This window comes from Podarcis muralis, chromosome 2, assembly GCF_964188315.1.
Source record: "Podarcis muralis chromosome 2, rPodMur119.hap1.1, whole genome shotgun sequence".
NCBI lineage: Eukaryota > Metazoa > Chordata > Lepidosauria > Squamata > Lacertidae > Podarcis > Podarcis muralis.
The window spans coordinates 82,860,851-82,932,939 of record NC_135656.1 but is presented as its reverse complement, the minus strand read 5'-3'; the positions used below and the strand labels follow the sequence as shown (position 1 = coordinate 82,932,939).

The window sequence follows — 72,089 nt, the reverse complement described above, 5'->3', positions numbered from 1 at the left end:
AGGTTTTTAATGGCAAGCACTGTATAAAACCAAGTGATGTGACGCAGCCCTCTGATGCGTCACAAGGAAGAGGAAATGGTGAGGCATAGCCTGCATTCTTAGGGCAGGGTAAGCTATAAAAGAAATGAGGGATATTCAGCTACTGTGCAAAAGGCTCTGGCTAGAATCTGTTTCTCCATCAGAAAGATAGCATTTCCCCCTGGTTTGTTAACACTGTAAATACAGCGACCAGCATTAGATGCTGCAGCAACAGGGAGATCCAGTTCAGTGGCGTCATCAGAAGAAAAACACTGAAAGGTCACTCCAATTCAAGTTATGCACAAGTAGGGTGGGTGGGGATTATTCAATTCAGTTCTCATTTCGAGAGGAAACTACCAGGTTGTCATTTTCCAAAACAACAAGCAAGCCAAAACACAGCCGCCTCTTAAAATCCAGACCTCTCCAAATTTGGCAATGCGGTTCTCAAGCCAAATAAATGTGTACAGAAGTGCACCTGGGTGATTTGCAGTACTTTACCAAGGACTGACAACTCCCAGCAGCCTCTCCACAAATTAAGCTGTAGAAATGGAAAAAAGATTCAGGAGAAATCACCTACAAAGCAGGTGGCCTTTGCATGCCTTGTTTACTGAGTAGAGACTACACATGTGAAGAATCTCATTTTGCATCCTGAGCCGGAGAAGAACTCTTATGGGAATCAATGCTTGGTTCCTAATATAGCTGAGCATTAGGACAAATCTGAATTCCAAACTGTGATATTATGAACTTTTGCAACATCACTAAGGATAATATATGCAGATTGCCTTTCATTTGACACCCCTCTTTCCTCTGTATTGCCTGAACCGTATGCATATCTCCAGTATTTTTCTATAAAAAACGCTTTGTGGGTGGCAAACACTTTGAACAATCCAGGGGCACATAAACAAGATCTAATTCGGGAAAGTTTTGCCATTTCTGACATTTCAGAAGAAACCTGATGCTGTGTTTATACTCTGTGGGCTGATTGATGGGAATCAGGGTTCCTACTTTAAAGGTTGGTGAGTCAATGAGTTATGTAGAGAGAGAGAAATTGTTAGGCAGAGACAATCAAGCAGGGGATATCTAATTGGTGAGTCAAGTTCACCTTATTCAGATATTAATGTATTATTATCAAGGGGATAATTCCTTTGAAGGTAACATGAAATCACAGTATATTGTGGAATGTAATTATTTCCAAAGTCTTTCCAAACGCACATCAGGCTGTTCCAGGAACCTCGTTTTAAGGATTTTGCTAACATAATTACAGAATTACTGTCTTGGTGTGATGACTTACTCAGCAGTTTGTGACAGGGCAGCTCAAGCTGAGTTCAAAAGGAGGGCACAGAAAAGCTGGGAATCTTTTGGATATGCATTCGGGAACAAACTATAAGGCACAGCTGTTAAATATACAGATATTTTGCAGTCAATATAGTTAACAAATATTACCACAGTCTCATTAACATGGGATGAGCACCCTTTCTGTTTGCACAGTTCAGTTTTATTCATTTATTTTATTTTGGAAGATTTACATGCCACTTAAGGGGGGAAATGGCTTATCTCCAATGTTAGTTCTGCTTAAAGTAGACCCATTGAAAAGAATAGACATGGCTAACTTAGATCCTTTCATTTCAGTGGGTCTGCTCTGGGTATAATTTTGTTGGATGCGACTCCATGAGTAGGATTCAGCTAATAAATCCCATCAGTCGAAGCCTTACACAAGGACTTCTGCTTGAGCAATGCGGTTTCCCCCTGTATCCCCCTAAAATTGTCTCTGCAGGGAGTGAGTGCGGGGGGAGGGGAGGGGAAAGAGAGGGGGGATCATTCCACCTGGGAAGCATGGGAATAATAGGCATGCATATTTATTGATGCTTTTGATGCTTTTGAATTATGGTGCTGGAGGAGACTCTTGAGAGTCCCATGGACTGCAAGAAGATCAAACCTCTCCATTCTTAAGGAAATCAGCCCTGAGTGCTCACTGGAAGGACAGATCCTGAAGCTGAAACTCCAATATTTTGGCCACCTCATGAGAAGAGAAGACTCCCTGGAAAAGACCCTGATGTTGGGAAAGATGGAGGGCACAAGAAGAAGGGGACGACAGAGGACGAGATGGTTGGATAGTGTTCTCGAAGCTACCAGCATGAGTTTGACCAAACTGTAGGAGGCAGTGGAAGACAGGAGTGCCTGGCGTGCTCTGGTCCATGGGGTCAAGAAGAGTCGGACACAACTAAACGACTAAACAACAACAACATATTTATAATATCCCACCGTTCAAGAACCCACAAGTCAGCTAAGTTCAAGACAAAATACTAAAACGGCAATCAACAGCACAAACTAAATCAAAAACCCATAAAGTGTAACTGTCACAATTAGATAAAATCTAGATCAGAGCAATTATGCAGCCTCCCCAAACCCATTAGAACAATATAATACTGCCTTAGCCCATGGCTTAAAATGCAAGAAGATCTTAATATACTGGTAAGTTTGCATGGGAGAGAGTAGGTCTTCACCAGTCCTTTAGGTCACCCTTCTCCAAACTCACATCCTCATGTGTTTTGGACAACAGCCTCCCTCACCTCCAACCAGCATGGCCAGCAGTCAAGGGTGATGGGAATTGTAGTCCAAATATGGGGAAGGCTAGTTTAGGGCTTTAAAGGCCCAGTGCCAGCACTCTGAATTGGGTCAGGAGACCAAGTGGGAAAGAGCCAACGTAGTAAAAACCAGCACACACTCCAAGAGGCCAACTCCAGCCAACAGCCCGGTAGCTACATTCAATACAGCCCTAAACACATTCTGCTGGATTATAGGCAACCCAGCCTGGCTCCCATTTCTGTCTGCTTCCTCTCTTCTAGCCATGTGTTGTGAAGGAGTTGTGGACTGGAAGGCATTCCCCATGGCAGTCAGCAAATCCTTCAGGCCTCTGGCATGCCAGGGCTGCAGGCTGATTTCTGAAAGGAAGCCGATAGATTTAGATTGTCTGCTGTTGCTGTTTGCAGCTCTCACAGCAGGAGATACTTCCCAGCTCCAAATCAGACACTGAAAAGAAGTCGAGACGTTTCCAAAATTACCTTTATTGTTACTTTTGTCTGTGTGCCTTAGCTCAATTTTAGTTTCTGATTTTGCCAATTTGAAATTCATTTTTTCCCACATTAGTTTGAATCTTTTTTTTTAAGTACTCATGAAAACCCACCAGCATTTTAGTGCAAATTTCTCCTAATAAACATATATATATATATTTGTAAGCAATTTCCCCTGATATAATGCATCTTGTTATCTTATTTTCACTATTTTTATGCATGCTTTATGCATGAATTTTGTCTGCATTAGCCGTCTGGAGCACTGCCGTGCAAAATTCAGAGAAGTGCAAATTTTAAGAAATCTTTCTGTTTCTGAAAGTGCAGATTAGGAAGGCTCTCCTTTCAATGGGAACTGATTTGAATTTCTTCCCCACTTCTAGCTGGAAACCCCCTCCCTTCACAGAAGGGACCAGTTATTAAATGGCATAAATTCTTCCTGCCTGGAGAAGGCTCCTTGAGGCAATGCTCAAAACAGGGAAGAGGGACCCTAGGACCCGCTAGAATGTTGCTGGACTCCATCTCCCATCATTCCCGCCTATTGACCACGCTGACTAGGCCTGATAGGAGTTGGAGTGCAACAACATCTGAAGTACCATAGGTTCTCCATTGCTGGCTATCTGTCACAAGGGCTTTCAAGGGGGAGTTTTCCTCATGCTGTCTCCTTTTGGTTGTAGAAACCTGGTTGCTTCCATTTATGTCCCCCCAATCCATTCTGTAAATAAACAGTTGTGGGCAAGATGTTATCCCCGTGTTGATGGCCGTTCCCTGGCAGTACTCTGCAGAAGACCAAGGAACACTGCCCTATGTATTTTGTACGTTGTTAAATCTGACACAACATTTGGTTTGTTAAGAATCTCAGCTTTCGGTTATGAAAGTGAAGTTCTCGTGAGTGATGTGGCTACTGAGGTTTGAGAATCCAGCCTGGGTGGGATCTGGGTCAGTGGCCCTTATTCCTGATGATCCTCTGCCCTCCAGGCTGTGATACCACTTCTTTTCTGTTCTTGCCACTCCAGACTTTACTAAAACAATCCAGATTTTGCTGTTTGGAAAGGGGGGAAACCAACAAAAGTATCTTTCCAATTGGATATGAACCTCTTTAGAGGCTGAGAATTGTTCAAAGGGTGAACAACTGGCATTCCAGGAGTCTTCGGTTTAGGGGGAGTCCTCCTCTGCTTCAGAAAATCTTATAGTGTTGCTTTTCCTGTCTTGTTCCACTTATAACCACCAGACTAATCCCCCTTTAAGCCCATCTGTCTTTTCCTTCCCATCTGCAGTCTTATTGGCTACATTTTTATTACTGTGCCTCGTCAGAGTTCCTAACAGTTCGCTGCAACCGGCAGTTAATTTTATCAATCACACTGTACGGTGGCATGACTGTCTTATACCTTCTTGATCCGACATGTGGCTTGTTTTTTTGCAGATTAAGCCAAAGTACTTTTGTGTTTATGGCACTGTTTGTATTTGCTTCTAGGCTCAAATTTGATAGCACGATAGTGAGAGACTTCCTCATAAGAGAACATTCTGTGACGAGAGTCTCAACCACATTTCCCACAGGCTATGCTGCTGTCTTTAAAAACAAAACAGAACACAAACTCTTCAAAATCTAGAGATCACAGTTCTGCTTTCAGGTGCCAGTCAGATCTCTGTCTTACTCTCTTTTGTTCTGTCTCTCATACACCATAGGCACTAACACTATAGAGCTAAAGCATCTTCACACACACCCATCTGTTGGGACGAGGCTGAGCCTCCACAAGCTCGAGGGGGCGAAGGAGGCCGAGCCCTTCCTTGCCCACTAGTCCTCTCCCTCCCTCCTCTCTCCTACCTTTCTCCACTGCCCTCCACTGCCTTGGGAGATGCAGCACAGCCTGGTACAGCCTCGCTGGAGGGCACCCTGGGCTGTGCAACTGGTGTGGCCTGGTGGGAAGTTGCCCCAGCCCATCCAGCATCGGGAGACACTGCACAGATACTTAGAAAATCTGTGACAGTCGCACAATGTCATGATATGTGTGACATCATGCACATGCTTCACGTGTTGCACATGCACTGTCACACATGTGCAATGCCCCACCTTCCAATGTTGGGTGCAGTTCGGCACCTCTGTCATACACACACACACACACACACACATATATACTGCATGTTCTCCAAATCTTGCCATTTTGTTCACATTAGCAAAGCTGCAGGCTCTAAATGCTACTGGCCAAATCAAACAGCCCACGTTATATTGAGCAACACAAACAAGACCTTCTTCCAGTTGTATGTCCTTTATCAAACTGACTTCTCTGAGTATAGGAGAGCATCCCCAAAAATTAAAGGTGGAAGGTATAGGGGCCCTGTTGGCAACAACAGGAAACCAGCAACATAAAGCTCCACGATGAGGAGCCAAACATCAAGCTTGCAACCTTAGGTAGCATTGCCACCACCTTGTTTAAGAGCCTCTAAGCTAGTAGGTTGCGGGGGCATCCATGACCTTCAGGCTCTCATTCTAGGAACTGGGTAATTGCAGCCTGGTTAATATGGTGTGTTGCACTTGCAGGTTCATTCCAAAGGAGACATATTCTAGGATGCAAAAGATTCCCCATATCACTGCCAGACAAGTCTTTGACAGTATGTTTCATTCAGAAAAGTGCTTAATTGAACTGGGGACTTCTGCAAAGCAAAACAGATCCTCTGCCGCTGAGCTAGGGCCCTTTTGCAAGGACAGGCAGGGCATGGGTCAGCCATTGTGACATCACTTTGAAAGCACTGGGGGAACAGGTGCTATCACAGAGTAAACGACTATAGCAGGCAGTGAAGAGATGTCAACAATGCGTAACAACAAAGGGAGTGCCGTTCAGGAAGTGATCCTTACTATGAGAACAGGGATATTGGAAACACGCCTATATCGTCATCTGCAGAATATTTGAGGGCATAAGACTGAGTTGTTTTGGAGATGTGGCCCTATCTGGTTTACAAGGTGTGCCTTAAAAAATAAATAAATCTGCTTTTCTGTTGGAGGCAGAATGCTTCTGACTATCCATTGCTAGAATCCATTGATGGGGAGAGTCCTGTTTCCTTCAGTCTTGCTTGCAGGCTTCCCATAGGCATCAGGCTGGCTGCTGTGAGAATGGCACTCAATGGGCCCTTGGCCTGATCCACCAGGATTCTTCTTATGAAACCAGAGCTTGTCATGGTCATTCATGCCTTAGAATGGCAGGATATGAATGACCAAAAAGTTTTTAAAATGTGTATGGTGGGAATAGCAGATACAGCCTTCTACCTCAGCTTCAGTTAGTTGAAAGACTTCAAGAGTCTGGAATTACCTCTTCCTGAGGCCTTGGAGAGACTTCATTAGGCATAGTAGCACTGGGCTGAATGCTGTATAAAGCAACAGCCTTATTTTTTATTTTTATTTGGTCAAAATGCATAGAAAGCTCATAAAGTTTGGAGGCTTTGGACGCAACAAACTAAAGCATTCTGGGAAATGATATATAATGAACTGGAAAAAATGAGGAGCAAAAAAGACTTTTTATGTATGCGACAACAGCCACACAGATGTTACTAGCCCAGAGATGGAAAGAGGATAAAGTCCCTACCAGAGAGGAATGGCAAACCAAGCTGGTGAAATATGCCAAAATGGCAAAATTGACTGGAAGGCTCAGGAACCAAGAAGACAAAAACTTCAATAAAGAATGGGAAAAAAATATAATTTATTTAGGAGGCCACTGTAAGCAGATGAAAACACTGGCAGAATTTTAACAACACTTGTAATGTAGAAAATATTATGGTTAATATGGAAAGATATAAAATATGGATTATGAAATAATATGCAGTTGAAAAGGTCAACAATAGGACCCATGGAGGGGATGGTGGGAAGCTGGGGATTCAGAGAAATGTCTAAATATGGATATGCATTTTGTATTGTTGTAACTCTACACTTGTAAAATCAAATAAAAATTATTTCACAATGGATGCAACAAACCTTTGCAAGAGCCACCAGGCTGTGCACGTGTGACTCATTGTGATGGCTGTTGAATTCCGGGCAAAAGCAGGTTTTTCTTTATTTTATTTTTTCCACTTTTCAGCTGTCCAAACTGAAATGAAGCGGCTACTTCCTTGGGACTTGCACAGCCACAGAGGATCGCACTGGGGAATTGCTGGGCTGCGATGTGTGGCTGTGCTTGCAGCCAGCCCTGACCTCTGTTAGCACTTCGGTCTCTCTCTCTCTCTCTCTCTCTCTCTCTCTCTCTCTCTCTCTCTCCCCTTCCTGTTCGTGTTAGCTCTGCCTGAACTCTTCTCCCAGGGGGAATGTATGTTCCTTACCAAATGTCCTTCCTACAGCTGAGCCTGGACTGTTCAAATTAAATTATGACTCACCCGCAAAACCTCATCGGCAATACCAAGGGGAGAGGGGGAAGACTCCTTTGTGTGCAGATTCCCCAGCGGTATCTCTGGCAGAATCCATGACGTTAATGCATGTAGCAGCCACTCACCCATTGTAGCATCTAAGCCCTATTCAGGTGTGTGATACTCATGGGTACCAAATGCGTGAAGCAGGTAGTGGGAACACCTGAAGTAGCCCTGCCCCTGGGTGCTATAATGGGCATGCTAGCCAAGGGTCCTGCTGCCACATGTTCAGCCTAAGAACAGAAGATGAGCCTCCTGGAACAGGCCAGTGGTCCATCTAGCCCAGCATCCAGATGCCTGTGGGAAAGCCGCAAGCAGGACCTGAGCACAAGAGCACATCCCCCTCCATCCTTCTGAAGGAAACCTATTTGAGTAGGTATGTACTCAACCAATATTGCCTTCGCTGTGGAGGAAGTGCTGTGCGCCCGTATCTGCATTCAGCACAGCTGCCCTTCAGACTGATGCAAAATATCTGGCAGCAGCAGGGTATGAGCAATGGGTACATCGGCCTCCAAGGGCAGGGCTGGTCCACCTGTTCTAGCTGCTCACATTCCACGCTCACCACTCACCAACTGAAGGCCTGAATAGGGCTCTGGTTAGACCCGAATGTAGGAGATCGCCCTGCCAGGAGCATCACGTGCAGGTATATTTTGATGCATTGAATAGAATGAAAGTTTATGAGTCATGGCGGTGGGGAGACCGTGTGTACAAATTCAACAGGGCTTTGTTTGTTTTGCTGCTATTTTGTTAATGTTGTTAAGATTGTTTTATAGATATGAATGCTATCGTACTTTGTGAATCCTTATAATATGATTTTTGGTGTACCTGCGATGTTTACCTTATTTTTAAAGTTGTTTTGTTAATAGTATTACATACATGGTAATTGTTTTGTTTGTGATTTATGATTGTTTTAGTGATGATTTGTTAAGTATTCTATACGATTTATGCTGTATTCTCGATGTTCCATTATGTTATTTTCATCTTTTGTTTGTAAGCCACTTTGGGATTTATTTGAATAAAAAGCAGCATAGAAATAGAATCAATCAATCAATCAGATGTGGTTGGACTCCAACTTCCATCAGCCCCAGCCAGCAATGCCGATGGTCAGTAGTGACAGGAGCTGCAATCCAGCAACATCTGAAGGGAACCATGTTGGTCAGTCTGGGCCAGATTCGACAGCATGTTGGATTAGTTCAGGGGGCTACTGCTAGAGCTACAGATAGGAGTTTCCCTCCTTATCACTGCATGAGGCACATTTGCCCAGCTGCGGTTTCAGGTCTTCTGTGGGCTTGCTAGAGACAGTAAGCTAAGTTGAGAGCAGAGTATAACTACTTTTATTATCCTGGGCAAAAAAAGAAAAGAAAGCAAGTTGGATAGAGTGCTCTTCCCAAAAGCTGCCTCTGTTGCCACATCCCACCGAGAAAGAGGCACAGCTGATCAGAAGGTGCAGGACTACGGATAGCTCCAAGTGAGCAACTTGCTTCTACAAAAGAAGAAGACAGGCTGTACCTTTTTAAGGTCCCACTCTCAGACTCCACCCACTTGCAACTATAGACTTCTGTCCTTTGGCCTGAAGACAGGCACTCCTCCTCCATTGCCTGGTCTCCAATCTGGTGCATTCTTTGCTCCACTGGTGACATCCTTGGGGATGCATTTAGTTCCTCGAGTGTCCTTGAGAGTCCAGGCTCTGGCCCTGCAGGTACAGGAGGTTCTTCTGGGGGCTCATGCTCCTCTGCCTCAGTTGTTCCCTGATCTCTAGCAGAAGGCTCAAAGAGCCCTATACCTGATTGGACTCCAAGTCTAGATCAGTAGTGTAGTGGTAAGTTCAGAAGTCCGGGGTCTCTTCATAATAGTCACAACCACACCCCCTTCTGAACTTATACACCCTTACACAATAATCTTGCAATTAAAGGTAAAGGTACCCCTGCCCGTATGGGCCAGTCTTGACAGACTCTAGGGTTGTGCGCCCATCTCACTCAAGAGGCCGGGGGCCAGCGCTGTCCGCAGACACTTCCGGGTCACGTGGCCAGCGTGACATCGCTGCTCTGGCGAGCCAGAGCAGCACACGGAAACGCCATTTACCTTCCCGCTAGAAAGCGGTCCCTATTTATCTACTTGCACCCGGGGGTGCTTTCGAACTGCTAGGTTGGCAGGCGCTGGGACCGAACAACGGGGGCGCAATTAGACAACAATAATAATTTGGGATGCGCTGCAACAATCAATGGAGATTGTTATGTGCTGCCTTTCAACTAGACGCACCATTTTCTCTGCATGTACATGGGCGAATGATTTGGAGTGCTCCAATATCTCCTTTTGGAGTGGCTTAAGTTGTGTTTTCCTTGAAGTTCCAATGCATGTATGAGAGCTTGCACGCCATTCTCTTGAAACTGAAGCACCTTGTGTTTTCACTTTTGCCAAGCACTCACCTTTGAAACACACAAAACAAGTCCCGCATCCCTTCTCCAGAGTGACCCTAGGAGCCAATCCTCAGTAGCTGACTCACCTCCTTTCACTCTGATTTGCCCCAATCAGCGCAAAGGCTGAGAAGTATTTTCAGTGTCTAAAAATCTCCTCTTTCATGCTGATCGGGCAGCTCAAGGATGCTAGAGACAGGGGCCCTGCTGCAGAAATAGAGACAGGTCTTCGACCCTGGAGCACTGCACCTCTAACCTCGATTGCTGCTGGACTCTGGGGTCATGACTGCCTCCTTCAGATTCACAGAAATGTGAGATGGCCATTCTGGTTCCTACTTTTTTGCAACATGGGAACTAAATAAAACCTACCCTCCTTGAAGAGGCCATGCAAACAATTACAAAAGGCAAGTACTTGCTTGTTGGCATTGGGGCGGAGTGGGGCACATGATGTACAGTTAAAGCTAAGCACATTTAGCACTGGAGGCTTCCTGGGTGGGAAAGCACACATAAGCTGATCAAAACCCCTGGAAGAAGACCAGGGTGGGGGATGCGGGAGAAGGAAAATGCATACATTCTTTTTTAAAGGTAACATGGGAATACATTGTTATTGTCATCTGAAAAGCTAAATGCATAAGCATCCCTGCTAAATTTCTACAGCTACAGTAGCCAGCTATTTTTATTTTTATTTGTTTTGTTGTTGTTGTTGTTTTGTGTGTGTGTGTGTGTGTGTGTGTGTGTGTGTGTATATCACTATATCCAAAGCAATATCTATCTATCATCTATCTATCATCTATCTAATCTATCATCTATCTATGTTTTAAAAAACATAAATGTTTAAAACCAGAGGTCATCAACTAACTATTAGAATCATAGAATCATAGAGTTGGAAGAGACCACAAGGGCCATCGAGTCCAACCCCCTGCCAAGCAGGAAACACCATCAGAGCACTCCTGACATATGGTTGTCAAGCCTCTGCTTAAAGACCTCCAAAGAAGGAGACTCCACCACACTCCTTTTACTCACTTTTACTCACTATTACAGCAAGGAATTTTCTTAATTGCCTGCTTAAGCGTGGTGGCACAGGAAAGTTTTCAGCAGGTGTCTAAAGGTTGAAACAGAAGGCGCCTGCTGGATTTCTGTTGGCAGAATGTTCCACAGGACTGGGCTGATGCGAAAGACTTGGTTTCTTGTTGCTGTCAGATGGCCGTGTGGCCACTACAAGGCAGAGTTGGATAGATGTCAGGCTTCTCAGATGTAGTTTTTGACCTGAACCCCAGGAGCTGCCTGTCAGAGCCAGGTGCAAAAGACACAATTAGAACCAAAAAACAATGTGTTTCTGAGCTGATGGATTTGTTTACAGTACCAGCAGCTACTGTGTGAAACTCACTGCCTATTGCTATTAGGTAGATAGATGCCTTCGTTGTACTATTTGGGAACCCTGCTGAAAACTTTTCTTGCTTAGGCAAGCCTACCTGGACATGAAATGTTATAATGTACGTTTGTTGTGTCGCTTTTGCCTATATTTAAATCATATTATTATGTCTGAAGGCTATTTTATTACATCTGCTTTTATTGCTATTTTTAATTAATACTTCATGGTATTCTATGTAAACTGCTTAGAGCTATAGGGAGGAATTCCGATGTTGCGCATCTCAGCCTATCAGATGGAACGGTCCCTCCTCTCTTCTCCTGGGCCAATTTTGGGATGTGTGGGAGCAACTACATTGCACAAGGCAGAAGTCCTTGTGTAAGAGTTCCGCTGGCAGGATTTGTTTTGTAGAATGGTCTCCCCAAGGAAGTTCGCCTGGTGCCATCATTATGTATCTTTAGATTCCAGGCAAAAGCTTTCCTCTATAACCATGCATTTGGCCTTTAACTATCTGTGGCCTTTAAGAGGTGGATGGGATGTTTTTAATGTATTGTTTTCCCTCCTTGATTCTAATGTATCTATGTGGGGGTTGTTTGTTTGTTTGTAGGTTACTTTGAGTTGACCTGGGCAAGATAAAATAGCTAACAACTGTAATAAATAATACGAATAATATTATTTGTCTAATCTCATCCATGGGGTTGTAGCTGACTAAATTATACTTAGAGCAGACCCATTGAAATTAAAGGACTGAAGTGAGTCACATCCATGCTTTTCAATAGATCTACTCTGAGCAGGACTAACACTGGAGGCAAGCCACATACCCTGCCTTAATAGGCATGTAAATCTTGCAAAATAAAATAAATAAAACTGAACTGTGTTGAGCTCAAGAGTCCTTTCACTCAAAAACAAAACAAAACAAAACAAAAAAACACCACTCCTGGTTAGCTTTCTTCATTCCGGCAGTCTAATTTAGGTGTGTGAGCAGGGAAGCTTTTTCACTCTTGCTATTGTTAAACAGTTGGGAGTCTGCAGCCCTTGCCGATCTATCGTAAATCACCCATTGATCTGCCTGTAGACCCTAATCTACCCTCTTGCCTAGTCCTGCTGCAAGGGACCATCTCAGCCTCCCTCTCTTTCCCTGGGAATCCAGCCATTTCTTATGGGAAACCATGGCCAGCCCAGCTGAGACTAGACTTGCAGGCACTGGCTTTAGCAAGGTCAGGTGAGACAAAGCTGCACCAGAAAGGAAAGCTTGCCAGCTGTAAATGAGTGAGAAAGGTGGATTGGAAGCCAAGAGGAACTTTCCACTCCTTCCGTCTGCTCAGAAGGTTAAATACCAAGAAGGGCTGGGAGACTGGGGCGCCTAGCCAGGCCTAGCCATTCCGAGGATCTTAGCACTAGCAGCAGTTGCCAAGCAGGAGCTCATATTAGCTCTCTCGGCATAGCAGCTTGCAGATAATTTATTAAAATGCTTCCTCCCTCTGCTCAATCACACACTGTTTTAAGAGCTAGCTCTTGTCAGGGCAAGACCATATACAAGCCCACATTTCATCCTGGTCTGGACCAACCAAGTCAGGATTTTAAAGGAGCCATGGTCAGTTTGGGTGGACAACTCTCATCAGCCCAAGCTCGTAGAACCATGCCAGCTGGAGATGGTGGCAGTTGTAGGCTGAAACCTCAGGAGGGCACCAAGTTGGTCAAGACAGATATAGCCCCACAAAAAATGAGTAAAAACTATTCCAAAGTTATCTAAGTTTTGAGGCACAGAGCAGAGTGAGATGTCTAGTCTGGAGAAGGGAAGGCTAGGGTGGGGGACGTTGACAGGATAATACTCTTCAAATACCTGAATATCTATGACACAGACTAGGGCAATGTTTCGTTCTCTGCTGCCCCAGAGGGCAGAACTAAATATGCTGGGCTTAAGTTACAGGAGGGTGGATTTCAGTTGAACATTAGGAGAGACTTTGTGATGGTGAAAGAAGTTTGACAATGTACAACTACCCTATGGGGGGGTGGGCTCTTACGCACTGGAGCTCCACAAGCAGCGTTTGGGGATGTTGTAGCCCTGAATTGTCTGCACTGAGCAAGAGGTTGGACTACGTTGCTTACAACACGTACACACCCAGCTCTATGATTCATTTGGAAGTTGGTAATAAAGCTTTGGGGACATGGGGACACTTTGGGGACACTATGGGTTAAACCACAGAGCCTAGGGCTTGCCGATCAGAAGGTCGGCGGTTCGAATCCCTGCAACGGGGTGAGCTCCCGTTGCTCGGTCCCTGCTCCTGCCAACCTAGCAGTTCGAAAGCATGTCAAAGTGCAAGTAGATAAATAGGTACCGCTCCGGCGGGAAGGTAAACGGTGTTTCCGTGCACTGCTCTGGTTCGCCAGAAGCAGCTTAAGTCATGCTGGCCACATGAGCTGTACGCCAGCTCCCTCAGCCAGTAAAGCAAGATGAGCGCCACAACCCCAGAGTCGGCCACGACTGGACTTAATGATCAGGGGTCCCTTTACCTTTACCTTTAATAAAGCTTTATTGACCCCCTGGGTCAATAGCAAAAGGATCGCAGGCTAACGAAAGGGACCAGGTCTTGGTTTTGCAGACCAACTAGCCAAGACAGGATTCTATCCATGGGATTCTATTTAAAGTTTATCCACTTCTGCTTTCTTTTCACCTGTAAATGTGGCTTTGTATTAACAGGCCATTTTATATTATCCTGTTTCTTCTGATTTACATCATGCCTTTAACAGATCACTGCTCACCCTGTTGATGTGCACGTACTTGCCCTGATCCAAAGCCTGCTTATCTAGTCTAGTGTGACTCAGTGGGGATATTGGTCATGGTCGGGGGAGGGGGAGCAGAACGATCTCAGCTCAAATGCCTGCTCAAGCCATGAAACTTATTGGCTGGGCTTTGCTCTCGAGAAAACAACTCTCGCTCAACAGACTCTACATCACAGGATGGGTGCAAGAATAAAATTAAAACCCCTTCACATTTGCTGTCATATGATGTTTCATGGAAGAAGAAGGATGCAATATGCAGGTGATGAGTAAGCAACCCATTTTGATCACTTACCCATGAGCCAATTTTTCACAAATGCCTAGGGACCCTGTGTCCCTCCAGATTTTGCCAGACTACATTCCCCATCATACCTGACCATTGATCATTCTGGCTGAGGCTGGTGGGAGTTGGGGTCCAGCAACCTTTAGAGAGCTACCGCTTGCCTAGGTTGACTTCTGGGATCAAGCCTCCTTGTCTTGCAATTCAGTAAGCAACCTTTAAGACACTCAACATGCTTCCGGAGGGGACGTTTCCTGGGTGTGCCAAATTGGTATGTCTCATCTATACTCAGGAATGGGAGCAGTCTCCATGCTGCTCACAGCTGCTCCAAACAGACTTGTAGGATCAGCATGGGTGATGCAGCTGGTGTGGTACGAAATCTTGATACTAGCTGCCTGGTATCTCTTTCATGGGTCAACATCCTCCTCCGATGCACAATTAGTGGAAGAGCCACTAATCAGTTACCTGGGACCAGCATAGCACATGGAGATCTGTCCTGCAACACACTGTGCCCTGCAGCTGCCTGAGACTGCTGCCTCTCTCTGCCTAACAGGAGAGTTGGCCCTGCCTCAGAGCATCACCAGGCACTCTTGGAAACCCTGTCCTCTGTTATGTGCACTGAAAAAGGAGCCAGTGCCTCTTGGTCTGCACACAGTGACTGGAAGCCAAGTTTAGAGAGATCCTGATTATTTTTTTGTCATTCCCAGCATAATCACAGGCAGTCCTGTAAGCTCTGCTCCACCTATTCTGCACTAAGCTCTTTTCATGGGCCCGTTTCCATCCCCAAAAGATTTGTCTTTTGAAAAGCTGGAGCGCAACACACACAGAGACCTGTGTCAGCTTTGTCTTTCATGTCATTCTCTCTCCTATGAAAATGAGGAGCACAAATGTTGCAACGTAGAGTATATTTGTGTACATAACCCCTTCGAGGAGACTCAAAGTGTCCTCAGAGCCGAATCTCATTTGCAGTTGGCTTGTCATCCTGCTCCCTGGCAGGCAGGAAAATGAGGACGTAACCCCAACACAAGGAGAGAGAGACAGAGAGAGCATTTCAACCGGATTTGTTCACGGATTCGCCTGTTCTTGGACAGTCTGCATTTTTAAAAGGCATTTTAGACATGCTTAGCAGCTGAGCAAAATGTAGGACTTCAGAGTTTATAGTGTGACCAAGACTTAAGAGGAGCAAGGACAAGTCTCACATATACACATACAAGCTTCCAATGTCAGCAGCGACTGCAGGATGCAAGGACCAGTTCGATTTGCAAGTGTTAGCATTACCTTGTGATTAGCACTTCTGGAGTCACCTGAAAGGGCCCCTAGCTCAGTAGTAGAGCATCTGCTTTGCATGCAGATGGTCCCAGGTTCAGTTTCCAGCATCTCCAGCTAGGGCTGGGCTAGAGCCCTGCCTGAAACCCTGGAGAGTCACTGCCAGTCAGAGCAAACAATATTGAATGGCCTGACCTAGTATAAGACAGTTTCCTGTATTCCTATCCCTTGTCATAAAAGCAGGCTTTTGTTGTGGCCAAGTTAGAAAGGCCATCTCCACCTAACTCCACCCTGAGCCCAGGAGCTCAAGCATTTTTGCTGTTCTAGTTCGCTCAATGAAGAGACCAAGGAAACAAAGCCAAGCACAGAAGCTTAAGCTGACCATGCACAAAGCCAAACAAGGCTGATAGCAGGGAGTCCAACACAGCAGGGAGGGAGAGCACAATCATGCTAATCACATCCTTGTCAAAGAAAGCAGGAGTCTGGCAGGATAATTTCGAAGCACTCCATCTACAAGAGATGCTGCACTATCAGCAGTTGTTTCTAAGCTTTGGGGAGCTGGCTTCAGGTACCAGGCCTGTCGGCAGACCAACTCTGTGTTACAAAGATGTCTGGAAATGTGACATGAAGGTTGGCAACATCAACCCTGCCGGGTGGGAATCCCTTGCAGATGACCACAGAGCCAGGAGACAGACAGACAGGTCGTGTATCCATAGCTGTGACCGGAGGAGGAATGACCACTGGAGTGCAGAGAGATGAAACTCCATGGTGCATCTGCAGTAGCACAACCAGATGCCTTCATCTGCCCCAGCTGCAACAAAACATGTCTCTCCTGCATTGGTCTCTGCAACCACAGCAGATGATGTTACCTTCCAACAATTTGACTTCAGCCCCAAAGGTGCACTCCTCCCTTGTCTCTTGAGACAGACAGATTTTTGAAGGAGCTTGCTGGTTGGGATTGTCATGAAGTGAATTTGCCACTGTGCCACTGCTGTCCCAACATGACAGGGCTCATATGACCCAGACCACTGACAGGAGTTGCTCTTGACAGGCTAGCCAACTTCATCCACACATAGATCACCTCTGCAAGGAGCATGACATTCACACGGTAGCTTCCCCGGGATACAAATCTTCTCAAAATGGTCCCTTCTGAGGTCCAGAATAGTGGGGAAAAACACCTTGGGATATCTGTCCCTGCCAAAGAAGAGTTTCCTAGGATGAGGTGTTGACATTATCTAGAAAGGGTAGCAGGGGATTTTGCATGTTTATTTATTTGCCTTAAGTATTTACTTTGCCACCAACTCCACCTCGGAAAAATCCTTGCAGACGCCGCCCAGCCATGTGCTCAGCATTTCAAAGTCCCCGTGCAAACTTTCCGTCTCCCAGACAGCCTTATCGATGGGCACTTCTGCCTGTTGTTGTTGAGGCAGTTGCCTGACTTCACCTCTACCCAGATAATGAGCCTCTTTTTGCAGCGTTTCTTCTTTCTTTCTTTTGCAACTGATATGCGCCTTACACAGCAGTTTTAGGGTCTTTCTCACAGTACAACTGACCTCTCAAAGAGAGAAAAAAACTCTGCATGGATGTCAGAAATGTGAGGATTGCAAAACTGCAGGCAGGGGCGGACTTGGTTAATATGGAGTCCTAAGCAAGGACAAAATTTGGCACCCCCTGCTTTAAATATTTCTTATTTTCCCAATAATTCCTTTTGGTACAGTTGCTTTATATAGATCTTCTCAGTAGGTCACCGTATAAATATAGGCAGCAGCAGCAGCATCATATTATTATTATTTTCTGCCCCCTTAGCTTGGCGCCCTGTGCAATGGAACTTCCTGCACCACTGTCATGGACTGGTTGAAATGAAATGAATGGACTGGACTAATGAAAATTGATCAACATTTTAGTTTGAATATCTTCTGATATGTGCATCTGTGTATGCAAATTTGCCTAAGATACACATTTTTGCAAGGCAATTTCACCTAACATGAATTTTTTTACTCCATTTCCACAAATACATGCATTTTTAGGGTCACTTTACCTCAGCATGTGCATTTTTGTACCCTTAACAGTGCCAGAGAACTGCAACACAACTGTGAAAGCTGAAGGATGGCTGTGTTTGGGCCTGTGCATTGTTTCACAAAGCACCCATCATTTAGTTCGCTATTTAAATGTGAACTGAATCTATGTTCTCCCCATCCTTAGTTGGATTCCAAAGTACCCAGAAGAGAGCAGGTTGGGGGAGCTGTTTGACTCTCTTGGGCTACGGCTGCGTCTCATGACTTCCTTTGTTCACAGTCATGCTTCAGTGTGAGTTGCTGCTCCCTGTGGTGGAATTTCCCATCGTAGCCACCCACGTGCTGACAGCTGATCCTCACTCACTGCAGGCTCAATTGTCTCATGAATTATCCAATGAAGGACAGTAATTTTAAACCTGCGTTTGACGATGACATACGGAGGATGGAGATGCAAATCGGACGGGGCTGCTTGTCAGCAGAAGGACACCAAGGACTAAAATAGGACGTCTCTTTCTCTTATGCATTCCTCCAATGTTCCCTTTTCCAGCCTGGCTTTCTGTCCTGGCACACAACTCGGGCTGTTGCTGCTGCTACAATCGCATTTCCCGATGCTCTCAGAAGATGATGGTACATCTTTGGCACAAAACATGACTGGCGCATCTGCAGGAGAAGCATCACCGCTGCAGCCTCTGTGCTTGAATATGGATGAGAGGCAGTGAGAGAGAGTGAAGCAGAAATCAACCTCCGGAAACAAAATCTGCTCCTGCCACCTGCAAACCAAGTACTCATTTTGATCCTACACAGCAATTCGGATTAAAATAATTTAAAGCAAATTGGACCCACTCCTTGGCATTCTTCTGATGGAAAACCTTTGAGAGGCTCTCTTTTTAAGCTTTGAGAGGCTCTTTTTAAAACCACAGTGCCGTTTCCCAGAACTGCAGGGCGCTCACGCTGTCTGCTCTGAACCCAGATTCTTGAGGTGGTAAGAAGGGAACTGGATTCCACGGTTCAGGCTAACCTCCATCCCTCCTACCAAGGCTTCCCAAGAGCCAGTGCCGGCCCTAGAGACAATCTGTGCCACCTGGATACTTGTGCAATAAAAGCCAGACTTTGTTTAAACAATCACACACTGTACTTCCACCCACAGACTAATGGTGCTCAGCGCTGGCAAACTCAAAAGAAGCAGTTATGTAACTGGCATTCTGCAAACATAGGAGCCGCTTGAAAGAATTCGGGGACAAGGAGCAAGGAAGGAAAACAAGTCTTGCTCTCACAATAGCCACTCCATTAACGTCATTCAACTCTCTCCAGGTTTTGGGTGGAGATGGCTTTCCCCCCCTTTTCTTTCTATTTTAGACTCCAGAGTGAGGATGTTCTGACATTAAGCAGCAATTCTCAGCATCAGATATGAATCACATTGTTAAGTTACATCTTAATTTGGCATGTTTAAAACAAAACTGGGCTTGCATCAAATCTGGATACGCAGGAAACCTGCCCTTTCCTTTCAGCTGTGCTGTTATCCGAATATGTTGCTCAAAATAAGGAAGGAGCACTAATGAGTATTTCACAGGAAAGTGTGACATACTCTTTTCCTACAGCAACCCTGGCACCTCTTTTTTTGCATACTATGATTCTATGAGTGAAGATGGATCAAATGATACAGATGAATGTGTGAAATGGTCTGTGTATCACTTATCTGCATGGTTCCCACCATTAATACTGATTTCACTGGGTCATGTTTACTGTAATGTACAAGGAAAGAACAAGAGGTATCCCATTTAGAAATTTAGGTGTCGTTTCCTGGAATTTTCAAGGTCCCACATAGGTCATTTTGGAAGTATTTATGTGCACCTGGATTTACTTTGGCAGCCCACCTGTATGCAAAGTAATCTTAAATTTGTTTATGGCTGGTAATAAAATACAACCAGATTCTATCAGAAGAAGCTGAAGGAGCAGACTGTCTCAGAAGGTGGCAGCCTCTCCTTGGTTGTAAGCTTGTAAGGAGAGGCTATGGACATCTTTTTGGGATGCTATACCAGGGGAGTTCCTGCAGTTCGACTACAAGACCTTTAGAAACACTGTGATCATTCTAAATGCTGGAGGGAGTTCCGTCCACAAAAGAAACTATCATAGAGCAATGCATAATGCGGCAGCAGGATTACTTTCCATTGTATATTTTCCAGGCCATATTAGGCTTGCCTTATATCAATTGCCCTGGTTTATGGCTTCTTGTTGTTGTTTTTGTTTAGTCATTTAGCTGTGTCTGACTCTTCGTGACCCCATGGACCAGAGCACGCCAGGCACTCCTGTCTTCCACTGCATCCCGCAGTTTGGTCAAACTCATGTTAGTAGTTTCGAGAACACTGTCCAACCATATCGTCTTCTGTCATCCCCTTCTCCTTGTGCCCTCTATCTTTCCCAACATCAGGGTCTTTTGCATGGCGTCGTTTCTTCTCATGAGGTGGCCCTCGTTTCAGGATCTGTCCTTCCAGTGAGCACTCAGGGCTGATTTCTTTAAGAATGGATAGGTTTGATCTTCTTGCAGTCCATGGGACTCTCAAGAGTCTCCTCCAGCACCATAATTCAAAAGCATCAATTCTTTGGCGATCAGCCTTCTTTATGGTCCAGCTCTCACTTCCATACATCACTACTGGGAAAACCATACCTTTAACTATATGGACCTTTGTTGGCAAGGTGATGTCCCTGCTTTTTAAGTTGCTGTCTAGGTTTGTCATTGCTTTTCTCCCAAGAAGCAGGCGTCTTTTAATTTCGTGACTGCTGTCACCATCTGATCATGGAGTAAAATCACCAGGCCCAATTCAAAGTACTGATGCTTACATATAAAGCTTTAAACCAAGGATTCTCAAACTATCTACCAGGGCCAAACTGTATGTGGGCCCACCGGTCACGAAGTGGGAGTGTTAGGGACAGAGCCAGCTACAAAACGGTGCAAGACGAAGGCAGATTTTGGCATAATCAATTGGCAATTACAAAGAATCAAATCCTTCTGTGTTAACTGAAAGGGACTTCTCTCCTTTGCTATTTTCAACATCTCTCCCCCCCCCCCCCCCGTTTCCAGAAAACCCTATTTATGAATTTTTTGCTACTTTCTTTTAAAAAACTGAGCTTTCACAATTTGAATGTTTGATAGCTTTTTGATTATATATGCTTGGAGTACTATGATAGGAACAGATTTCCCAAATACATATTAATAATTTTAAAACTGTTTGAAGGGCAGAGATGATGTGGATGAACAAAGAGGATACCTGAAGGCATCAGAGATAGCTCAATGAAGCACTGTTTGAATAGGACCACAGTACAGCTTGGTCAAGTTATTGCTTGATTTTTTTTTATAAGGTCATGGGGGGAATCACCTTTCACCCCACTTGTCTCACTCCTGGAAAGCCAACATTTGCAGATCTTGCTACTATTATAGTGTATTTTACCGAGTGCTGAAGCGGCAAAGATGCACTCATCCAGCAGCCCCATAGTCCACATGTTCAGATATACAGAAGACGCATTTTTAAGCATCCACCTCTTTTCAGCAGCTGCATCCATTAAAAAGCAGCAAAGAGAGAGCTAAGGCAAGCTTGACCTACGTAGCCGGACATCTGAAGCTAGCACTGGAGGTGGAAAAGGCAGCTACAACTTCATTCCTTCAGAGAGGGCCAGCTCAGGACCAGTGAAGCTGTGTGAGCACATGGTGAGCATGTGCAGGAGCGATCGTGCAAGAGTGAACATGTGCGTGTGTGTGTGGTTGAGTGCTATGCTAGCGGTCACTGGTTTGTTAAGATGGGGCTAGGAATAACGGGGTAGGGAGCAGACCCACAATGAAGACTGGTATTTGTGTGGAATTCATCCACGACTTTTTAAAGGTATGCACCTAATGCTCAACAGTATGTTGTTAATTTTTACTCCAACATTTCATGCTGGGCACTCTTCCAATTGTCTCAGTTCCAACACAAAACATTTTGACGAAGGGCAATCACACTCTGGCGCTCTTTAGCAGGGGTAGGCAACCTAAGGCCCATGGGCCAGATGTGGCCAAATCGCCTTCTCAATCCAGCCCATGGACAGTCCGGGAATCAGTGTGTTTTTACATGAGTAGAATGTGTCCTTTTATTTAAAATGCATCTCTGGGTTATTTGTGGGGCCTGCTTGGTGTTTTTACATGAGTATAATGTGTGCTTTTATTTAAAATGCATCTCTGGGTTATTTGTGGGGCATAGGAATTATTTCACACACACCCCCCCCCCAAAAATATAGTCCAGCCCACCACATGGTCTGAGGGACAGTTGACTGGCCCTTGGCTGAAAAAGGTTGCTGACCCCTGCTCTATAGTTTCATCCCAGCTCACACCAACTGTCTGACCCAGCAGTGAAAGGGCAAATGGCACACAGAAAAGCTAGAGAAAGTTGACATACATGGGCAAAGACAAGCATCAAAGAAAACTAAGGAAAACGTGGGGAGAGGCTGTGCTTTAGAGCTAGGTACCTATGTGAAGGTGCAGTTTCATTAATAGCATCAGTGTCTCATATAGCAGACCTCACTAATACAAGACTTACATTGATTAGCAGAGCGTAATCATATGGGGGAGAAGGGCTTGTTGATTATTGCAGAATCCACTGTTTCATTTGCAGGAATTTGTTGGTATTTCCTGGTTTCAGTTATTGTGAAAAGATGCATAGCTGTCCTAGGTTTGTACCTGCTTATAAACGAGATTGTGTTGGTCATAAATGTCTTTCTTTAAGATTAAGCCCTTTGAAACCTGGTCAGATAGGTGGGCTAGAAATAATAAAATTATTATTATTATTTGAAATAAAATAAAAACATTTTATTTCTTGCCTTGGAAAACTGTGTGTGACTTGGCTCAGGACTTAAAATGCAATTGCATATTCTGATAACATGGTGAAAAATAAACACTGAAGCCGAACACACGCCCAGGACACAAGCAAGAGATCCCACACAGGACAATTTATGTGAATTCTCAGCAGGCACAACTTAAAAGCCATACCGTACAGCTCCAAGGGGAAGAGTTAAAATGCTTACATTTAAGAGTCAACCCCCAGCTTGGCTCCAGTGGGGGGGGGGGGGAGAAGCAGATAACGCAATAGTCAGAGAGGAAAAACAACAAATGCCCTGCTCCACAACATGATTAGAAAGACCAAGAAATGAGGATAGGCAAGAGGTGGGAATAACCATAGCTGCCAAGGCCTGTGTGTTTGGTATCTTAAAGCAGGCATGAGACATCTCATATATCTGTTGATTGTTGGGATCAACTGGGTGCTTTTAATTAGTTTATTAAGGCTCTGCAAAAGGCTTCACCATTTGCAGGCAAGGCTTATGGACGCCTCTAAAAAGGCCACCAATCGCTTTTGGAGGGAGTAGTGCAAACTCCAGCAACATGGGCTTCCTGATGTGTTCCTCCAACACCTACTCTCCACCAAGGAAATCCTACTTGTAGGTAGTTCCAACTTGTTCTGGTTCTACTATTTGTGGGTGAGTCTAATATTAGGAATACACTAGGATAGCTTCTTAAAAATAAATATTTCACTTTATGAAAAAGATGTGAAGGAAAGATCTGCCCACCTTAACCAAGGGATAATAATCTGCTTGTTTTAACAAAATGACCAAAAACATCCCAGGTCCTTGGAAAGAGAACATTATCACTTACAATGAACAAAAAGAATTTTATTGGTATATATACACACAGGAATAACAGAGGTATTTGAATAATCAAATATGGAATGTTCACGAGAGTTAAAATAAATAATAAAGATACCCAGATGTGTCAGTGCTAACTCTAGCACCACTAAAAGGAAATGCCCGAACAGCTTTGACTCTGATGGGGCCATCCCAACAGAGTCTGTACAGGTTGCTACCACCAGAAAGTGGTCAATATTTCTGGAATACAAAGAGTCACTATAGTGCTTTCTACTGCTTTGCATTCTAAATGTTTATTCACTGCTTTCATCTCTTATTTCTTTAATAATAACTATTAAGTTTTGAAGTCCAAAAACATAACCCGTGTCTTGGCCCTCATGCACCACGCTATCTTCTCCGTAATACCTGCAAGTTGTATGGGCAAAGTCTATCATTCGAACATCAACTGAGCTAGCAGCAGGCTTATAGGCATATGCGCCTGCCGATTCATCTGAAGACTCCTCTGAAAGGCCTTCAAGGTCTTCTGGATCAGAGTCCACAGCTACCTCTTGTAATTCCTTTCCATCATAAATGATGAGCAAAGAACTGGAGTAAAAGCGGTAAGATTCCTGTTTCTCCAAGACTGATTTTAATTCAGTCAGTTTCTTTAGAACAGGTTCAAAGAGTTCTCTTCGCAGGTATTTCCCATTATGAAAGAACTGGTAAAGTGCTTCTTTAAATCCTTGGACCGAAAGCTTCCTTCCATGGTATTTATTCATAAACATTAACTGGCCAGAACCTGGCTGATAAACCTGTAGAAAATACAAGGCAAGAAAAGGACTTGTTAGCACTGAATGAAACAGTAACTTTGAATTAAAACCATCAAAAAATTATATGCTTCAGAACAGAAGGAAAACTTTTCAAAAGTCTTCTGATATAGCTGAAGGAAGTCAGAGGTGGAATATTCTAACTGCCAAATCATTCATATATAACACGTTTTAATTCCAAAGCAGATTCTTAAGGTGTATATTATTGTTTTTCCATTGATGAAATAAGACCATGGAATTTAAGTAGGATTAGAAATTTACTTGGCCACTATTTAAAAAGTCAAGTTACAACATGCATAATGGCATTTGGTAACTCAGGCCAATAACAGCAGTATCATGCCTATGCTTGTTAATTCATTTTGAAAAGCTACTGGTGGCAATCTCATGAAGGGGAAAATGGCCCTTTAAATAAAATTATTGTGTATGTCTACATCACAGAAGAAATCAACAGCTTGAAGCATATAACTGAGACAATGAAAATATATTTTAACACACCATAACAAATCATATTAGTATCTGCTAAAATGGTAGCAAAGATTAATGAGTCAGTCCTTGAAGACTAAACTGAAATGACAGTACAAGCTGGCCCTCAAATGGATAAAAATTAAGCATGGTGACTAAAACTAGGATCTCTAAAAGCAGAAAGAATGAACTAAGAAACTACTGGAGCAATATCCTGCAGCCTGAAATAAGGAAAGGGACTATGAATACCACGTTTATACCTTCCAAGCATCATTTGCAAAGGAGATGCTGCTGTTAAAGGGAAAGCACAGAGAGGTTTACCACTACAAGTAACAAAGGAAAGGAAAAGTGGGATAGGTGACCTCTTCTAGTTGTACAGGAAGATGAGAAGTACCTCTCTCATAGTAGTCATTCCATTCAAACCAAGCTTGCATAAAATGATGCATAGAGCCAGCAGAGAAGCAAGGAGCCCTAACTATTTTTATTGTCCATATTGCCCCATTCACTTGCATCTTTCACTTACAGGGAATAACTAAACAGCCAGGCAGCAGAACAGCTAACTGCTATCACCTACTCTTCCTCTGGACAGTGAAAATGCCTGCAGTGAAGGGAATAAAGTGCACACGGCTAGGCAACTTCCACCCAGCTATCAGTCCTTTTGAGCAATATGCTGCGATCAAAGTCAACGTGAACAGCCACAATGATCCAAAGGGAAAAGAAGCAGCTTCAATGTAATTTTATTTATTTACTTTTAAATTGCAAGGTGTCTTAGAAATCTTTCCAGAATGAAAGGTGAAACAAACAAACAAACAAACACCCAAATAAATAGTAACAGCTTGCCTTACAGTTACAATCATGTTATTTGTGAAAGGAGCCTTCCTTTGGCTGTTTTTATGAAGTGTGCACACTACAAAGACTTAGTGCAGACTAACACAAAAAAATCCTTAATAAAAATTATTTTTTTAAAAAAGCAAGGGTGCAGCCTATTAGTATCGTGAATAATTTGCAGTTTATCTGCATTCAAATTTAGTCTTTCAGGACTCCAGGACAGAATCTGCATTTAAAATCAATCAATCAATCTGCTAGTATGGGAGGGAAGAGAATGCATTGCTAGAGAGGATTTTTGAGTGCATGCTTCACTCCATGCACATGCATGTGGAAACAAACTCTCTGTGATCATCTCCCATATTGGATTTCTTAATCAAGGACAGCCTGATGGTTAAATAGCAAATTCCATGCATGGTGAGAGAAAGGCACAGTGGCTCACTTTCTCCGCTCTTGATAAGGAAGAGCATTGCTCTCAAGTGGCCCATCCGCCTGATTACAGTGATACTGCCACGTTCTGGAGCTTTCTTCAGCAAGATGGTGAATAAAATGTAAAATTTCTCAGCTAGAAAAGTAGGAAGTGGGAAGGTTACAAAATTGCCTAAAATGAGTAACACCACTGAATTTTTTTGAATTAGAGAAAATAAGGAGGACACCATTCTTAAATTGCCTGAAATATATAATGAAAAATGTACAGCGCCACTGCACTTAATTCTACTATTTGATGACAACTGTAATCAGTAGCTCACAAAATTCAGAACAGTGCAATGCTTGCCTAAGGAAAGCCAAAATTTTTCCACTTGAAGAAAACACAAATAGAAATTGGTTTCACTCACAGTCTAATAAGCAGAAACTATTCATTCCTGCTCTTTCTGAAACTCACCTGCATACCACAAACTCGGACTCCTATAACTGCTGAAGTGCTCTGCTGACACTTCCGGATCTGATTCGCCTTCTTTTCTTCAGATGCATCATCTCCATGCTGCCGGGTTCCCATCTTGAGATCTAACACACAAGGCACCTCATAACGCGAGGTTAGGTTTTCCAGTAAGATAAATTCTGTTTAGTTAAGGAAAGCTCGGAAGAACTGTGACCAAAATTATTCTTATACTTGAAGCCGATATAAAGAAATGTTCCAACCAATAATTAAAATTCTCAATGTTGCCCCTATTATTAGAACTTGTACAACTTATCTTCACTATTAATGAATGGCATTTTAAACTTATTGTTATCCACATTTCACTACAAGGTCTCGGGGCAGGATAACAAACATTCAATAAAACATATTAAATACCTTACTTGGAACACAGAGATTACTATAGTGAAAAGGGGGCACAACCCAGTCTAAAATTACTCATCTGCTCCCAGGTGACCAATGAAAAGAGTCTGGTGATGGTGCCAGGTAGAGTGATGGCCCCTTTGCCATGGGGAAGGAGTTCCATAACTGGGCATATGGGGGGGGGGGTGTAACTACAGAGAAGGTCCCCACAATACCACTACCTCTCGGGCCTCAAATAGCAGTGCTCCCCCAGAAAGGCCTCCACTGCTGATTTTAACAGTCAGGCAGGTCTGTATCATAAAATGCCTTGTTTTCCACAAACCAAAGAAAAGCATTGTTCTCTGAGATGATGGAGATTTAGGACGGAACCGATGAAACAATCAATTTGGCTTCGGCAAGCTTTTGCTCTGACACATAACTCAGGTGTAACCTTGGATAAACTATTCAGCTGCTCTTCTCAACTGTATAAAAATATTATAAACTATCCCAATCAGATATTGATGATAAGTTATCAATATTTCAGACAACTCCATCAGAAAATTTCTCTACGAGGCTTACGCAGAGAACCTGCATATTTTCACTGAACATTTTTCAGTGTTCTAAGGCCCCCTGGAAAAAACCCATTAGCAGCTCTTATACAGTGGTACCGTGGGTTACAGACTCCGCTAACCAGAAATAGTACCTTGTGTTAAGAACTTTGCTTTTAATTCCTTTCCATCATAAAGCTAAATTCCTTTCCCATTAGCTAAAGTGGTACCTCAGGTTAAGAACAGTTTCAGGTTAAGAACGGACCTCCGGAACGAATTAAGTTCTTAACCTGAGATACCACTGTATATTCATTTCCAGAAGCATACAGTAAATAGGCTACTTAAAGGCAAAATGCAGCCAAACATCATCTTTGTGCCACATCAGAGAACCAGCAGCACATTTATTATTTTCAGCACACAGACCCCTTTATCTATTTGCCTCCAATGGCAATCACAGAATGTCAAGGTGCCTACAAGCCACTCCCTGTAGACTGTATCTATATGATTTAGGGAAGTGGGTTTACGTGCAGCACATGAGCTCTGTATATACACAAAGAATATGTGTTAAACATGATCTCCCTCTATCAGATATTCTACTGGAAATACAAAATAGAGAAGAGACAGTAAGCTGCTGGCTCTGTCACTTAAGATAGCATTATTTTTCTCCATACAACTGAACAAAAAAAAAAATACATACTTCTTTGCGCCGATTAAAAAAGGAAACCAAGATACATTTGAACTTGTGATCATGAGAGGTAGAGATTAAGCCCTCTGGTGCCATTTGAGGAAAGAATGCTGGTGGTTCCAACATAAAGAAACAGCAGAACTTTACTTCACTGGGTCTATCCACTAACTAAAGCACGAGGTTCCATTTATAAAAATTAGATGTGCACTAAGAAATACCTTGATTTAAAGGCACGTCTGTACTCATACCACTGTCAGCACAGATCACCCCTCAACAGAATGTACTGGCTTAGAGGTAGATTGGCTTGGACTGCAGCATGACCAACATGGTTCCTTACATAATGCAGACAATAGCACTACCATCAATATCCTCCACCAACTGCAGAGATTACACATCAATTGTTCGCTACTGTAAAGGTAAACGGTCTGCAGATTTATGTAGCATCAGCCTAAGAACTACAATGGTGCCCTGCAAGACGAATGCCTCGCAAGACGAAAAACTCGCTAGACGAAAGGGTTTTCCGTTTTTTGAGTCGTTCTGCAAGACGAATTTCCCTATGGGCTTGCTTCGCAAGACGAAACGTCTTGCGAGTTCTTGCGAGTTTGTTTCCTTTTTCTTAAAGCCGCTAAGCCATTAATAGCCGCTAATAGCCGTGCTTCACAAGACGAAAAAACCGCAAGACGAAGAGACTCGCTGAACGGATTAATTTCGTCTTGCGAGGCACCACTGTATGTGAGAGCCTGAATTCCAACAGCAGAAAATAGTACATTATAGTCATTTCCATCAGCCAATGCTGAGAAACACAAATTTGGTCTAAAAGTTCCCGTTTGAGTGACTTGTCACATTTGATATTTAACTATTCAGTTCCTACGATAATGTGGTTCTTGTTCAGTTGTCATACATTTATTTGCACAAAGGATACTATATTGATTCCGATGTTTTGCATTTTCCTTCATTCGCTTTAACTGCTGCTGATGACATTTCATACTCCAAGGGTTATGGTGTTTAAACTGAGAACTGACATTTCCTTTTTTCTCCACACTGTAATACAGCACTTCAGATTTCTTCAGCAATTCGAATTCTTCCTCTAACTTATGGCTGAAAAATAAGAACCAAACCTTAGTATTAGTGGTCAAGTGGAAGTATCCTAGCCTTTAAAAAATCATTTGAAAATATTTGTGCTCTGCTAGCCTTCACTTGTGCATTGCTTACAACTAGCCTATTTCACAATGATTTTTAAACTGAAAAGTGGTATCCACTATCTTTCTTAAATTAACCAAGTAATTTGTCCCATGGTTTCTCAGTCAAGCCTTCACCCATGTTTTTAAAAGAGTACTGGCATCCGATGAGCACTGATTCTAGTCCACAAAAGCTACCGTATTTTTTGCTCTATAAGACTCACTTTTTCTCTCCTAAAAAGTAAGGGGAAATGTGTGTGTGCCTTATGGAGGGAATGCAGGCTGCGCAGCTATCCCAGAAGCCAGAACAGCAAGAGGGTTGCTGCTTTCACTGCGTAGCGATCCCTCTTGCTGTTCTGGCTTCTGAGATTCAGATTATTTTTTTTCTTGTTTTCCTCCTCCAAAAACTAGGTGCATCGTGTGGTCTGGTGCGTCTTATAGAGCGAAAAATATGGTAAATAAGTGCCTTGTTTGTAAGGTGCCACAATATTTTTGATTGCTTTTGAAGCATCAGCCTAACATGGCCTCTTATGTATATATTTGAAGAGCATTATTTAACAGTTGCCACAGTTTATAACTTTCAAGATTCAAATGACACCATGTTCCAGATATTCTTCTCCTACTGAAAATGCCTCAATCTAATCCTGAAATCAATCAAATTAAATATATTGTAGGCCTGAAAAACTAGAATTTCAGAGCTCCTTACTTAAATTTGAAAAATGACTTTCTAGGCACAAAAATGTACAGTACACAACCCTATCCAGTTTTACCACACTAAGTCTGCAGTTTTATACAGTTATCTATAAGGAAACCCATTAAATACAATGGGAACTGCTTCCAAGTAAAATGCTTAGGATTGCACTGCATTTTTTATTTTATTTTTTTGTAATTCATGAGATTTGAGTGTACACAGAAGAATCATGTTATTAGCTTTTGCTTTGCTTACTCTTTTTTTAGTTACCTTTTCATTTTCTCTTCTTTTCGGTGCTGTCGAACCCACTCCTTCGTTAACTTTTCATTTTCTAGCAATACAGTCTTTTTATTAGTCCACCGTAACAATTTATTTTTAGGTTCACATTCAGAATTATCTAGGCTTTCCAAGTTATCATGGTCCCCATTTAATGGATATGCTATTAGACACAGGTTTCCGTCTTCATCCTCTTCAAAGCTTACCGATACCACACCTTCAGAGGAAAAATAAGATATACAGTTAACATTAAAGAAATGAGAAGCATATACAGCTTACAACACAACATAATTTTGCACTAAGAATATAGCAACTTTGGTTTTTCTCTTACCCCAGTCCTTAGTTTTTTATCTTGCCACAGGCCAAAACTCATCTGTCAACCTAACAAATATCAAAACATCTAGACAAAGTGACACCTCACAGAGAAGACAATTTATCATGAAGACAACACATTAATGATACAGGAGATTCTTCTCGTGAGCAGAATCACATAGGAATCAAATAATAACAGGAGACGTTTTCAATTATTGAATTTTTTTATTATTTTCTTTTTTTTAAAATCTGACTTATCTGTCCCTAAAAGAGATGTAAAACATTGTATATTTACATCTTGCAGTGAAATGTGCCCTGCACAGAAACACCAAAAGCTTTAAGTTTTGCTTAACAGCAAAGCTAAAAGCACTTATCCAAACAAATGGCTTTCAGGAGGGTTAATAGATTCCAGGGAAAAGGAAAGGCTTGCAAGAGCAGAGCAAAACAAGAACAACATCACACATTACAACAGACAACTAATTCAAAGGGTTCCACTTAGAATCACCACGTTTAATTTTACAATTTTTATTTTCCTTGGGGGAATATATTTTATTGATTTCAGTTATGTAGCAGTCTTGCAAAGGAAATAACAAAATGAAGTACAAAACAAATTTGACTGAGATACATCAAAACATGGTGAACTTTGAAAGCATTTTTGCTTCCTCATCTCAGAGTCTCTAGAGCATTGTCTTATGTTTTGAGAGTCTTAGAGGAAAGTTCTGACAGTGCCATATAGGAATGCTATGGCAGAAGTTGTAACAACTGGCTGAATGGGGCTTTTTTTCTCAGTCCTCTCTCTTTATCCTGAAATCAATCAATCTGTACATTCTTGCCGCTCATCACTAGAGTTCTTGGCGAGAGACTGGCACTTCTGAGAAGGGCAGGCAGCTCTGGGACCTACAGTAGCAAGGGTAGGGAGTGCGGAAGCTCTGACTGACAGTCCTGCTGCCCACACAGGAAAGAGCTACAGGAAAGGGGGGGAAGCCAGCTAGAAAATGGCCTTTGACTTTATCCTGGAAAAAACAACAGAGATGGACCAAATGAGGCCCCCCCTTACCCCTGAATCCCTCCCACACATCTCCAAAAGAGAAAAACCACATATGCTAGTACAATTTATTACATTCTATCAAACATTTATAAAGTACATTTTCATCTATTCATTCCAAAAGCTTGTAATGAGGAGTTTTCAAATGTTTCAGTAGGCGTGCACATCATATAGCAATACAACTAAGAGACATGTCTTAGTCTTTTAATTGGTGAAATAGTGGTTGCTTTATTCAGTGAATAAATATAATACAATGTAAAAAGGTAATCAGATTTTAAAAATTCGGGTATCTTTAATTAAATTCCAGTAGTACCTCATTCAAAGTTAAAAGTTTTGATCAACTAATGCAATGCTAAGAACTGGAATATCTACTCCCACATACCATCGGAGACAGTCTCTTCAACGGTATTTCACCTTTTGCCTACCTAATGACTGCATTTTTTCCCCATCTCCTTAAGGGCAGAAACAAGCTGAATATGTTTTAACAGTAAATTTTAACTTCCCTGCTATGCTGACCAAATTGTTAGAGGTAGAAAATAATCCAAAGAGCCACAATAAACTTCTGTAAGACAAGCAAATCTTATCCAGTTTATTTTTTGTTTTGTTTTAAAAAGTGCACACACACATATACAAATCAGAAAGAAGCAGCACATTATTACTGAAAACATTTACAAGCTATTATCAATATACTTACCTACCTGTGCCTAAGGCCGATCTATAGGCTATCATCAGCAGAGTTGTTCTACTCTAATGCTGTTATTCAGCCCAAAGACCCACTGGCAAGCATCTCCACCCTGTATCTCCACAGCCTGGCTCAGACAATATCAAAATGCATGAAAAGAAATCCCCTAAAATCTCTTCAGCATAAGAGACTTTAGAGACAAAACAGCACATTTGGATTTACAAACAGAATAAAAAAGCCCAACCCCCCCTTCTAAGGTTGGTAACATACCTTCATACTGAGGAGTGAATTTACGCATTTCTGTAGGAAGGGTCTCATAGAACAGGTGTTCTCGCTGGATAAGGGGCTTACAGATGGTCTTGTCATTAAACCGGAGGACACAGGAGTGACCTCCAACCTGATGAACAAAAGGCTCTAGCAGGACGCCTTTGGAATAGTGCTCCACTTCCATAGCTCCAAATGCCGGGCTCATCCTTGTAGCACATTAGACACACCAATGTGGCAGTTGTGAAGGCAGCTCACACAGAGATCGCTTCTCCAGTATATGTTTATTCCCGCTAGAAAGTCTATGGAAACAGAAGAAAATCCCTTTTCGTTTAGCAACGTTGTCTGAAAGAGCACAAATAACAGATTCTTTCGCAACCGAGAGCGAGAGAAAGAGAAGTGAAACTCTCCGCTCTGAAGCAGAAACTGAAAAGAGCCAACAAGCTCTAAGCACTGAGACAAACAGGAGTGAGGTCATACCATAATCTGCATACCACGCCTCTCACAATTTTAGCCAATTGGGATTAGCACACAGCTACTAGGCGTGCCTATTACAAAGGAGCAGGGAGAATGTCAATGCAGAAAGTGGAAGGGGGAGAAGCACTCGCACTGTTTCTCTTGGCTGTTCAAATCTGCTAACCCTTGCAGCATTTTATTATCAGCACAATAGTCCACAGGGCAAAACTGTAGATAAACGACGCATTTCCACTCTTTTCTCTATATCATATTGCGGATACCCATCTAGCCTTCTAAAGCCTGTCGTAGATAGAACATGCAAATAACACTGTGTTTCCATTTGATGCTTCCTTTCTTTTAGTCTGCATGCATACATACACACGCTATTTATTACTATTCATTTTAAAAAGAAAGAGCCTGGCCACAACCTAAACTAGCCTTTGAAAAGAGTTCCTCAACACCATTTTGAACTCCCCAGGTAATAAAGGAGTTTGAAATTTAGCTTTTTGAGCTTTTTTAAAAGAGGGGTCCCAGAAGAATAAACACAAGCATTTTCCATTTAATTATTATTAGGTGAGTTTGTATTTTTGCACTTTAACTCAAAGGTTCTCAGGATGGTACTTAACAATATATTAAAATATACAAATCCATTTAAAAACATATAAACAGCAAATATAATATGAATCAGAATGTCAAATTAGCTTTTTGAACTCAAGAGTTTAAAGAAAAGCTTTAGACTTCTGAGAGCAGCTTCCAAAAAGAGAACTGAAAAGAATTCATGTTCAGAAAATTGTGCATACATAGATCACACAAATAGATAGAAATTCACAATCCCCCTCATTAGTAAAACACATCAATACCTATTGTGCATATTTCCATAAAAATAGTATGTTCAGCATTGCTTGTTTTATTCTTAGCAACCTTATCTCCAACTTAAACAGGAGGATAATCTTAAAAGTTTACTCTGTATCTACATATGTTTTTCTCCTTATAAGATGACAAACATTGTATCGTACAGAATTAGAGTGGTCTTCAAGACTCAGGATCACACATTTAGAAGCTCAATGGTCTATTTTGATCATCTTGAAAAAGAAAAGCAGAGATGAGCTAAATCCTATTAGCAAATATAGCAAAGGTCTAATATAGTTTAGTCTTTAAAATTTGTAGCTAAAAATAATGTGACCACTGGTTCTCCCATAAAGAGTGTTACATGAACAATCATGCAGCTAATTCTGAGAGACCACAAAGTGTTCTAGGTCGCAGACTTATTTTTAGATAGGCCCAAGTACAGGATCACAGTGCAAAGCTGTGCAAAGCATGTCATCTTAGAAATAAATCCCAGAATTCAAAGATCCTTGCTTCCAAGTAGGTGTGCACAAAATTTATCTTAAAAATTAAATGGCAATGGATTGCAGAAACAAACAACTCTTTTTTATAAAAATTGATAAATTTCTAGAAGTGTATGTGTGCACATGCACAAACATACAGACACACAGAAGGCTTTTAAATAATAGATGTGTATATGATACTGATAATATTGAACTTATTAGCACTGAGGATACTTAATTCTTTTTAAGATACATTTTAGATCATTTTCAAATTTTGTGCATTGTTTTGTTGTTTGCTGCCCTCGGTAGAGTGAACAGAAATTTAACAAATGCTTGCTGGACCATAACAATATTATCATCAGGAACACTACCCGGTGAAAATACAATGTAATCCACACTTAACAAAATATTTTGAGCTCAATAACTTCATACCTGTGATACTACAGAAGATAAGCAATGAGTATACCTAATGTTAACTCTTAATGGCTTACCGGTGTGAAGCACATTCTGACTACCTAACTACTATTGCATCCAGTCCATTTCTGCAACACACTTCTATCCAGAAGATGGCACTATTTTTCCAGTTCCAATGAATTACTCTACGATAGCAATACCCTCAGATAAAGATGCATCCAATGATCACCTACTCGGGGTAAGATGCATTGGGTTGTATTCCTACTCAGAATAGACACTGAGTCTATTTTTGAAATATGGCAACCCTAGCTTACTTCCAAATAAACAAGCTATTGAAATCATGACAATACATTCAAGAAATTTTGCTCTGTCATCGTAACAGAAAATGCATGCATGTGTGCAAACACATAAAGACTTTGTCAAAATAATCTCTGCAACCTCTGATCCTCACAGAAAAATGTATTTGCTACAGATTTCACCTGATACGCAAACATATGCCACTCTCCACTCTTCCCCAGCGAGCTCATTAATTTTTCAAGCGCTTTCACAACTTGTTTTCTTTCATATATGTTCAGAGCAGTCCACAGAGGATGCTGAACTGTGTGTATTTACAAAACTGCATTCTCTTGGGTATCACCCAGGACATGATTCAACAGGCCCCACCTTCAAACATGAGCATAAAAGCTGTCTCTCATACAGGGGCATGCATAATATTCCAGTATTATGCAACAGAATCTTGCTTTTGTTCTTCATGCATTGGTAACCTCCTGCTTACACTACAGAAAAACATTTCCTATTAACATGCCCTTGAAAATGGATTTGAAAAGCATCACAATTAGTCCAGATGTTGCAGTCCCTTATTTACTGATGTGCATTAAAGCAGTTGTGACTTCATTGGTTGTCTTTTTACTTCAAAGCACAACTCATAGGTGCTGCTTTTTTAAAATTTAACTTTGAAGTCCTAAACAGCCTATGTCTTGCATACCGCACCACAGAGCATCTTCTCATACATACTTCCTCACATAATATCTGGCATGGGCTCTACACCTTTTCACATGCTGTCAAGATCTAGAAGTGGAGCTGGCCCTTCTCTGGCATCTACTCTTTGGAACAGTCTTCTCTGGGAGAGCAGACATCACCATCAATATCACCTCTCTTCCTTGAATCCTTCCCATTGGGTAGATGACAGTAGATCACACACACCTGAAGGAGAGGGGGAAAGCAGCTGGAGCAGGCCCTGAAGTAGTCTTTGCCTCCCTTCCCTGGAATTTTACTTGTGATTACATTATTGTTCCCATACCAGAGAATGATCCCTCATAGTGAGCATATGGTGAAGCAGAGATCTAAATCACAGGCTTCACAATTCATAACTTGTATGTTTAACCACTTCACTAAGTTTTCATGGTTCATGGTTTTATTTACTGCACATTTTCAATCTAGAGACTGTGTTACCTATACTGATCTTGCTGGTCAGAAGTCCATGTGTAAGCTAAGAGGGATTAAAAACAGTCCCTGTGGGGCTTGCAGCATACTTGACATTTAAAAAGCCTGTCTGAATGCAGTTCAAGGCAATCCTAAACTACTAGGTGTCCCTAGGCAAAGTTTTGTTATGTACAGCTTTCCAATGATCCATTCCTGCTTTAGATCAAGGTAACAACAGCATCTTTATTCTTCACACTTCCACCCCAAACAGGATTTTATGTCTTTTCCCTCATAATACCATTTATATAACTCTAAAGGAAAAGCGTTTTAACTCCTGCTAAATCTTCTGAGTATAAAACATAAAGTATTTTAATTATTAACAATCTTCCCCAAGAACATAATATCCTACTTAAATATTGAGATGTAGAAAATGACCCATGTGCCTGGGAACATGGAGTTCAATTACTGAAATACAACAAATGCTTTTGTTTTGGCAATAGCCTTTCTAAAAGTCTTCTTTTTTTTCCAAAATGGCTAACTCTCTCTACTTCATTTTCATTATTTCTGCTCTCTCATTTCTGTCTAACTACAAGTTATGCCCTTAATGAAAAAAATCTTATTTATTAAACTATCTAGAAAATTATCCAAAATACTGGCTATGCACAGTCTCGAGCATTCAGCGTTTAACTAAATGCATCCTTGAAATAAAAAACCTAGAATAAACATTGGGTGTTGATATGAATGGAGCCATTAATAGTCACTACTTTAAAAAGAGTAAAGGGAATCTGAATTGAGGTGGGAATTTTTAAAGTTTAAAATTTGCAAAACTCTTGCTTTCCCAATGAGCAAGCCACGTGAGTGAAACTCCTTCACATCAGTCTCCTTCCGTCCCTCTCTTTGTTGGCAGACTTGCCTATCTCCCCTCCCTCCCTCAATTATTTTGCTTAAATGAACAGACTACCTACTTCTCATCAAGGAAGAGACTGGATGTTGAGGATCAGAAAGTTCCCTGGTACTTGGGACACCTACAATAAATATTTTCCAGCTACTTCTTACAATGATTTTCTTGCCCTACTAGACTAATATGTTCTGGTTTTTCTCTACACATGGAAGTTCCTCCTGAGAAGCTGAGAATGCAGTTTATTCCCAAAGTCGTTCCCTTTCATTTCATATGAACCAGGAATAATCCTCCGGCTTTACACTCACAATTGCTAGAATTACCATTCCACACATAAACCTGCTTTGGGAGAGGCGAGAAATCCATCCATAATACTTTTATCTATCCTTTTGTCCAAAGGATCAGGGCAGTAGAAGTGAATAGCCTCACAGCCGCCCCAGTCCCCAGAAGACATCTCTAGTCACCTTCACGGGATACCAAGAACAGCAGAACATTTCAGTGTCCCCATTCCTAGCTTCACAAGGAGCAAAAAGTCAGTACTGACTTAACAGGGAGCCCACATTATCTAGATATATTTTGTTTCAGAAAGTTTAGTTTTTCTAGTTTTAGAGATCAAAATCTATGCTAAATACCAACAGACTTCCAACACTGGATTTAATAACTGGATGGAAATCCTACTTCAAGTCCTATTACTGCATTCAGTACCAGCAGCATTATGTATGAATGGAAATTTTTCAAGAGGTTACTAAAGCAGAGCTCCCATAAGAAATCAGCATCAGCAGCAGGGATGGAAGCAAAGTTTCTCTTGAGAGAGAAAATACAAACAAGTAAAGCAAGAACACAATGATGGAACAGTGCAAAGAACAAAAAGAGGTCAAGAGAAAATAGAACTGTTTATTACATATTTGCCAAAAAAGCTTATTTTTGAGGCAGGACGTGTAGAGACTATTTCAACTATTTAAAAGCATGTGATCCTTAAATCTCCTTGATGGAAGTTAAATCTAAAATTAAGCATCACATCTTAACCATGGAAAATGGTGAAAGTTTTATTATCAGTCTAGAACACACACATCTGAAATAAAATGTCACAGTAAGGATGAATGCTGTTTGGTGGCTTGCAATTCAAAAGAACAAGATCAGCAGAAATGTAAGTCTATTTTTTGCATAATATTAATCAAAATAAAAGTCACAGTAGATAGAGATGATTGCCTCTGAAAGTATTGTAGAACTAAAACCTACACTGGGGTTAATAATAATTAGGCTTCACGCATCATTAGCTGTACAAATGGAGAGGGGCAAAAAGAGGAAGGGCTTCGTCATGCTGATTGCTGGACTCATAATTGGGGCAAGGGAGGGGGAGAAATCAGCTCCTTAACTTCTTCAACAACCAAATGGCACATAAGCTTTAATACACTATCATTTTAATTACAAAATGATCCCCTCTTATATAAAGAAAGATGAATTATTAAAAAATAACACCAAAAAAGAAGTCAAATATTTTCCTTGTTAAAACTTTTAAAAGTAATTTCAGGAGATCTATGACCATATCATGATTACGCTGCTCGGCTTTTATTTCCATTGTACTCTCACAGGACACCTGCAGTCAGCAAAGGACATGCAAACAACATAGTTAAGTAAATGCAAGGTGAAACCTTTAAAGAGCAGTGTATCAGTCTAGAAAACTGCAAGATCACATTAAAGGCAAGAGGGCAATGCCTCCTCTACTATCTAATTTATAAACCTTACATGTAGATATTACAAGAACTGACCATTTTTGGTAAATGACAAGAAACGTGAATTCAGACAAGACAACCTCAGATGAATTTTGTGAAAATGTGAGAACAGATAAATAGTATTTCACATTTCTGACATACACAGGTAATGTCAAATTCTGTGACATTTGTTAGGGTTATGATGCAGCTTTAACTATTGCACACGAATCCATGCATGCACAGAGCCGTTAAATGAACAACGATACAGTGGGTGAGGGGGGAGCTCTGGCCTTCCAGATAATGTTGGATTGCAACCTTCAGTCAGCATGGCTAATTGTCAGGGTTGATGGGAGTTATAGTCCAACAACTATTTGAAGGGCTGCAGATTTCCCATGCACCTGTTGTACAAGATCAAGGTAAAATAAAGTAAAAGCTCCTCTATGATATAGCTGATTTCTTAATTGCATTGCAAGCCAATGCACATTGTGTAGCTGACCAAAAAAATAATAATAATCTGTAGAAGATCCAGTTTAGCATCTCTGCATCTTGCACGAGAGATTAAAATTTTCCATTGCAGGGTAAGTTTTTTTCCACTGTTCCTATGTTCTCTTTCACTTCTCCTCTTTAAAGGTTATTAGATTTTGAAACAATGCAGGAGTAGGGTGTGGACTCCGTATCTGAACTGAATGTCAGTAGTTTGACACTTAATAAATTATACATTTTAAAACATACCATACTGGGCTTTATTTAGTAGCATCTAATCAATTTGGATTTATCTAGCAAAATATTTCTTCAAAAATTTGCTTTCCTTTTCTATCACAAACTATACCAAATACCAAGACACAAAATGACTTTGACTTTGTTAAAATTGTCTGTAATTTGATTAAATAACACAGCTTGGACACACTTTTAAAATATGAGGATTCCCCAACCCAACAAACACTCACCCTATTGGAACCGCGCACCCCCCCCAAAAAAAATCATTTAAACAAAATGTAGCCTTATGGTTTTGGAAAGATGCTTGCTTGTTGTGTGTTGGTTGGTTCTGTCTGCAATGTCCAGATTCTTTCTATTATGAGTTGCCATAATGCGTGTACATCTACTTGCATTAGGAAGAATGTAATACAGTGGTACCTTGGTTCCTGAACAGCTTAGTTGTTGAACAAATCGGCTCCCGAACGCAGCAAACCCAGAAGTGTTCCGATTTGCGAAAGTTTTTTGGAAGCCAAACGTCCGACACAGCTTCCGCTTGAGTGCAGAAAGCTCCTGCAGCCAATCGGAAGCCACACCTTGGTTTCTGAACTGTTTTGGGAGTCAAACGGACTCCCGGGATGGATTAAGTTCAAGAACTAAGGTACCACTGTATATGTGATAACAACAACAGAATACATTCAGTTAGCATTATTGTTTGTGAATCTAACTGATGGCCCATCATCCCTGTTGCAATCAATACGTTTTGAAATTAATCAATCTTCTGTTTTATACATCTAACAGGGGCAAGGTCCAAAGTGGCAAACAGCCACAAGGGAGGGGGGATAGAAATACATGTGGTGTTGCCCAGTCTATTTCTACTACGTCTCAGGCAATGGCTAGCAAGGAGAAGATAGCTCCTATGTACACCTAGGGGAAGGGGAAAAGAAAGCATGAAAGAAGTAGGCACAAGTCCAGGTAGGCATAGTTAAATCCATCCTGAATAGATACTTGTAGATACATATTAAACAGTTGTTACAAGTAAACTAATTTTTTTATTAAAAACCAAGCCCTATTAAGACTGGTACAAAAAGAAATCAGACAGAACCAGCAAATCTGAAAAAACAAGATAATGATTAAGGTAGCTATTGTTTTCAATACCCTTGTTGGAATGTTGTTAGAATACCTGCCAGGCATTTCACCAGACTGTAGCTATTCTGTGTGATTTTTACAATATATTTTTTTTCCCAATGGTAGGACCACACCCTTATTCTTACTTACACCTCTTGAAATTGTTCCAATATATGGCACCTTACAATTTTACTCATTTACAGGTCTACTGTGACTCATTTCCTGTTAACTTCTAGTGATTGCTTCTACTACTCACAGCAGTTTGCTATTGATTTAAATACTATACAATGGGCCCGCAAACAACACATAATATACATACGTGATTGGGACCTGAGGCACGCAACTGAAAAATAAATACAGTGGAACCTCGGTTTTTGAACGTAATCCATTCCAGAAGTCCGTTCAACTTCCAAAATGTTCAAAAACCAAGGATCAAAGGGCTGTCAGCAAGTTCAATGGGGAAAATTGAAAACGTGCCTCAGAAGCAATCCGACTTCCGAGATGTGTTTGAAAACAGAAGCATTCACTTCCGGGTTTTCGGTGTTTGGCTTCTGAGACGTTCGGCAGCCGAGACGTTCGGAAACCGAGCTTTGACCGTACTGTATTTTTCCATGAATAAGATGCCCCCATGTATAAGATCTCTAATTTTTTAACCCAAATTAAGAAATCAGTATTTAAAACATGAAAACGGGCAACTTTTTTTTCATTTAGAGTGCCAGGGAGAGCTTTTTTGGGGAGATTGCCTTCAAGCCCAGGCAGAAAGTGCCCAGGATCAAAACAGGCGGGCAAGAGAGGGGGAAGAGAGGGGGCCCGTCTGTTGCCCTCCCGCGCTTTGTAGCCTAAGCTGCAACCTGCCCGATCCTGCTCTGCACGAAGACCACGACAGCAGCGCCCAGGTCCTGGTTTCAGAGCCACCAGAGCTGGGAGCAATCCAGGAGTGCTCGCAGCCAACCGCATCTCCTTGTACAGGGCAAGGTGAAGCAGGTGGGCACTGGAGCCAGAGAAGCCACCCCCTCCCCTCCCCAAAATAACACCTTCAGTGTGGATTGGCAGCCACACAGCTTAAGTCACCAAACTTTGGAAGGTCAGCTGAAAGATTAGGAAGGCGGGCAGAGTAGAGTCTTCCAGACAGGGCGACGAGGCGTCCTCTTCAGTGTCGCACTAGAGGGGCTTCTACAGGATACCTCGTGAAGCTTGAGCTCCATGCACCAGGCTCACTCCTGGCTGAGGGGGAAATAGTGCCTCTGAGCATGAGCAAAGCGCCTTTCCCCACAGTGTAGCCAGAAAGCAGTCAAGCTTTCCAACCCTGCCCCACATTCACATTCTGTGTATAAGATGACCCCCAATTCTTGACTGAAAAAAATCAGCAAAAAACATTGTCTTATACACAAAAAAAGATAATAAATGGGTAGGAGAAACCAGTTATGGAAATACCATATTTTTTGCTCTATATGACTCACTTTTCCCCTCCTAAAAAGTAAGGGGAAATGTGTGCGCGTCTTATGGAGCGAATGCAGGCTGCGCAGCTATCACAGAAGCCAGAACAGCAAGAGGGATTGCTGCTTTCACTGCGCAGTGATCCCTCTTGCTGTTCTGGCTTCTGAGATTCAGAATATTTTTTTTCTTGTTTTCCTCCTCCCAAAACTAGGTGCTTCTTGTGGTCTGGTGCATCTTATAGAGCGAAAAATACAGTAGCTCTTTGAGCCCTCCAGTCTCTAGGAAGAAGGCAGGAAGGCTCTTGAAGCATCCCAGTGCCTGGTTAGCAAGGCAGAGGGCAAGGTCCGCTCCAGACAGGTAGGGATGGTCACACAGGAGGGTAGTTCCAGGGGTTGCTGGCTTTAGGTGATTTTGCCTTTGCATACTGGCCTCGGAACCAAACCCTCATGTAAGTGGCAGGCCTACTGTATAGAGATTTACAACTAATGGAAGGCAGTACATAAAGTGGCTTGTAACACCAGTTACAGAGCCATCTGCTTAAGAAAAAAGTCCTAATTTGCCTGAAAAAATAATGACACAGTCAGACCTCCTTATAAAGAGAACAGCAAAGGACTCTAATATAACTTTATTTTGTGCTCCAGCCTATCTTCACAGCCCTAGTTGGGTGATTCCCTCATGAATTTGACATGTGATAAGCTTATTACCTTTGCCATCATGCCACCCACTCTTTGCCATATATGCATACTGAGGGGGAACATCTGTAGAGGAGATCCTATGTGTGTAGGTTTTCCCCCTGCAGCCAGGGGGGCCTGGCTTAATAGACTACAGTATAGTGTAAGCATAACTTTTATATGCGCTGGGAAACAAAAAGTATTGTGTGTCTTGCTTTATTGTGATATTCACTTTATTGCAGTGGTCTGGAACCAAACCCACAATTCTCCGTGGTATGTAGTTCTTATATTGACTAGCTGGAAAAAGAGTTTAGGGACAGGAGAAGCTTGATGAAGCTGGTCCTTTTAGCAGAGCTGGCAGAAAGACACAGCATCTTTTCTCTTGCTGTTGGAATGACTGCTGCCAGTTAAAGGAGAGTAGGTCTGGTGGAGCTGGTATTTTCAGGCATAACTGATGGACTGTTTCCCATTATCTCTCACTGTTGCAGCCTGCTGGAATGGAATGTGTGTGCATCATCTTTTAAAACTACTCTGGATGCTTTTGAATGGGCATAGCCCATAAGCTCAAGGTCTCGTTTCCCAAAAAGTTGCTACTGCTGTAATTTATGACCAGCCATAGCACTGCCAGGTCTTCCTACCAACATCAAATGCAAGCTCTTGAATTTCCTACTTCTTGGGATGGGGCTGTAGAACAAGGAGTACTTAGAAGTTATGTGGGGCACCAATGCTTTATTTTTCCACAGAAAAAAGTTCATTGATAAGAATTAATGGATGCCAACTGAAAATACAATATAATGCAAACTTGGCAGTTTCATTTCAAAATTTTTAGCTTTCTTTACTAAACACAAACATGGAAAATTTGACCATTCTGTATGGCAAGTGTGGGGAACTCTTTTCAGTCTGAGAGCCACATTCCCTTCTGGACAAGCTAGTGGGGTGGGGTCAGAGAACAAAGTAGGCAGTGCTATTAAAAGTTAGTTTCACATTCAAATCATGCAACTAGAAAGTCACTTGGATGCCTTAGACAAGCCTCCATTGTACATGTGAAATATGGAACTAATAATACTGATCAATCTTAAGAGAGCTGTAGTTGTTAGGATTACTGAAATAATATATATGGTGTGTTTTAAGATGAATACAAGTGTAGAGTGTAGTAGCCATGATATAAATGCCCATTCAAGGACAGTCTCATATAGTAAACAATCCTTATCGGGGGAGGAACTGTAGCTCAGGGCACATACTTTTGATGAAAAGGGTGCCATATTCAAACTGATATCATTAGTGAAAAAACAAATCAAGTAGCAAGTAGGGCACCACTGCCAGTCAAAGTAGTAGGCAATACTGGCCTCAACTGATAAATTGTCTGACCCAGCTTAATGTTCCTATTACCAAGGCACTCACACTGATCAAAATGCCTTTGGTTTCCCAAAGGGATGGAAGATGGCATGCTGAATATTAACTGAGAAGAAGCATAAGTGTCTATAACAAATATCAGTTGGGCATCCAGAAGTTAGGCTGCTTCTAGGATCCTAGGCTATGTACCTCACCTTTCACAGCATGTATAATTTCATCTATCATGTTACATACATGCTACTTCGGCAGGTCCACTACAATAACAACTTCAGTGCTTTCTGATTCAGCATTGTTTATTCTATAAATGGCACCACTGGAAGACATAATCTGGAATTCTGAAATGTAGTGCAATTGGTATGCTGATGACACACAGCTCTATCTCTCATTCCATCCTCTAACCACAGAGAAGTTGTGAAAACTCTGACTTGGTATGTGGAGTCAGTCTTGGCATGGATGGAAGAAGAAGAAGAAGAGTTTGGATTTGATATCCCGCCTTTCACTCCCCTTCAGGAGTCTCAAAGCGGCTAACAATCTCCTTTCCCTTCCTCCCCCACAACAAACACTCTGTGAGGTGAGTGGGGCTGAGAGACTTCAAAGAAATGTGACTGGCCCAAGGTCACCCAGCAGCTGCATGTGGAGGAGCGGAGACGCGAACCCGGTTACCCAGATTACGTGACTACCGCTCTTAACCACTACACCACACTGGCTCTCAGTGTGGATGGGAGCAAACAAAATGATCCTTAATCCAGGCAATGACAGAACTCCATCTGAAGGACTAAGTATGAAGTCTGGGGGTACTCCTGGAACTAATCAGATTATGTAAGCAGGCAAGAGTGCCTTTTACCAGTTTTGTCTAGTTGTGGTCTTACTTAGAAAGCATGGATTTGACTAGTTACTCAAGCACTAGTCACATTCATAAATCACAGTAATCATCTGGACTGGTGCAACATTGTCTATGTGTGGCTGCTTTCAAAGTTTTAAAAGTGCAATTGGTACAAAGTATATTTGCCCGAATGTTAGTTGGTGTGTGGGACATAACACATTGATATTATATCAACTACATCTTTTTCTGGCCTCAAATTAAAGTGTTGCATTTAGTCTTTAAAACCCTCAGTGGCATGGGACCACTTCCATCTACATGAATGCGCTCATTCCTTAAGAATGGTTTCAGGGGCTCTACTCTCCAGTTCATCTTCATTGGAAATATGGCTGGTGGGCATCAGGTACAGGGCCTTCTCACTGATGGTGCCAGTTCCAAAATACCCTCCTGGGGAGATTGGACAGGCTCTACTTCATCTCACTTTAGATTCTGTGAAACTTTTTATACAGACATCTACACTACTACCTTGCCCATTCCAAATAAATGTCATCGTACCTTGTGAGTGTTCCGATTTTCGAACCCTCTTTTGGAAGCCGAACGTCTGACAGGGCTTCCACAGCTTCCGATTGGCTGCAGGAGCTTCCTGCAGCCAATCAGAAGCCATGCTTTAGTTTCCGAACATTTCAGAAGTTGAACAGACTTCCGGAACAGATTCCGTTCGACTTCCAAGGTACAACTGTATTGGGGTGCTAAAGTTATCTCTAGTTGAAATATGGCATCCTAGTCAAAACAGATATGCATCATTTTATTTATAAAGTATTTAGCAAGCTTGTTGCAATGGATAGCAGAGGCATTAGTCTCTCCAATCCAAGTAATTCAGCTAAATGGATTATGAAAATGCAAGGGGGTCATACAGCCATCTGTGTCATCACCACCATCTCCAATGGGCTCTATGCTTTGTGAGGGGGATGAGGGATCCCTTCGTTGGCCATCAGTGTTCAAAATCAGCCAGGTGCGTTTTGTGACAGGCGTAGGTCCAGTTGCAACTACATATAAATCTCTGGATACCTGGCTCACAACTGGCATCTCCATCTGGCTGGCCCCTCCAGCTTTCTTAAGAAGGTAAGCAGAAAAGCTTATTTATTGCATTTATATCCCACCTTTTCCTCGAAGGTGTACATAGTTTACTCCCCTCCTCAGTTAATACCCACAAACACTTTGTGAGATAGGTTAGGAGGCTATGACTGGCCCAAGATCATCCAGGAAGCTTCATGACTGAGTGGGGATTTGAACCCTGATCTCCCAAGCCCTAGTCCTACACTCTAACCACTACACCACACTGGCTTCCTAGAGTACTTCTCCTATAGGGAAGCTATATAAATTCAGTAGGTAAATAAATATGGGGGAAACAGTCTGAAATATTTTCATTGAAGCTTGAATTTGTTTTGTTCTGGATTGTATTAGTTGATGTTTTAATGTGTTGTTAACAACTTTGAGATTTTCTCTTTAAAATATAAAGCAGTATAGAAATGAAATGAATAAAAATTGTAATAAAAAACCACACTGAGGGAAAAGACATCTAGACATTCTATTTTGACAACAGTAACCTAGGTTTAAGGCACCATTTGGCGATTAGCTTATATATCTGAGTTTCCTAATACTGCCCAAATCCCACTTTTAATAATATCCCTATTTGTAGAAACTACTACTTTTTGCTTCCTAGTGAAGTCAACGGTTAAAAGATGGTGGGATGTCTTGTAGTTTCACCCCATCCATCAACAAGATCTCTATCTTTACTCCCTTAAACATGCAAGGGAAGGATCACTGGTGGCTGTGAAGTGACTGGCAGACAGCTATAAGATCTTGGCTCTCACATGCCAAACATCCCCAATGACTGTGGGGAACTCACATAAGTAAATTTGGATTATGTAAATACTTCACCTCAAGCAACAGAGTACTGCCCCTTACTGGCAAAAGGGGTGTAAACAACCAAAACAATCCAGTTAACTAAGATGTCAATAGCATTTATTATAAATTGACTACGTGCAATATATCTCCATTAATTTCATTTATAAATCCTAAATCGGGGACTGAGAACCTATGGCCCTCCAGATGTTGGAACTTCAGCTTCCATCAGCCCCAGGCAGCACAGTCAATGGTAACGGATGGCAGGAGTTGTAGTACAACATCTGGAAGGCTACAGGTTACCTACCCCTATCCTAAATAAGCCAATTTATGTCCAGCTTGTCCTTCTATATCATACCTTATCACATATCAGAAGAATGTGGAAAATATGGTGACACGGCCAATGTAATGATGGTTGACAGTTTGTTGTCTAGAAACTGAAGGATCACTCATAACTGATGGGAAACAACCACTCCTGCTCACTGCACAATGGAGCCTTGAAGTAATCACTGGTGACTTAAGCTGTTTTCACTATAACCATCTGGCGAGAAGGCTGACATCTTTTGTCAATGATTAAGATATGGTAGCCATCTTCATGTATTTTGGATAATTTGGATAATTCTGTACCAGGATGTAAACTGGGAAGCTTTGGAAAGCTATTAAAGTTGATGTGGTACAGATAATAATCCACATCCCCTCAAGAGGCAATGGACCACCATATGCATTTCTATCAACATTCCGGAATCTCCAAAGCTTCCTGCAGTCTCCTTGGAAAGCTACTTCACTGGTTGCCTTCTGGTTACAACTTTGTTCACATAACATTTCAACTAACTTTCAACATGACTGCTAACAATCACTGAACTTCTTCCATGTGTGTTTTGTTTTAGCTACATTTTTGCACACTTTGGAGCAATTTGCTCTGAAAAAGCATTCTAATTAAATGTTAAGAGCTTTGGAAGAAGTTATTTGGGTAGATACTGACTTACTATTAGCCATGTTAATATGCCAACCACAGCAAGTCTGTAGGGCATGGTGTGCTATAAAATCAGGCCGAAACAGAAGAAAATTACATCAGAAATATAGAACACTAAGACTGTGTCATGCGCATGTCAAAACAACCACAGTACCACAGGCTGCTGCTAATATTTTTTCAGGGCAATAAAAGGTCTTTCAACACACAGTGTACTGCCTGGGAAGAAGTCAATTAGACATTAAATTAAATAGCTAATAGGTTACTACAATGTAAGACCAAGATGTTCCAAATTCATGACACAAATCTCATATAAATACACCAGGCAGGTGCAACATGTGGAGAAAGGGGGGGAAAACACAGGAGAGCATATACAAGTACCTGGTTAGTCATCCAGCGTTATTTCAAAATTGCAGAGTAACAATGAGTCATGCATTTCCCATCACAATAAAAGCTTTAAACCACACCCACCCAGAAGTTCAAAGTACCTCACCATTTTATGACCTCCTGGCCCTATGCGAAAGGTTTTCTAACCCTGCGTACACCTTCCGATAAGGGAAAGATAAAGGAAAGAGAAATCTCACCAAAGGAGAGAAGGATGACGATTCAAGTGTTAAAACAAACCCAACATAAAAGTGCATGTATAATAAAAACGCAATAAAGGGGGAGGGGTTGAAATGTTCGCAGCAATTTTCTCCTCCTGCCCACCCCCGCCCGACCATTTTCAGTTTGGATGCCCGGTGATGCGGGCCCACATCACAAGCCAAACGCAACACAGAGCGCGAGAGAGCGGTGCTCAGATATACCGAGCGGCAAACCAATTCCTGCCGGGTAGAAAGTGGGGAGGGGGGGATTGCAGAGAGACAAAAGAGGGGGGTCCCACATCATATGCGCTGGTACTGGGATGTGTGGGGTTTGAGGGGGCAGGTTAGGGGGCACCTCAAAGGCTTCGTTTCCTCATCCTACCCCTCTCCTAGAAGCATCCCTTGGAAACAGCGAGCCTCCCTCTAAGTCCGCTGCCTCCAACGACGCTGCCACGGCGGGGCTTTTGGGGTTTCAACGGCTACAGGAGCCGCAAGAGCTGGTTACCTCAGGCGGGCTGCCTGAGGACGACGGGAGAAAGCAACGTGGTACCGGGGGAGGGCGAGCGGGTGCGGATGTGGCAACCGGCTCCACCCGCAGGGAGAAGGGGCGGAAGATGGTGGCCCTGCCACCCAGCCGCCGGCTCTTCTCAAGCCGGCATGGAAGGGACCTTTGGGCTCCTATCCCAAGACGGGATGAGACTCCTCGGTTCTTCCTCACACCTTGAGACACCCAAGGGTGGGACCGATAATGTTGGTGGTGATAATAATAATACAATAATAAAAACCGAGAGATGCGGTTACCTGCCAAATAGCTCCCCGCCAGCAGCGGCTTCGACTCTTTTGTTTCTCAGAGGCCAAAATGGCGGCGCCGAGCGGGGCGGCCCTTCCCCCGCTGGCAGAGGGTAGGCTCCGCCCCATGCATCTCCATTGGCTCTGACGGAGCAAGCCTCCGCTGATTGGGGGAGTTAAGGGAGCCAGGCTCTGTTGCTAGGGGAGCCGAGGCGGGCGGCAAGGCATCGTGCGCCGCGTGATGATGGGGACTGGGGGGGGGGGGCGCGGAACAGTTAGGATGGGGACAAGGATGGGGAGGGAGGAAGAGCGCGGACTGGGCAGCGAGCGGGGAGCCAAATGTGGGCAGAGACTACTAAAAGGCAGCGGGTGGCGGGGAGCTCTTCCTTATAAATAGGCTGAAACCTCGCTTAAGCTCAGCTTATGTGCCAGCTTTGCTTGGGGTCCCTTGAGTTGTGGAAGGCGCTTCCCGCTCCAGAACATCCAGGCGTCACAGAACTTAGCACGCGCCTTTCGCCCGCGCGGTTTTGATTCGGCAACCTGTCCAGCTTTGGGCGACCTGGTTGTCGTGCGTTAAAGGACTTTCTCCACAACAAGCTTGTGGTGGGTCTTTAGTCTTCCCTCAGCAACACGGGAGGGGCAGCAGCATACCGTACTCTGTGTGGCGGTCGCTTGCTGTAGCATGGACTGCCCTGGGCCGGTTTTGGTCCCCCCACCCCCCAATATGCCTTCGTTGCTGGTTAAGAATCACACCGTCTGTGCAGCACAGACTTCAGTATCTTTACACAAAAGTAAAGGCCGAGGGTCCCTGAGCAACAAGGGGTTGTGGGGTCGGGTGGAGATTGGACACTGGTTCACTTCAACCCACCTAACCAGGTTGAAAAGCAGCGTGTTTGATTTGCGACGTGATCGCTTCCATTTAAAAAAAGAGATTGTTTCCACAGTAAGAAAATCAGTTCTTTTTTTAAAAAAAAATGGTGACCATAGACAGGAACAGCCTGTCTTGTTTGGCCGCCTGAGGCAAAATGTGAAGGTGCTGCAGTGTACGCGTTCCACCCACCTACCCACCCATTGCTGCTTCTGCTGAAGCCTCACTGAGGTTGCAAGGCTGTGGTTTGGGGGTTCCAGTGAGATTTCGCAAGGCAGCCCACGGAGGTGCCCCTTGGATTCTGCCACTTGAGGCAGCTTTCTCAGTCTGGCTTATGGTTGGTCTGGCCCTGACAGTCGGTTCCCAACAAAAAGAACCACACTTATAAACTCCACTTGCTTATGGGATGTTCCCTTTGGAGGAAAGGGGTAGGGAAGCCATTTGTTTTGTGGATGCCTCCTGTGCCCCTTCAAAATCAGGTGGAAGAGGGTGCAGGGGACTGTGGAGGGAACTGGTGAAAAATTATCCATCTGGAGTCTCCACTGGATTGTGTTTCCTTCCACAAATGGAAGAAGCATTTCTGCTTGCAGAAGAACAACGCTAGATTTGACCCAAAATGTCATCCCGTTCCTGACCCCCCTTAAGGACCCCTACCTAGTTCAACTGATGACTGAGTGGCTAAAAGATTGGGCAAGGGTTAAAGCTTGTTTAAGAATGACAGTGATTACTCGAGGTAATTACTAATAACTTCCTTAATTCTTATGTAACAAGAATAACCATGTAATTTAATTCATTACATTGATCATTAATTTCCCATTACACTTGACCTTCATACAGCTTGCATAAGCTCATCTGCAAATCTAGCCTTTTGCCTAAAGGGTTTGCTTATTTAAGGAAAGTGTTCATTTTAAGTGGCCAAAGCTTCTGAAATCAAAATTGTTGTTCTTATCCATCTTGTGCATTTCATAGGTGCATACACCTAGGCCTTTGCATTAGTAGAACAAAGAGCTTCCACGTGGATGATTAGTGTGGAATTCTTCTGCCCCCCTTTGGTTACTTTTTATGGGGCATCCACACAACACCATCATCCAGCTACTGTATTGGCATTCTGTATTTTCCTGGTGACCCTTCTGCCTTTTGCTGAGACACTTCCAGGCTGCCACTATTTTTTCTTGATGAGATTTAATCACATACTGACAAATTCAGATCATGCAATTAAAGTTGGTTTGACGCTGTTATTCAGCAAACCTGCTTTCCCACCCCCCACCCCAAAATTGGTTGTTTTTTTTAATAAGGTAAACAACAGGAAATTTATATAATGCATTATGCTGAAGCTTTTAATGTCAAAGTTTTTCAGAATGACAGAATAAAATGAATGTATTTCATTTTTTTTTTACATCAGCTGAATTCTGCCGCGATGTACTGTTTTATTGGTATCCATGCTCTGATCCTATTGCAAACGATGCTTTGGTCCAGATATGCTGTGAAGGTGTATGAATTACATCCTTCCTGAAGCCATCGCCAGCTGTAATAGAGATGTCATCTCTGAAAGAACAGCAGCTGCAAAAGATCATTGCTGGTGTATTTGCCAAGTGACAGGCTCTCTGACAATTAACGTAGTTGAGCTGTGCCACCTAATTAATCACATTCATGGAATGAGACAGTACTGCGCAGTTCCAAATTGCTAGCATTTTGTGCTAATATTAAACATCTGAAAGGTCGGCAGGGTAAAAGGGGCCAAAGCAAATACACCCCCTCTCCTAACAGCACATATAATAAAGAACTCAGTGTGTACAACAGCAGTACAATGTGCTCAGCGTTTGTAGAGAACTGTAAGAGTCAACAATGAGTTGCTGTAGCACATTTTGGACTGTGCTAATAGAAACATCCATGACCCCAAAAGTAATATTACATCTCTGCTCAGCAGTGGCAAAGAACATATTTGCAATACTGTATTTAGTTCAGTAAAGGTTCAGAGTTCAGGAAGGCTGCAGACAAACAGGGGAAATGATTCTGTGAGAAGCTGCAAGTGGCAGAATGGATCAACACAGCAAAGTTGTCTGGGGAACAGCTGAAGCAACTGGGCATATTTATTTAAGGAGGAAAGAGGAGAAGATTAGATTGCTTGACAGTTGTCAAATATTTAAAGGGATGTCAAAAGGGAGAGGGACAGCATTTGTGCCCCTCTGCAAAATGCCGAACAGAAAAAGGGGGAAAGGAAACGTTAGGAACAAAGGGCAGCTCAGCGATGGAATGGCTTGCCAGAAAGTTTGCAGAGACTTTTCCTTGAATATAGTCAAATGAAGCCACTGCCCCGCCCCACCCTGTGTGGGGGGTTACTAATGGGTAAAAAGGCTTTCCTGTTAGACAATGGAAATTAAACGTGCTGTAAACTGATGCTGGAAAGCTTGGATTTGTGTTGTTGATTTGTTTTTTGATACCTATTTTATATATTATAATTTCTCTATTGATTTGTGCATTTTGATCAGTTGTTACATACTGCCATGAGAGCCTTTGGGTCGGAGGGCAAAATACAAATTTTAATAATGAAGAAATAATAGCAGGTCTTTCGTTTTGTCAGGCTTGTACACAGAAACATAGGAAGCTCAAGTCCATTGGTTCATCTAGCTGATTATTGATTGACTGGCAGCAGCTCTCCAGGGTTTCAGGCAGGCAGTCTCTCCCAGTCCTACCTGGGGATTGAACTTGGGACCATCTGCATGCAAGGCAGGTGCTCTTAACACTGGTCTACTCCGCTTGTAAATCATTAGCATTCTGAAGTGGGCCCTGCAACAAAATGTTGCAGCATGTCCTTGCTTTCTAATTGATGCCCCCATTCAGGGAGCCATCTTATGTCCTCCCCCAGAGTACTATAAGCTATAAAGGGCTCAAGAAGGCAGGTTTCCTCTGCCGTCTAAGCAGTTTACCATTTTTCTTTTCCAGTTGACACTCAGCATTCTGTGGCTTCTGGAGACCACTAAGTCTGTATTTGACCTTTGGGGAAGGTGAAGATGTGTGCCCTCTTGTGGGGTGGGGGTTGTTGTTTCAAAATGTTCAGCCGAACATGCTGTCCCCTCATTTTGGTTCTTGTTAGCATTCAGCCACCTAGTTTGCTGATAAAAACTAGGAGTACAGTCCCGGCACTTACGTTCATTCTTCTTGGCAGAACAGCCTTGAGATTTGAGTAGCATGTATACTTTTGATCCAAGCTCCCTGCCTGCGTTCTTGCCACTTGGTACTGCAAGGCCAACTTGGGGCTGATTCTCAAAAATCCTCAGATGAATCTGTCTGCAGAGCAGATCATTTTCAGCTCTAGTATTCACAGCTTCCACCCCCACCTATCCATCTGTCTCTCTCTCACACCCAATCTCAGCTCAAAAAGATTTTAAGATCTTTCTGTTCTCTTGGCGTTTTGCATAGGTCATGCTCTGTGACAGATGAACGCAGTTCAGTTGTGGAACTGCTAGTTTTGTGTCATTACGGTAGTTAGTGGTATGCCGGGAGCTTCTTGTGTTTGGAGACACAATTTCTCCTCAATAATTACTCTTTTGTTTCACAGTACAGAGAGTTTCCCCTTGGGGCATCGTTTCTGTTGTGAGGGTTATTGCATGTGATTCTTCCCCCAAGACACCAGAGAATGCTGTAATGGACAGAGGGCAAATACATTCCATTTATCTTGTCTCAAAGGGTTAGAACATCGACAAACTACCGTCACCTATTGCAGCAGCCATGCATCCTACATTACGGAGGATAATTCTGTATCTGGAAGAGTCCTCCATTTGTCCAGTCCAAGTCAAATTTGAATATAAAGTTCCATAAGAGGGGATAAGGGAGGCTTTGCAATTGTCCATCAACTGTTAATCCATTCATTCGGACAAGAGAATGGCTACTGTCCCCCTGCAGCAACATCTTTCCATTTTATGAATTTTTTCTTTTTCTTAAAAAAAAAAAAGAGACTCATATTTGTATATTAAAGATTATGAGCTCCAGCACTGGAGTGCACATTTACCCTGATTATTAGTTTTAAGTGAGGGTTGAATTCTGGGACTATTAGGGGAAAGCTGAAATGCAGAAAAGATGTGCATTCCCTTGATGAACTGAATCAGCCCTTCAACCCGGGTTTTTCTTTTCGAAACACTTTATTCAGAAACTATAAATTATGTAATTGCCCCAATGTGCTCATTTTGTTTGTAATTCAACAATTAGTGGAAAGTGACTGCTGAGGTACAGCCCTTTGAAGCTATTATTGGAAGATGTGAGATTATCTTACACTCCCGTGTGGTTTAGGGTAATTATCACATTATTATAGTCATATTAGATTTCTTCAGACTTCACTGCTTCCCCCCCCCCCCCACTGCACCCGGCCTTTCTTAATTAGCTAGGTGGGATTTGGTTGCAGCTTACACAGGTCATTTAGATGCCTTGACCCCCCCCCCCCTTGCCAATGATCAGCTTACCGGCTGCTGTAGCTGAAGAGTGTAATAAGAGGATGAGATCAGAACCTGTGTGCCAGGTGTGATGTTATGGCTCACCTCTCGGTCCTCATCCCTTGGCTCTCAGGACTTGCCCTTCTGCCCTTGGCTCAGATGCATTTCATGTTCCCTTTGAGAACAGTCAGCTGGCCTCTTTTCCCAAGAATCCTCGGATCTGTCATTACTTAGCAATTCCAGATTTCATCTGAAGGATGGCGTTTAGAATAAGACCTCAGTAATGCACTGCTTCCACAGTGCCCTTTCGTCTGAGCCCTATATCCTTAAGAACAGAAGAAGTGTCCTGCTGAATCAGGCCAGGGGCACATCTAGCCCAGCACTTTCCTCTCACCGTGACCAACCCGATGCACCTAAGACTTGACCATTGGCAGCCACTGCAAGACTCAAGGCACAGAGCTCTTCCCTTAGCACCTAGCACTTTGGAGGGTCCACAGCCATGGCAAGGACCTTTCACCACTCGAGTCAGCAGGTGGAGGAAGGGTGGAGTGACCCATCCCTCTTCCGCCCACCCACCCACCCACTCGCCTGGATAGAATTCCTTGTCGCCTAGGGTGACAAAGCAAGTTGCCAGTTACAAGGCTGGGCTTCGGGAACACAGTGCCCTTTTGACACAGCCCTGAAAGACACTGCTGCTCAGTTATATGAGTGCGGAAACAAGACTTGCGCAGCCAGACTAATTATTAATAGTGGATTATGTTTGCTGTTTGAAGGCTATTTTTGTGACCGCGAAGGTACAGGTGGTTTGTTTTTGGTTTTTTAATGACATTGAACATAAGCTTCCATTCTAAAAAATGGATGTACCCACTCACTGGAGCCTATCCAGTTCAGTCACTTGATAGCCTGTAACAATATGAGCCTTCAGAATCCATTTTATCACAGTCAATGCATGGTGCATACCAGCTAAGGGCCCTGGAAGGACTTTGCATTGACAATAATGTTTGGGGTTTTTTGTGTGTGTGTGAATGAGTGATGAAAGAGTTAGCTGCCCCTGATTTCACAGACTGCCTTTGTAGCTGAAGCCATTAAGAGTGATGTGCTGAAAAGAGTGCTTTAGGACTGAATGCTATGTCCTCCGAATTCTCTCTGTGGTCCGTGAAGATCTCATGAAATAATAATTAGAGCAAAGTCATTCGAAAAGCGGAAGGGTTTAAAAAGGCTTAGCTCATCTTCCCCAGCCTGGTGCCCTCCTCCAGATGTTTTGGATTATAGCTCACAGTTATGCTGATTGAGACTGATGAGAGTTGTAGTTCAAAACCTCTCTAGATGAAGGCGCTAGCTTGGAGAAAGCTGGCTTTGTTGAACCTGTCATTTCAGTGAGCCCAGAGCCTTTCTGTCTTACTGTGTTCTGATTTGTTTGAGGCTGCCCAGAGTGGCTGGGGCAGCCCAGTCAGATGGGTGACATCATCATATTATATTATTATTATTATTATTATTATTATTATTATTATTATTATTATTGGACTGCTTGGCAGAGCTAGGTCTCAGCTAGACACCTTTACTAAGCTGTGGCGAAAGATCATTAGGAAGGGAATAAAAAACAAAACGGCAAATATCACGATGCCTTTATACAAATGTATCTGCACTTAGAATACTGTGTGCACTTCTGGCTCCCATGCCTGGAAATGGTGCAGAAAAGAGCAGCCCAAATTATCGCAGGGTAGAGCAACTTCTCTTTGAAAAAAGCTTGAAATGTTTGCCACCTTTAGGAAATAAGGCAAGTGATGGGAAACATGAGAGGTGCGTATGCAATCATTCGTGGTGTGGAGGAAACAGATAGGGAGAAGTTTTTCTTCCTCATAATACTTGAACCCGGGTTCATCCAGTGAGGCTGAACAGTTGAAGCTTTGGAGCAGTCATGGGGAAAGACTTCTTCTCTCAGCACGTAGCTGAATTAGGGAATTTGCTGCTACAAGATGTAGTCCACCAGTTTGGATGGCTTCAAAGAGGGATTAAATAAATTCCTGGTGGATGATGCTACTAGGCATGAGAGCTCTCAAAGGCAGCATGCCTCTGAATACCAGTTGTGGAGAAACACAAGTGAGAGAGTGCTGCTGCACACATGCCCCAGTTTTGGGCTTCTCAGGGGAATCCAGTTGGCCACTGGGAACAGGGTGCTGAGATTCCTGCATTGCAGGGAGTTCAACTACATGACCCCTATGGACCTTTCCAACTCGGTGACTCTATGACTAGATAGGCCTCTGGTCTGATCAAAAGGGCTCTTCTTGTGTCCTTAAGCAGCTGGAAAATGTCTATATGTCAGGGCTTTGTTTGCTACCATGAAAATTCTCTTTAGGGATTTCCCCAAAGCTTTGGAGATAGTAGTTGGGTGGGCAGCTGCCATTTCCAATAAGCCAGGAATGGGGGAGTCACAGGTGATTAATTTGTACTTTTCTTGCCTAGGGCTGTAATTAATGGGTGATCCCTGCCTGATTCGAAGCTCAATTTAATTGGCCTAATCATATCCAACCAAATCCTAATTAATCTGTAATGTGCAATTTAAGAGGTATTTGTTTTCTAAATTACAATCCAGAAAAAGCTTGGAGGCTTGAAATGTACACTCTGTATGATATCAGTTACACCACGACTGGCTGGCTCAGCAAGCTGATAATAAGCGATGGAATTTGGTATATCCGAAACATCAGCTCTTCTAATTCTGCCCAAGATGGAAAGTAACTTCTGCTTGCGTTTCATTGTGCCTTCTCTCCAAAATGAGGTTAACAACATTGCCTTTGTTCGTCTTTTCAGTTTTCCTTTATGGAAAGAAACACCTGCTCTGTTTATTGAGTTTTATTCTTAAACCCAACTCTTAAACTCAAATTATAAGATATGTTATGTAGCTTTTCTATGTCAGCTGTGCTGATATTATTATTATTGTTATTAGTATTACAGTTATTAGGATTTATTACCTACCCATCACCATAACCCAGTGTAGGTCTTAGTAATTAAAAATACAGTATTGATAACAGTTCGCAACAAATTAAACACCATCAGAAGAATAGGGCAGGTCCTTTAAAAACTTTCTTACGTGTCAAAGCTCAGGGTAAAGAGGTGACTCCCAGATCCTTTATGTACCTTTAGGCTGCTATAGTCTTGCTTAATCCAGATGTTTCCAGTGAGATCACAGAGTAAGCAGCATGAGAATTGTAGGATACTGCTTTTGGATACTGCATGTATTCCAATGAACTTATACTCTGGTTTTTATTACTAACCAAAAATGCTACCACAGAATAAATATGATGGAAAGGGCATTGGGAAACTCATTTGGAATATAACTAGTACCAGATTTCCACCATTATTCATTTGAAATATTTGTACACTTTAATTTGCTTCTCTCTAAAGTGCAATACCCTGCTGAATAATCCAATTAATTATTGCAACAGTTTACTAAACCCAACAAAGAATTCATATTTATAAAAAATCAGCAAGCATTTCAAAACATCTATCAATATCTATCATACGCTAACAGCACAATCAACAGAAATGAGTCTATTGAAATCAGTTGGGCTTGCTGACCCATTAAGATTCCATATGCAGATCAACCCCCACATTAAGGAAATGCTGAGTTCAGCAAATTGTAATGAAAAAATACTAGCATTCTTGCATGATTAAAGGTGAAGACAAATGCAATATTCCTGAAGCAGGGGGCCCAATCTGGGACACATAAACACACATACTTCTCTCTGGGGCCCAGTTCTGAAAAAATGGTTCTGTGAGTTTGCAACACATGCTGGCTGTACACAGCACTGATTGGTTAACAGTCAAAACGGAACTAAGAAACTTTCCTCCCCTCCCCCCCACATCACCAATCACGGGAGCAGTATCTCACTTTTTTTTAAATGTTCCCTATTTAAACTAACAATGTAATGAAAAAATTACATACAGCCCCTTTGAACACAGATGCAGCACCACTGAAACAACAAGCACGATGAGTGCCGCAACCCCAGAGTCGTCCGCAACTGGACCTAATAGTCAGGGGTCCCTTTACCTTTTTAAGCAGTAACACCACCAGGGCAGCAGCTCAGGCAGATGGGAAAACCCAGGGTGAAGGGGAAATGGCTGGAAGACACTGCTGATGCCCCCTGGAATCTGCCATCTGAGGCACCCACTTCACTCAACCTACTAGAAGGGCAGGCTCTGTGAGTGCTTGTGGGTGTCTGAGCAATAAAGCGAAACATGGACAGCACACCTTTGATACTGCTAGCGAAACAGATATAGACAACAACAATCCCTTTGCCCTTCTTCCTGTGCTCCCAAATTATTTTCATGAATCACGGCCCCTCATGCAGTTTCAAATTGTCAAACCGCCTTGAGCACCTCGGCAGAAAGGCAATACAGTGGTACCTCGGGTTAAATACTTAATTCGTTCTGGAGGTCTGTTCTTAACCTGAAACTGTTCTTAACCTGAGGCACCACTTTAGCTAATGGGGCCTCCCGCTGCCACCGCGCAATTTCTGTTCTCATCCTGAAGCAAAGTTCTTAACCCGAGGTACTATTTCTGGGTTAGCGGAGTCTGTAACCTGAAGCGTATGTAACCCGAGGTACCACTGTACATAAATTCATTCATTCAGTCAATCAGTTTCCTGTACAAACATCAGTTCTGCATTAAAGAATTGCATGCGCACCTGGATTCTCTGGATCACGCTTTGCTCGCCGCAACACGCATTGATTCTTTTGGGGGAGGTTGTTACGAAAAAGGAGCAATGCAGAAGCGAGCTCCAGATGGCTGGAAAGCCAAACAGGATGTTGATGCTTGTGGCTATACTGTGGGAACAAAGGGGCAATCTATTCACTGTACTGAGCACCGGATGTTAGCTCAGAGTGTCATCTGACCTGTACTGGAAGTACAGGGGAGGAGTTTCTCTCTCTCTGCTGTTGGTGTTAAGAGAGTACAGACACGTTTCTCTGTACTGCTGAAAGACAGAAATAAAAGGCATGTAAATACATTTCTGTCTGTCTCTTTCCCCTCCCTGGGGATGGCAGGGAAGAGGGGAGGAGTGGTGTGTCCTTCTCACGTTAGAGGAGGATCGCCGATAGAAGATCTCCCCTGGTCTTGCCGGGAGTCGCAGACGGGGAGGTAAACAAGGAATTAAGCCCGGTGCATGGAGAGTGGCCAATTCCTCTGATAAGGCTTAATTCTGACACTGGGAGCACACGTGTTTCTGTTGTGCCACACAGACCCACATTCGGAAGCCTCAGAGGAAGGCAGCAGCACCATGTCAAGATCTCCCACCCTTGGCATCCTGGACATGCTGCCGTATCACCAGCACATTGCGCATTGTCCTTTCCCATCCCACTCACTAGTGTGCATTGGATGTTGGCAGAGAGACACACAACGTGGTAACATCATAGCTCTGCCTAAAGATGATGGGGGCATGCATGGACAAAGTCAATCCACAGCTGTCAGTTTTGACAGGAGCTCTGTGTTGAATGTAGCATGTCATTCCATGCTGGGAAACAGCCCTATGGAGCCATGGCTCAGCGACAGAGCATCTGCTTTGCATGCAGAAGGTTGCAAATTCAATCCCCAGCATCTCCAGGTAGAGCAGCAAATGTCCCCAGTCTGAAATCTTGCAGAGTTGCTGCCAGTGAGTGTTGACAATACTGGGCTAGATCTAAGGGTCTAAGGCTGTTTCCTATATTCCTATGGTTGAGCTTATTTCTACAGTGGGCTGGACTCCAGTCCTTCACTCACCAATAGCCCAGAGTTTTTGATGGGATTTGCTCACCCACAACTGCACAGCCTAAATCAGCAACAAATTAGCATTGCAGCCACCTCTTGCGTAAGCCAGGAAACAAATACGGGCCAAGGAAATGTGGGTTCTCTCCACACATTTGTTTGCGTTTGGCCTTTGGACCTCAATGCCATCGGATCAGAATTGCCCGAATGCAGATCCTCCTGGGAACTGATGAAAGCGCCGAGGGAAATGCCAAGAGGACAGAATGAATGCTGTCACCATTTGTCCAAGAATGACATTTTCTTGTGCACTTCATTTGTTTGATTTATCCCTTCTCCGCTGCTCTTCCTGCTCCAGGCTTTCTTCCGCTTTCTATTATTAGTGCAGCGTTGCTTGTGTTGCATAACCAGGCAGATCGTCCTGACTTGCATACAGTAATTTTCTGCAAATATCTTGACATGCACCAAACGGAGCTAGAATGCTAAATAAAGAGGACTTCATAAATCACTCTGAGTAACAATAGAGCTCTACTCATAAAGTCAGCATTGGAACAGGAGCAGTAATAGATATTCAATTTATCACGGTCATGCACAAAAGAAACAGGGGGCACTGTGTAGTGGTTAGTGCAAGGGGGTGTGTGGAAAGCAGAAATGCTGTTTGTTTGTTTGTTTGTTTGTTTGTTTGTTTGTTGACTGACTTATTTAAAAAACAACAACAACAGCCACCTCTGTTAGCTAGCAAAGGGCAAGTCAGTTCATTTATCCATAAGATAGCACCATTCCATTTTGATGGGCAATGGTGCTAAGGGTTGCATCAATATCACTTTGTCACTGATGCACACGTTCCTGTCTTGAGATGCAGGCTGATATCACCCTGCCGGAAAGCACGGCATGCCACATCTTCTACTAATCAAGATTATTGATTAACTTTCAGGGATTTCATAAACATGCATTTAAGCCAGAGAATTATGCATGGGCATATAACATTGCCTGATGTCTCTGTCACCTGTGACATAAGTAATTATGTTGAAAGCAAGGATGAAGAAGAAGAGTTTGGATTTGATATCCCGCCTTTCACTCCCTTTAAGGAGTCTCAAAGCGGCTAACACTCTCCTTTCCCTTCCTCCCACACAACAAAGACTCTGTGAGGTGAGTGGGGCTGAGAGACTTCAAGGAAGTGTGACTAGCCCAAGGTCACCCAGCAGCTGCAAGTGGAGGAGCGGAGACGCGAACCCTGTTCCCCAGATTAGGAGACTACCGCTCTTAACCACTACACCACACTGGCTCAAGGATAGATAAATCAGAATATTATTGGTTCATGTCACTTTTGCATGTATTTCCTGACAAGTCCATTCCATCCTGATTCCACATTTATTAATTTTAACACACAGTTTCTGATGGTTAGGTCACTAAGGTACTATTCCTGCCCTACAGAAAACATCCCCTAATAGACTTACGGTAGTTGTCCTTCTCCCTAAATTCAGGTTTATCAACCTCAGAACTTGCAGTTCCTTTTCCTCCTTTAAGCAGCTTGAGTTCTCAAAAGTATTTCAGAATGCCTTGTGAACCCCAGGGTGAGCAATCCCAGGACTTATATGAACCTGGGAGGACAAGAGGTATTCTAGTGGGGAGAAATAGGGGGTTGTTTGTCGCTGCTATACTAGAAAGGAGCCAGAACAATAAATTCTACCTCCGTTAAGCCTGTGCTGCATCCAGATCTTATTCCTTTTGATTCCTACCAAGACCTTCTTACTGCTCCTGTTTAGTATATGTGCGAGCACACTTACTGCTCCTGCTTAATGACCCCAGCCAACTTTTCTTGCTTTCATTCATTTATTCAGATGATTTATACGCCACCCTTTGCACAAGTGGTAAGTGGCTTAGGCAACCAGATGAAAAGCCATGAAACAGCACAACCCTTTAAAAATATCTGAACAAGAAATCGCAAAAAGCCCCAAATCCTAATAGCCACCAGGTCTTTTTGTTTGACAGCTCCACCTCTCTCTAATGAAACTGGCATTGTCTGAACTGCACATCCTTACCTGCGCAGTTTACATTTCATCCATCTTCCCTGCAGAATCTAGAAGCTACTGTTTTACAGGATCCCAGCCAATAAAACTCAGGACAGAAAGACAGCTGATGCCAACTGAGTGACAGAGCCATGCTCTTACTATTCCCAGACTATTACTATTCGTAGGGAGCCGCCTTGTTCAAAGTCAGACTGTGGGTTCACTTAGATCACTACGCTGCCTGGAAACATCTCTCCAGAGTTTTGGGCAGGGGACTTTTCCCAGCCCTATCTAGAGATTTCAGGGAACTGAACCTGAGACCTTTCACATGCCAGGTGTGTGTCCTGCCACCGAGTAAGCTCGCGTGACACTGTCTGGGCATGGGAGTCCCGTGCTTGAGGTTGTGGGGTTGACTCACATCATTGTATGAGCACCCTGTTTACTGCCATTTTAGAGCATCATATGGCACCAGAGAGGGAAAGGAGAAATGCTCTTGCAATCTGCTTCTTGTCATTGTCACCTGAGATCCTTGCGGAATGCCAGCTGCAGACTCTCAAGCCACCGTCTGTGTGCCTGGGAATCCAGTTAACCGAGGGCCCCATTTGTATAGCTCTGGGGACATTGTGTGCAGTGTGTTTCAAAAGATACCATTTCCTTGTTTAGGGAAGCTGGGGGAGTGCAGCCTCACTCATTTCGGGGCAAGCCCAGGGGAAGGTTGTCCGTCTGGGAATGTTTGGCATTCCTCCCCTGTTGCTGTAATCCTGTTAAAGTGGCTTGCATAATCCTGCATCACTTTTTCAGATTTGTTTTCACTGGAGCCAGTTTGATTGGGATCCTCTGTGTCTCCCTCTGGCACCCGTTGTTCTATTTCTTAGTAAGAAAGTCTGCAGTGGACCTTGGAATGAGAGATTCAGCCTAAGGCTGCTTGCTTTATCTGCACAGTGCACTAGATTCTGTCCCTGGAGGTCTAACTACCTGTCATGTTAATTTTATGAATATTTGACATGTCAGGGGATTTCAAAAATCTAATCCTAGGCATGGGGGTGGTGGAAGTAGTGCACAGAGAGGGGTGATTGAACCCTTTCCTCCCCATCCTGGGCTCTTTGGGAGGAAGAACAGGATAGACCAGGGGTCAGCAAACTTTTTCAGCAGGGGGCTGGTCCACTGTCCCTCAGACCTTGGGGGGGGGGGCAGGACTATATTCTGAAGGGGGGGAAATGAACAAATTCCTATGCCCCACAAATAACCCAGAGATGCATTTTAAATAAAAGGACACATTCTACTCATGGAAAAACATGCTGATTCCCGGACCATCCATGGGCCGGATTTAGAAGGCGATTGGGCCAGATCCGGCCCCCGGGCCTTAGTTTCCCTACCCATGGGATAGACATTGAAATCATCACAGAAAAAAATTAAGAAGGCTCCCATTGGTCTCACAGTGGCCAAGCTGGTGCCTCTGGAAAATGCCAAAGCAGGACTGAAGTGCAACAACTCTCTCCCCACTTGTGATTCCAAGCAACAGACATTCAGGCTGCAACTGGCTGTGACATTCAGCAATGAGAGGGGAAAGGCCAGGTCATGCTGTGCAAGCCCAAGTACCAAGTGTCGTTTTGTGCAGACACAAGCCTTGCTCCCCATCCCAGCAGCACCGTGTCCTTAAGAGAAGGTGGAACACTCAGGTGGCAGGCAGGGTAGGCTGAATCAGCTGCCCAAGGTGGAAAGTTTTGGGTTTGGATTGGGTGTAAGTACAGTACAGAGGAAAGCAGGTCATGGCTAAGGGCTCAGCAGAACAAATCTAGCCAGGATTAAATTAAATATTTAGCAGCGATGTAAATAATACCCTGGATGCTAATCCTCAGCTGTGTCAGGGTAGGAAGGGCAGGGTGGATGAGACAGAGGCAGGTGGGATAGGAGAGAAATGGTGATCGGGAAAGTATAACATTGCGCAGAATTGCAAGGGTGGTAATTAGGAGGTTTAAAAAGTGAGATTGAGGCTTTGGGATTCTGAGACGGGAAGTGTGATAATGTAGTTGGGCTCATGTAAGTGAGAGAGCAGGAGTGCCAGCTTGGCCCCGTGACTGTGGGTGCCCGGGGTCATGGGTGCCATGCAGCGTGCATGGCCCTTGCACCCAAATTTGTGGGTGCTTGGCCCCTTCATGGTGAATTTTGTAGGTGCTTGGGCACTCAGGGCCCCAGAGACTTGGCACCTATGAGAGAGAGAGAGGGAGAGTCAATGGATGGAAAACCACTTGTCTGTGTAGCAAGAAAGATATGCATAGATTTATATCAGCTACCTTCTGCTAGAAAACATCCCAGGATTCCTACTCCCTTGCAGTTAAAGAAAATGGTATGTGGGTGCAGCTAATGAACTCATTGTGAAATCTAGTTTGGCTTATCTTCACAACTCATCCTAGATAATAACTTCTTGAGAGTTGTAAACCTGCATTCACCCAGAACCATCTTTGACAATGGGAAGCCTGGGATCGAATAGGTTTCTCGCAGCTGGATCTGGGCCAGACATGAAACATTCTTAAAACTACCTTAGATATAGAAGAGTTTTGCAGCAGGGCCAGGAACGAAAGAGCAATGTCCATGTAGGGCAAAGTTTTTGATCAGGGCCTGGAGCTTTCAGCAGAGAAATAGCATGTGCAGCCATGGTTTTTAATTAAGCCCATTCAGCAAAATTGTGGAAAAAGATTTAGTAGCACGATGGAGATTTCTTTTCCCTGTTCTATCAGCAGGCACCCTCTTAATCTGGGCCATTCATAATATACTTATGATTACAAACCCAGCCCCTTCATTACCCTGTGGGCAAGGTTAGATTGGAAGCCCACAATGCACAGCAGTGAAGGCCATGTAAAAAATGGTGTCATGTCAACAAGGGCTGGGCAAGGCAGCTGGCACACACACATGTTCTTACACGCAGCCCCAGCAAATGGAGAAGGCTCATGTTGTGTTTCTCCTTCGTCACGGGGATTCAAGAAGCTTAACTCATTCATGTTTATAAAGCACATGTTGTTCCTCAATGGAAGACGCTTAAGAGATTATTATTATTCACGATCTCCCCTGTCCTCTGTGTTGCTGAATGATAATATCCCAGAGCACAAGAGGTCTCACTTGCTAATCCCCAGAATGGGATGCAATTAAAAAGAGAGTAAAGTGATTGATACCAGTCATGTCTAGAGCACATGGACCTGTTTGTATTTTGAGGCAGTTCTGACGCCATCCTGAGAAGTTCTTGGCATTTCATTATAACTCAGGTGTATGCAGGATAAATGTGTGCTATTTGCTTGCCTGACACCTTCGTAGATTGGCATTTGCAAATACCGCTCAGATAAATGCACCGCTGCACATTCCAACTACTCTGAAACAACATGATTGATTGCATGCTCTTGCTTTAACTGTGCAATTGCACAAAACAAACAACCAACCCCCCCAAAGGCATGCACATGACTTCATTGTTTTGTCCATTCTCCCAGCAGATAAACTGTCTCAATGCACATCCATATCGCCCTATGACTGAACCTGCAGTATCCTCGTGATTTCCATTCACAAACTATCTTTATTGCAAAGGCAGAACAATGTGAAAGGATGCTCTTTAAAGCTCCTGCTTCACCCAATATATAAATTACCAGTGTAATGCTGTGGATCATCTGTGCCTTAACATTAACTAAGCTTCGTGGTAAACCATAAATGTGCACAGGCATACTGCAGTGCCCGTACATCATGTAATGTATTGGCAAGGCAACTTCATCAATCGTGCTGCACAACTTGTTCAGTAATGCCATTGATTTATAATAGAGCACATCAATATGCGCTGTTTTTATGAGAGCAACAGGTAAATGGTTGCAAAAAGTGCCACAGGAACCATTAGCAGCAGTAGCAAAAGGTATTTAGGGAGATTTCTGGGTTGGGCAGCGGAACTAGTAGGTAACTGGCCATCACTGGTTGTCATGGCATTAGGCAAAGCGGCACAGGCAGCTGCTTCTCCTCCTCCTCCTCTTCACAAAGCCAGCTTTACTAGGTAATCATGGTTATTCCATGTCAACAGACTGTGGCTTAAGCTACTTATTGCAGCTGCTTTGAAATTGCTAACCTTTGCATCACCATAGATAAAAAGGGTGAGAGAGGGTAAAGAATAACTTTCACTTGTTCTAGAGCTGCTCTATAGACCACTTAACTGCTTTTTTTTAAAAAAACACAGTCTGGAAGAGATCAGCCAAAGTTCAACAAATAACATTTTGCTCCTTTACGATAGAGCTCTGGAAAGCCCATGTTTATCTAGATTCTAGAAGACATCAAAGCTTGGGCTAACTTTAATATTTGTTTGTTTGTGTTCTTGCTGCAGACAGTTAATTTCTCTCCTGAAAATTTGGTGACTGAAAATTCAAGGCACTTCCAGACTGTCACACATTTTCAAAGATCTTTCATACACTTTAGTAGATGCGTGTGTATGCCCTTTAAGCATTGTGATAAATAACAGCGGCTAAGTAGTACCCAAATGCTCTTCCAAAAACAAAACAGACTTTTTGCAGCAAAAAAAGTGATGGAAAACTACAGTGGAAAGTGCAGGATAACAATCACTTGGCGGCAATGTCATATAACCTCAGTGCAGATTTTGTGAAAACAACTTAGGGCGATTGCCCAATATACACCTCAGCTGGAAACAACCATAGACATAGTAAAACAAAGGAACGATCAATCAAGCGTGTTGTTGTTGTTTTTAAAGTAGTAAAGCTCATTTGAAGAGGTCATAGGAATGAAAATAATAAACCCTGTTAGATCTTTATCTACTGAAAGAGCAAAAATAGGCATTAACTTGTTTGCTAACAACACCTTGAGGTCACCATTTGGCTGCTCCTCTACTTCATAAAATGGGTTATGGAGTAGGAAGCAATGGCCTTCCGCAGTAGCCCATATACAGTTATGTATAGAGGAAGCTTATAAAAAGTAGGTGGTTTAACACAAGTAGGATGGAAATTGCAGCCCTAATATCCCCACTCCCCCAGTTCATGAGAACTTCCATTTGAGATTAATTTATCCCATCCAGTGGCTGGAGAGTACTTTCCAAGCAAGGGAGAGGACTGACAAACCCTCAGGACAATTGCAGCCATTACATAATTATTAGTTACTTAATTGAGTGTTCAATACACCTCAAAAGGTTCAGAGCTTCAATCCTCTGAAAACCTAGCAACCTTAAGGCATTCTAACCAAAGTGGCTAACCCAGTAAAGATAACTGTCCTGAGCAAACTTATTAGTGCCATATTTTGGATTGTAAGGACAAGTCAGAGACAGGCTGCATTTTAGAAAACATTGCTAGGAAACAATGGACCTTTTACACAAGATAAGGATGAACAAAGTTACTAAATTATATAGACGATTAATGGGATTCATATTAGTGAGGTATAGCTGTGTAGATAAAATGAAAAGCCATAAGCCATAAACTTAATCCTATGAATAATAGAGGTGTCTATGTATCAGATATGCTCCATTATACTGAGTTATCTTACTGGTCTATACTGTATATATCTGTGGAGCACCCTGTCACCACACAGTCCCCTTGGAGGATTTGTAGCGCCTCATCACAGTCCTGGATTTGACTGACATTCAGGTAGGGGAGGGGAGCAAAAGAGAAGGTGGGTTGCACAACAGCAGTGGCCATGGCATGGGAGTGAGGAGGGAGGAAAACTAAGGACCCGTCCACATCTCCATTTGCCCTGCCACTTTCCTCTGGGAAAACACGCTCTTTACTGCTGAACTGGAACAAACGGCAATTGAGTTTTCCATAGATTGCCATTTGTTCTGATTCAGCAGTAAAGAGCATGCTTTCTGGGGAAAGCTGTGGGGAAAATGCAAAACCCACTCAGACCCATGTCTAGAAAGTGTGGGACAAGTGAAAACCGCTCAGACACCTGCTTTCTGTAGGATAACCAGCCTCGTATAACTAACATGCTTAATAGGGCAATAGAGGGTTAATACCATAGAATAGAGGGTTAATACCGTAGAATAAGCTATCCTGCCAGGCTTAGCTATGTCACTTCCCCTTACCCTGGGAGGAAATAGGTAATCAAGCCTTTGCTGCCCCCCAATCTAGCTGCGAATTCACCATGAAAAGAGGTCTGAGGTGGTTCCTCCAGTTCAGCCACGTGGCTTTCAGCATATACCAATAGTTTAGGAACTCTTACCACTTTGTAACTAAACTATGTTTTACTGCCTGTGCAGCTTTTTCTGACTGATGTATGGAAAAGCACATCAACCTGAACTTTGTAAGAGAGTTTGTAAGTAAACTATTGTTTAACTTACCAAATGTGTCATCTGTTCCTATGCTGGGGGAAGAGGGAAACTTTGGAAGGAACTTTTAAAGGGGACAAATTTGGAACTCACTTGGAAGAGCATATCTTAAAGGTTTTACAGCCTATATTTCCATGCTTTACTTTGTGATTTTAAATCTCTGCTGGAGTTCTCTAACCAAACAGTAGTTGCCCCAAACTTGGACCTTGGCATTCAAGGAAATCTCCCCCCCCCCCTCTTTTCTTTTTTGAACCAACACTTTCTAGACATGCAACAAGCAGAGGTGTGAATGAGCCCTAAGAGGGGGAAAGCGATGGTAGATGTTCAAGTAAAGGAGGGATGTAAGAAGAAGAAATAGCAGTGTCAAACAATGGCAAGTGTTTGCACAAAGCACTGTGGAACCCTTCTCCCTGGTTACTTTATTTGTTTTAACTGAAAAGCAGCTTGGAGTTTCATTAGTTTTGTTAACATCAATAGGAAATTTGTTGCGGCCCTTAATCAGAGTAGGGTGCCACACTCAACCTATCCTGACTTTGTTTCATAGTAGAATACAGAGGAAGAATAAACAGACCCAGGACTTACCAATTATGGCAGGAATGTCTAGATGAAGAATCAGCCGACATTTATTGGGCAATCCTCAGGGATCACATCAGCAGAATATTACACTCAAGGCTATTTTGTCTCAATGAGTCACGAGAAAGAGGAATCCAGAGATTCTTGCACAGCCCAAACACCTCTGTAAACAGGGACCTTTTCCTGAAAATTACACCCCCAGTTCTGCATCCATCACTTTGCTGGAAATATCACAGTTCAGCAGAGCACTTAATAGCAGATCCCATATTTGTGGGAGGCAGGCAGATTAAAGTCTGCCTGTCCCGCACACACATCACAAACACTTGGAAAATTGCATTTAGAACTTGGGACGGTCATTTTTAAAAAGGGTTACAGTAATGGGGTGAACTGGGATTAACAGGAGATATACAGTTACTAAACAAATGGTGGATTACAGTGGCTGAAACCATATATACACTTCCTTGAAAGTTAAAACTCAGTGGAATCAGTGGAACTTACTTTCAATAAGCAAGCATGTTTAGGATCAGGTATTCAGCAGACATAATATGCTGCTTGAGCTGTATTCTAGCATCGCAGGGGTTGGACTAGATGACCCTCAGGGTCCCTTCCAACCCTACAATTCATGATTCTATTAATAAAAACTACTGACATCTCCAGTCTGTCAATATTTTGCAGGGATTCAAGCATGTATTGGGAAACTGATATTTGTGCAATTAAAGCACTCTGTTACCCTAGTGCAGGGGTCTGCAACCTTTAAGACAAAAAGAGCCACTTGGACCCGTTTCCGAAGAAAAAAAAACTGGGAGCCGCAAAACTCGTCATTATAAAAATAACTTTTTTGTCACTTTTTTATTATTTCTTTGTTTGACCCCTCAGAATTACTCCTCCTCATAGAAATAAACGTTAAATTAACAAGTTACCTTTTTTTTTGGTGTGTGTTCTTCACTCCCCTTCAAAACAGTGACCAGCGTACATGCCCCCTTTCAATGCAGTGACCAGCGTACATGCCCCTTACAATGTAGCGGGCGGGAAGGTGACGTCGGGACGGTGCGTGACTAACGCACGCACCGCCCCCATGCGACATCACAGCCAGTACAGCGCCCGCCACAGTGGGGAGTGTCGGGGCGCACAATGCGCCTCCTCCCCTCGCTAGTATCCGCCCCGGAGCCGCAGCAAAGGTGTAAAAGAGCCACATGCAGACCCCTGCCCTAGTGTAATAAATCCAGTTTTGTTTGTTTTGTTTTTTTAATTTACAGGTAGGAAAGTCACAGGGAAATGCATTGTAAAGAACTCCTGGGTATAGCCTTATAGTAGCCTATGCTAGCACGAACCTGCAATTTTAATGTCATGTTCTTACCATAGGGGTTTCTGCATAGTCATAGCACAGCAAGAATGTTCTTCCAGATCTAACTTTTCCCTTTGAACTTGGACCTGTGCAGTTTTCTTTCCTTTAGAAATGAGTTTCTCTCTCTCTCTCTCTCTCTCTCTCTCTCTCTCTCTCTCTCTCTCTCTCTCTATACACACAAGAATACGTGTGCAACCTGTTCCCTTCATGTGCCACCTGCTTAGTTACTTGAGAGCTGACAATTATTTTCTCTCACAGCTGAGCTGTACCAAATGTTTCCTAATACTCAAAAACTTGTAAGGATTGTAGGAGAGAGGGAAGGAGGGAGGCAGGCAGGCGGTTGAAGAAGACCTCAGGGTTTACTCCAGCTGAACCGCCACCCTCTTCACCCACAGAGCCACCTATCACCAATTGCTCTGTGGGAAGGGTCCTGATATTGGTATACACATGTCAATATCAATTACTGCAGTTTTCAAATGTTTCTGACATTATTTGTAAGCTGCCTCAGAAAGATTTGTAACCTGAAGAGTGGAGTATAAATGACTGTAAATCAGGCAGGGGCTACTTCAGGCCAGACATGGTCTTCCAGTAGTGGTGGCTGATGCCCAATAGGAGCAGAAATCAAGGAACCCAACAGTAGGTGGAGCTAATAATAATAATAATAATAATAATAATAATAATAATAATAATAATTTTTATTTATACCCCGCCCTCCCCAGCCAAGGCCGGGCTCAGGGTGGCTAACAAGCAATAATAAAAACAACTTGAACGAATACAACTTAAAAACAAGATTAAAATACAACATTAAAATATTGAAACATTAAAATATTAAAATGCAGCCTCATCACAGGAAGTGAAAGGAAAAAGGAAAAAGAAAGAGGGGGGAGGGAATCAAATTGGCTCCAAGCCAAAGGCCAGACGGAACAACTCTGTCTTACAGGCCCTGCGGAAAGAAATCAGATCCTGCAGGGCCCTGGTCTCATGAGGCAGAGCGTTCCACCAAGCCGGAGCCAGAGTTGAAAAGGCCCTGGCTCTGGTTGAAGCTAATCTAACTTCCTTAGGGCCTGGGACCTCTAGGGTGTTGCTATTTATGGACCTTGAGGCTCTCCGTGGGGCATACCGGGAGAGACGGTCCCATAGGTACGAAGGTCCTAGGCCGTGAAGGGCTTTAAAGGTCAAAACCAGCACCTTAAACCTGTACTCCACCGGGAGCCAGTGCAGCTGGAAAAGCACTGGGTAAATATGCTCCCATGGCAGAGACCCCGTGAGGAGCCTCACTACAGCATTCTGCACCTGTTGGAGTTTCTGGGACAGCTTCAAGGGCAGCCCCGCGTAGAGTGAATTACAGTAGTCAAGCCTGGAGGTGATCGTCGCATGGATCACTGTGACCAGGTCAGGGTGGGAAAGGTGACAGGATACAGGAGCCTTGAGAGAGCAATGTATTGGCAACCTAAGTAGACAGGAGGGAGTCAACCCAGATTTCCTTTCTGTGTCAAATGGCCACGTGACCCAATTTCCCATGAGTCGCTTCCTCCTGTGGTTGCTCCCTCCCTCAGCTGCCATATCTCTTTCTCCTCAGCCGCCATGTCCTGTTGTGACATCACAGGCAGTCCAGAGCCAATGGCAACAGCTGGAGAAGCACCTGAACAGCCTCCCAGTATTCTTCTTGGGGGGCGGGTTGGGAAAGGTGTAATGAACAGTGTATTTAGAAAGACATTTCTTTAGAAATAGAAGCTGGCTGGCTTAAGCCCTGTGGTTCTCTTCATTACTTCAACAGGTGGCCTCAAGAAAAGCCTTCCCATCTTCAGGCATCCTGGAAAGCAAACACAGGCACAGTGAGAGGGATGGCTACTATCCAACAGACCTCTTCACTGGCTTCTGACTAGCAACTTCATCCCTAGCCTCAGCCTGCCTGCTTCCACCGGCTTCTACCCATGAATGTCCATAGGCTCATCCATTTAT

At 43.0% G+C, this 72,089-nt stretch overlaps 1 protein-coding gene across 1 annotated transcript; it reads right to left on the bottom strand.

Moving 5' to 3' along the window:
• Positions 1-23,270: 23,270 nt before the first annotated feature.
• IP6K2 (inositol hexakisphosphate kinase 2) lies at positions 23,271-49,014 on the bottom strand. Its single transcript, XM_028719152.2, has 6 exons — positions 48,889-49,014; positions 32,303-32,598; positions 29,988-30,210; positions 28,771-28,946; positions 26,241-26,416; positions 23,271-24,055 (listed from the first exon to the last, which is right to left on the bottom strand). The coding sequence occupies exons 2-6, from the start codon at positions 32,502-32,504 to the stop codon at positions 23,558-23,560; spliced, it is 1,275 nt and encodes a 424-aa protein (XP_028574985.1). The 5' UTR covers positions 32,505-32,598; positions 48,889-49,014; the 3' UTR covers positions 23,271-23,557.
• Positions 49,015-72,089: the final 23,075 nt, after the last annotated feature.

What these genes read in the sequence shown, in the direction of transcription:
- IP6K2 (XM_028719152.2), bottom strand. Translation starts at nt 32,504, where the DNA reads ATGAGCCCGGCATTTGGAGCTATGGAAGTGGAGCACTATTCCAAAGGC. An exon ending in ATTCACTCCTCAGTATGAAG is followed by an intron (nt 30,211 to 32,302) that starts GTATGTTACCAA and finishes TTTCCTCTGAAG; the next exon opens with GTGTGGTATCGGTAAGCTTT. An exon ending in AAAGAAGAGAAAATGAAAAG is followed by an intron (nt 28,947 to 29,987) that starts GTAACTAAAAAA and finishes CTTATTTTTCAG; the next exon opens with CCATAAGTTAGAGGAAGAAT.